Source organism: Pyrus communis, chromosome 9 (assembly GCF_963583255.1).
Source record: "Pyrus communis chromosome 9, drPyrComm1.1, whole genome shotgun sequence".
Lineage (NCBI taxonomy): Eukaryota > Viridiplantae > Streptophyta > Magnoliopsida > Rosales > Rosaceae > Pyrus > Pyrus communis.
In genome coordinates this window covers 581426-649626 of record NC_084811.1, presented here as the reverse complement: position 1 = coordinate 649626, position 68201 = coordinate 581426, and the positions used below count along the sequence as shown (strand labels likewise).

At 38.2% G+C, this 68201-nt stretch overlaps 9 protein-coding genes and 1 pseudogene across 14 annotated transcripts; 5 read left to right on the top strand and 5 right to left on the bottom strand.

Annotated features, from left to right (window-relative positions):
• The first annotated feature begins 898 nt into the window (after positions 1-898).
• On the top strand, positions 899-3389 carry LOC137745368 (probable serine/threonine-protein kinase PBL22; annotated as a pseudogene).
• A 16017-nt stretch (positions 3390-19406) lies between these two features.
• LOC137745991 (receptor-like protein kinase FERONIA) lies at positions 19407-24008 on the top strand. Its single transcript, XM_068486034.1, has 2 exons — positions 19407-19671; positions 22352-24008. The coding sequence occupies exon 2, from the start codon at positions 22490-22492 to the stop codon at positions 23660-23662; it is 1173 nt and encodes a 390-aa protein (XP_068342135.1). The 5' UTR covers positions 19407-19671; positions 22352-22489; the 3' UTR covers positions 23663-24008.
• Positions 24009-24820: 812 nt separating this feature from the next.
• On the top strand, positions 24821-26523 carry LOC137745029 (receptor-like protein kinase FERONIA). The gene has a single exon (XM_068484882.1). It carries the CDS (start codon positions 25363-25365, stop codon positions 26497-26499), a length of 1137 nt encoding a protein of 378 aa, XP_068340983.1. The 5' UTR covers positions 24821-25362; the 3' UTR covers positions 26500-26523.
• A 487-nt stretch (positions 26524-27010) lies between these two features.
• Positions 27011-30922, bottom strand: LOC137745028 (putative disease resistance protein At1g50180). 2 transcript variants are annotated; one of them, XM_068484881.1, is made up of 3 exons: positions 29586-30922; positions 27340-29124; positions 27011-27069 (listed from the first exon to the last, which is right to left on the bottom strand). In XM_068484881.1, exons 1-2 carry the CDS (start codon positions 30616-30618, stop codon positions 27350-27352), a joined length of 2808 nt encoding a protein of 935 aa, XP_068340982.1. In that variant the 5' UTR covers positions 30619-30922; the 3' UTR covers positions 27011-27069; positions 27340-27349. The 2 variants fall into 2 exon arrangements, with proteins under 2 accessions (XP_068340982.1, XP_068340981.1); XM_068484880.1 differs by lacking the exon at positions 27011-27069 and having other exon boundaries at positions 27093-29124; positions 29586-30921.
• Positions 30923-31471: 549 nt separating this feature from the next.
• On the top strand, positions 31472-33092 carry LOC137746323 (receptor-like protein kinase FERONIA). The gene has a single exon (XM_068486409.1). It carries the CDS (start codon positions 31716-31718, stop codon positions 32943-32945), a length of 1230 nt encoding a protein of 409 aa, XP_068342510.1. The 5' UTR covers positions 31472-31715; the 3' UTR covers positions 32946-33092.
• A 31-nt stretch (positions 33093-33123) lies between these two features.
• LOC137746320 (uncharacterized) lies at positions 33124-38638 on the bottom strand. 4 transcript variants are annotated; one of them, XM_068486402.1, is made up of 6 exons: positions 38501-38638; positions 36107-37027; positions 35723-36027; positions 33910-35641; positions 33622-33714; positions 33124-33396 (listed from the first exon to the last, which is right to left on the bottom strand). In XM_068486402.1, the coding sequence occupies exons 2-4, from the start codon at positions 36939-36941 to the stop codon at positions 34385-34387; spliced, it is 2397 nt and encodes a 798-aa protein (XP_068342503.1). In that variant the 5' UTR covers positions 36942-37027; positions 38501-38638; the 3' UTR covers positions 33124-33396; positions 33622-33714; positions 33910-34384. The 4 variants fall into 4 exon arrangements, with proteins under 4 accessions (XP_068342503.1, XP_068342505.1, XP_068342507.1 ...); XM_068486404.1 differs by having other exon boundaries at positions 33124-33393; XM_068486406.1 differs by having other exon boundaries at positions 33960-35641.
• A 961-nt stretch (positions 38639-39599) lies between these two features.
• Positions 39600-43555, bottom strand: LOC137746322 (ferrochelatase-2, chloroplastic-like). Its single transcript, XM_068486408.1, has 9 exons — positions 43094-43555; positions 42720-42863; positions 42486-42587; positions 42038-42141; positions 41824-41950; positions 41177-41329; positions 40846-40946; positions 40459-40660; positions 39600-40246 (listed from the first exon to the last, which is right to left on the bottom strand). The coding sequence occupies exons 1-9, from the start codon at positions 43451-43453 to the stop codon at positions 40022-40024; spliced, it is 1518 nt and encodes a 505-aa protein (XP_068342509.1). The 5' UTR covers positions 43454-43555; the 3' UTR covers positions 39600-40021.
• Positions 43556-44663: 1108 nt separating this feature from the next.
• LOC137746321 (sterol 3-beta-glucosyltransferase UGT80A2-like) lies at positions 44664-50063 on the top strand. The gene is made up of 14 exons (XM_068486407.1): positions 44664-44864; positions 44959-45143; positions 45253-45504; positions 45940-46051; positions 46394-46564; positions 46959-47022; positions 47251-47308; positions 47419-47596; positions 48231-48361; positions 48764-48866; positions 49012-49088; positions 49309-49356; positions 49446-49595; positions 49757-50063. The coding sequence occupies exons 1-14, from the start codon at positions 44744-44746 to the stop codon at positions 49940-49942; spliced, it is 1836 nt and encodes a 611-aa protein (XP_068342508.1). The 5' UTR covers positions 44664-44743; the 3' UTR covers positions 49943-50063.
• A 100-nt stretch (positions 50064-50163) lies between these two features.
• On the bottom strand, positions 50164-52038 carry LOC137744199 (uncharacterized). The gene has a single exon (XM_068484061.1). The coding sequence runs from the start codon at positions 52036-52038 to the stop codon at positions 50164-50166; it is 1875 nt and encodes a 624-aa protein (XP_068340162.1).
• Positions 52039-57285: 5247 nt separating this feature from the next.
• LOC137746186 (protein LUTEIN DEFICIENT 5, chloroplastic-like) lies at positions 57286-62159 on the bottom strand. Of its 2 annotated transcripts, XM_068486261.1 has the most exons (17): positions 61945-62159; positions 61673-61835; positions 61124-61340; positions 60934-61005; positions 60743-60853; positions 60162-60353; positions 59877-60038; positions 59659-59754; positions 59483-59584; positions 59226-59258; positions 59027-59107; positions 58840-58922; positions 58599-58730; positions 58333-58393; positions 58124-58189; positions 57809-57971; positions 57286-57680 (listed from the first exon to the last, which is right to left on the bottom strand). In XM_068486261.1, exons 1-17 carry the CDS (start codon positions 62042-62044, stop codon positions 57673-57675), a joined length of 1842 nt encoding a protein of 613 aa, XP_068342362.1. In that variant the 5' UTR covers positions 62045-62159; the 3' UTR covers positions 57286-57672. The 2 variants fall into 2 exon arrangements, with proteins under 2 accessions (XP_068342362.1, XP_068342361.1); XM_068486260.1 differs by having other exon boundaries at positions 57286-57971.
• Between the last annotated feature and the right edge of the window lie 6042 nt (positions 62160-68201).

Here is a 68201-nt window from a genome sequence, read left to right as displayed (position 1 = left end):
CTCGATCGGCAGAGGCATACTCATGCAGAAAAATGAGTCTAACAACATTCTGGCCTATACCGATGCTGACTGGGCTGGTAATTCCCTTGATCGAAAATCCACCACAGGTTTTTGTACCTTTGTAGGTGGAAACCTTGTCACCTGGAAAAGTAAAAAACAAACAGTGGTTGCACGGTCCAGTGCGGAAGCTGAATATCGGGCCATGGCAGCAACAGCTTCTGAACTCATCTGGTTGAAGAGTCTCCTTCTTGATCTTGGCTTCACCAGCAAGGAACCCATGTCCTTATTCTGTGACAACCAGGCTGCAATGCATATTGCATCCAATCCTGTCTTCCATGAACGGACTAAACACATTGAAGTTGACTGCCACTTCATCCGCACTCAAGTTCAATCCAAAGTCATCGAAACTGTGTACACTAGAAGTCATGATCAACTTGCGGACCTTTTCACGAAAGCTCTCGATTTTACACAGTTTCAACGGTTATTGTTCAAGCTTGGATCAATCAACCCCCTTGATCCAGCTTGAGGGGGAGTATTGACAGTATGGACAATATGGAATAATGGACAGTATGGTATACTGTCAGTATGGCAGGGAATATTGCAGTCAGTATGGAAGGGCACGTGAAAAAGGAATGTTGTATTATTCCTTGACAGCTAGTCAGTATGGTTGCTGCATTAGTTTTCTCTAGTTGCTGCATTATGGACAGCAAGCACAACACACTGCATTGCATTTGTTTATTGCATGCGTATGTGTGCATGCGTGTATGTAAAATATGTATAAAACACTGCTGCCGTTGCAGCAGTTTAATCAGAAAAGAACAACAAGTTGAAACCAAAATCGTAAGATCTTCTCTCTTCGGAAGAAGAAACAAAAAGATTGGGCGTTTCCAGAAGAACTATGCCGTCGTTTTACATATGCCCTACGATGTATGGACACGGGGAAAAGCCAGCGTATCCCGTATCTGACACGCAAGGATACGGATACGCACAGGATACGCATGGATACGGGCCTGATACGTATCCGAACGAATGGATACGTTGTTTATTGATGAGATACGCGTATCATACTTTTCGGATTCAAACTAAATCAGAGGATAATCAGAGAAAAAAGAATCCAATAAATCCGCACCGAATCATGATTGATTCAAATTAGCTAAACTGAAACGATTGTTTGACTAAAAACCAAAATGATTTCAAACCTCAGAAATCAGACTTGTCGTCTGCAACTGCTCCGTCCGTCCGTCGTCTCTATCGTCTCCGTCTGCAACTGCTCCGTCATCTCCATCGTCTCCATCTGCAACTGCTGGTGAGAGCTTTCGACTTCGTTTTCACGTTGTTAATTTTGAAGCTCAATCTGATTTCCAGAACCCATCTCTGAAACTGAAAGGAAGCCTGCTTTTCTGTTTTCAACTTCGAAGCTAAAAGATTCTTTTGCTTTGACTGATTCAATGACTTTTAGCTCATCTGTTGTGTTATGTAAATTGGAAAAACTTAAAGCCCCTTTTGCTTTTTGGATATAATATTATTATTATATTTTGTATGCTTATTTTCGCTTATCTTTCTGTTTAGAGTTTATTGAAATAAATTTAAGTTTGGGTAATAAATTTGAATGCTTATTTTATAATATTTTAGATACATTTATTTATTTATATATATTTTTAATTGCCGTATCTTTGACGTATCGTGTCTTTGTTTTTAGAAATTTGACGTGTCCCCGTGTCGTATCGTATCGTATCTCCGTATCCGTGTCCGTGTATTTATTTATCAATGTTTCGACGAGAGCTTATACGTTGGCGGCATTGGCTTTGGCCCAGTATGTAGGGGCGTATTAAGGTCGATGGGGATGAGGACAGGAAAGAGGTTGCAATCAAGCGCATTTCCAGAGGTTCAGAAGAAGGAATGTGTGAGTTCAGGGCGGACGTACAGCTACTGTGCCAGCTGCGCCACCCCAACCTCATCTCTCTCATCGGATTCTGCCAAGAAAATGGAGAGTGTATGATTGTCTACGACTACATGCCCAACGGTGAACTCTCTGATTACCTCTTTGATCCTTCCAATATTAAAAATAAGCATCCCTTTCCCTTGACTTGGAAGCAAAGGCTGAAAATTTGTATTGGGGTGGCGAGCGTAATACACTACCTCCACGCAGGGGTTAAGCATGCGGTCATCCATCGAGACGTGAAATGCTCCCTCGTTCTATTGGACCAAAACTTGGTGCCCAAGCTTTCTGACTTCGGGTTGTCCAAGATGGGTCCTCCTGCCTTATCAAATGCATTAATCAAATTAAACTCGCGGGTGTCTGGTACATTCGGGTATCTTGATCCAGAGTATGCATTGTCCGGGCAACTTACCGAAAAATCTGATGTCTTTTCATTTGGAATGGTGTTATTTGAAGTTTTGTATGCCAAATCTGGTTCAAGAGAGATACCTGAATGTGTGGAAAGGGGTGAGACTTTCCCTGCTATGATTGATCCATTTCTGGTGGGAAAAGTAGCTCCAGATTGTTTGAGAAAATTTATGAACATCGCCGAGAGATGTGTGCGCCCTACAGGAGCTGAACGGCCCACGATGGGTGAAATGCAGGTGGAACTTGAGGGCGCACTGGAGTTGCAGGAGAGGGCTGACGCCGTCAAGCAGCTCAATGAGTTGGGGACAACTGCAAGCAGTTCTCTTGCTCCTCCTCCTGCCCATGACATGGAGGACTATTCCTACCAAGATATATCATTTTCTGAGATCAACGAAAATTTACCCCATATGTATTTGCGGGAGTGGCCGTGGGATTTATTTACTGATCCGTCATGTTATGCTGATGGTATTGCTAGAGTTGATCCTAACAGGGAAGTAATAACTTAGAAGAAATATTGTGATATGCAATAATATTACTCTTGAAAGAATTAACTTCGGTTATATCTATCCGAGGAACACTACCGATTCTTTGGTTTAATTCCCCTCTATGCAAATTAAAGGTCAGAGATTCTAGCTTTGATGGCCTCAATCTCAGACTCAATTTCATTTAGGTTTGAAGCTCGGTTGAAAAAACAAGCGTTCCTTTTTAGCGGATTGGAAATTGGTGTTGCACTCGTGGTGGTAAAAGACCCAATGACATCCTCGGCATCATAAGCAACTTCTCAAATCTCGGAAACCCAATTTCCAAGGCTATCATCTTCGTCTTGCCTCTTATCGGCATCTTTCAAGAAGCATTGCATCCGCCTTAGTTCGACGGGGATCTGCTCAACGTTTTGCTTGACCCCATGTAACAAGGTGGCTTTCTCAATCAGCAGGTCCCCAAGTCTTTCAACAACAAATGATACCACAAACTTCTCCATGCTTTGTGCTTGCTAGCTACTTCCTGATCCTCGAAATTACAGCATTACAAAGGTTAATTTACGCAAAAAAAGAAGAAGAAAAAAGTCTCATTCAGTAGGTAATTATTGGCAAGTTTCTCTCCTCTTGTTGGGAAGGTGGTGATGGTCCAATATGGCGTGCGTGACTGGAAATATTTTGATGTGAATGTGGAGCTTGTAAGATTAAATTTATCAAAAATTACAAGTTAAAGAGATTAAGCTCATGAACCACAAATTTATACAAGTATTAAAATCACAACTCGATAAACATAATGACAAACTAACCTGTAAAAGTAGTAGAAGAAGAAGCCAAATCAGACTTCAAATAGTGCACCTTCTCCTCTCTTGCAAAACCAAAAGTACTCAAACTAACAATAGGTCTTAGTTCAATATTGAGCGTATGCTTTGTGAGAGCAGTGACTTATATTTTTATACTAACCATAGATTGCCCTATTACAATCCTACAAGGAATACAAGACAAAATCCTTGTACGAGTTCTATTCCTAAGCTTATCAACATAGAGTTTCAATCCAAACCAAAGTCGGATTAACTCTCATAAACATATTAAGACTTCTCTATAGCAATCTGAGACAAGAAGGATTATTACCAAACCGTATGAATCACACTCATTCTCTAACATTCTCCCACTTGAGTATGATTCATAATAGTGAATAATCATCTCAAATTCAGTATAAAGGTGATCACATAAGTCATTCATCAACACACTAGTACATAGACACAACCAACTTACATAAACCAAAACAATGAATTTATAATTGCCTCTACAACACAAAATACAGATTTAATTTACAAATCACAATGTCCAGTTCATGTTCATAGCAATGTATCTAAGCTCAAAAGTAAAGCAAGACGTCTACTCCCACTCATATAGCCACCAAATCTTTTGGATAACAAAAGCTTAACCTCACATACAACTTACCTATGTATTTTGAAGTATTGAACTTAAGAATCTTTTCTGCTACATCACAGAATTAACTCAAAAGTCACAACATACTTAATTTGCATTTTGTAATTATGTGAACCAATATAGCAAAACCAAACCAATTTGCTCCCACTTATCTAGGCTATACTTAACACAACCAAGTTAAGTAAAAGATGTGGTATAGCAACTATATTAACTAAAAAAAAAAAATCATTCCAATACAATGAATGACTAATCAGAATCCATATGGAAACCAAATTCGTTTCCTTTTGAATGTTAACTGACATTATAGGATCCTTCTCATTACTTAAACAAATTAAGTAACACAAATAATTCAACCAAATGAATTATAATGGCCGGCCTAACTCTTTGCCTTATGCTTACCTTCGAACATATGATTCTCCCACTTAAGCATAAGCAGAATGTACTGCACAGCCGATAAAGAAACCGGAGATATGAACCAATCGGTTCCCGATTCTTACCAATTGCATAATCTTAGTTTAGTCATATACACCTAAACTATTATGCAAACAGTCTATATATCAAAAGATAGTCACAATCCATTCGGAAAAACTTATCTCACATAAACCCAAAATCCCTACTTTCAACAACAATCAAAATCAGAATAGCAAGCACAATATTTTTGTTTTCAAATTGATCCTAACTAGTTCAATATCTATTGAGCAAGATCAACTAAAAATTGATAATGTTTGGACATAGAAGCACAAGTTATCTCAATTAAAACGAGATAATCAAGATCTCAACTTTTCAACAATATGATTTACATATAATAATTCTTTAACAAGATCGACATGTATCATAATTCAATCTAGTCCAAAAATCAATTGCAAAAACACTAATTGACGCTTCAAAATCTCAAACAATTCCAATCAATGGAAAAACCCATAATTTGTCAAAATTTCAAAATTAATATCTTATGAACTTTGAGATCGCATCAGATATGAATTAAAGGATACATACCAATTTAATTAGCAAATTTCATTAAGAGTAGCAGAAGCAAACGAGAAACTAAAATTCCAGACCAAATCTTGCCAATCGATGAGTTCCACTATCACAACGAAATAGAATGCATTCTTGCCAACAAGGCTTCACCAAAACAATTTATATCATTCCATACAAGGTATAAATACAAGAGCCTTCACATGTTTTCGGTTATACACTGCAAAGATTGACATTTATCGAATCCAAAGATTCCAAACTCCACCATTCATATATACGGCAACGCCCCCAATACATATTATGTGTAGTCAAACCAAAACTGGGGATATGAATTACACTACTAATTTTAAAGTCATCATTATGGATACTTGTATAATCCTATTTTATCTTTTTTATTTTATTTTATTTTATTTTAATGATTCAAAACAGACCAATGCATTTAATTATATGTATCATAAATACAAACAATGGCATCCAAATTCCATTAGTTTAATATTAGAACCGCTTGGTCATTAAGCATACTTGCCTAGACAATATTAATTCATGAGTACTCGTGCAAACAGATTGATTCCATTCCAAATTGATATTCATCATATATATCCCAAAACAAACAGACAAAAGAGAATGATAGGTGCAAAAGTATCGGTACTGGATTTTCTTGTCCTGTGGGCAAGGTTTAATTTAGGAGCATTTAGATTTTAGGATTTCAATAAGATAATTTTTAGATCATAACTTGAATGGGTTTTAAAATCTTATTTAAGCCCCTAATTTAATATTCAACGCCACGTCATATTATAAAATACCTCTATTGACACACCCCGACCCAGAAGGTCCACTTGGACCCTGAATCGAGCTGTGCTGGCCGACACCTGGACGGTGACGAAACCATAAAATGTGATAGAGTGTAGAAAAAGTGAATAAATTTGAATCTAAAAGTGTCTAAGTACCAGAGTGCGGTATGAGTGGGAGCGAACCCATTTCACACGCGATGTCAGAGCATAAGTAAGGTACAGTAGTGTGGGTAAGAATCATTCCCTTAGAAATATCCATCAATACTAAGATTCGCCACAGATTCTTGTCGATACAAACTCAGCAGCTAAAACCTGGAGGGCACCAAACAGAAGGTGTGAGTAAGCAATAAAACCAAGCTTCCCAAAGTTATTACCTCTCTAAAAGTAATGCCCCTAAATGTAAAACCCGTATCGTTTTCCATAAGACAGTACAACATATATACATATATCCAAACCATACTCAGAAATGACTAAAACCACGATTTGCCATCAACTCCACCATACATTAATAAGTAGGCCAAATGAACTAAATCAATACAAAGTGATATATCAGTCAGAGTCATCTAGAATGACATGTACAACTTATCCATATCTCATGAATCATGGCTAGCATATAAGTCGGAATCACCTACAGTGACCTATACGACTTATCCATATCTCATCAATCCTGGCTAGCATATAAGTCGGAGTCACCTATAGTGACCTGTGCGACTTATCCATCTCATCAATCCTGGCTAGCATATAAGTCGGAGTCACATATAGTGACATGTACAACTTATCCATATCTCATCAATCCTGGCTAGCATATAAGTCGGAGTCACCTATAGTGACCTGTACGACTTATCCATCTCATCAATCCTGGCTAGCATATAAGTCGGAGTCACCTATAGTGACCTGTACGACTTATCCATATCTCATCAATCCTGGCTAGCATATAAGTCGAAGTCACCTATAGTGACTTGTACGATTTATCCATCTCATCAATCCTGGCTAGCATATAAGTCGGAGTCACCTATAGTGATCTGTACGACTTATCCATCTCATCAATCCTGGCTAGCATATAAGTCGGAGTCACCTATAGTGACATGTACGACTTATCCATATCTCATCAATCCTGGCTAGCCAATAGCTCAATAAGTATACCTGCACACGAGTCGGAACCACCTAAAGTGGTCTGTACGACAGGACTGGGTGTAAATAAATATGCTCAAGTGCTACGATCACGTGAAGACTGGGCGAATAATCGCGGGTCACCTACGAGTCGGAACCACCTAAAGTGGTATGTACGACAGGACTGTGCACCTACCTTGAATCCAAGGTGAGCGTAAGGTGCGGGAGGTGAACATCACGTGAAGGACTGTGCCATGGCCACGGGCGGGAGCACTAACACCGGGGTCCAGGTTTATGAGCTATACTATATCTCAACACAATCGTACTCACTACCATCACTAACATCAACATGTACTCACCTGAAGCTTACCTGGGTGTCCTGCGTCCACCTTTGCACTTGAAAGCATTCCCAATAATTATATGCAAGTATAATACATATGAATATACCATGATGCAATCTAACACTCAACCATGTTGTAGCATTTTCAATTATAAACTATACAGTGTGAAATGTACAATCAATAACGCTCTATTCCCGAACTACTTATTTTCAGGGATAATTATCCATAATAACCCAATTAACACTAATTAACTAACTAATTCACAAAACTAAAACTTGTCTTTATCAATTTCCTTCGCATTACTCAATTTCCCAAATAAGGCTTTTGTCTCAAATATTTTATGGCTGCATCTAACGTCTCGTTAGACTGCCTACGTACCCTAGACAGGGATCAAGTCATTCGTAGTTCATATAGGTACTTCAAGCATTCACAATAATTATACGAAGGTAATATACCTAATCAATTTAAAAGTGTCGATAGAACTCTCAACAGTATGTACGATAAAAAGGAAAAGATCCACTCACCTGGAGTCCACGCTATGATTCTCTAGCGCATGCATTGAGGTGTCCTGAATGATTGGTCCCTGTGACCAATTATCAAATCACATCTCAGAACTCTTATCCGTAGAATATGTAATTCACATAAAACACAACCTCAACGACATTCTAAAATAGTTTGAGACCCATTGACCACAAGTCAACCGTCGATCAAAGATCGATGGTAGGGTTTACAACCCTGTATAACTTGACCCGGAAGATCCGCATATCAGATTTCCAATCCGCAACTTCCAACAATCCACAATATGTTTCTAAAATAACATATTAAAATTTCATTACGATCCAATGGTCAGATCTCCGCCAATTGCCTAAAACAAGTGGCCGTAAACATTTATTTTACTAACTTACAAATCCAATTCGGGAAGATCCGTAAGTCGGATTCCCGATCCATAAATTCCTATGATCTTTAAATATTACGTATTATAATGTATCCAAGTTTGGTGACGATCCAACGGTCAGATCATCGATTCACATTTTTATCAAGTAACGTATCGTAACGAATTTAGGTTCCAACTATCAACCTACGTCATTCAAATGACAAAACTGAATTCAAGACATTTGACATAGCCTAAAAATAGCATTGACGGCCCACTGGCCACGAGCCGCCGCGGGTGGTGGTCGGCCACCCCAACTCGCCGGAAAATTCAACTATTTCCAAAAATTCTCAAACTTCACAGAAATGAAGATCTCAGTGAGTGGAGCAACTTTCATACCTGCCACGAAGTCCAAAAGTGAACAGAAGATGGTCAATTTTTCCCACAAAGCCGGCGGGTGCCTAAAACTTTCCGACGTCGATTCGTCGTCTACGGTGGTCCAACGGGGTCAAGGTTGGTTGGGTTTTGCTCCTGGGATGATGGGCTACAAAGCCCAAGTGGTGGCATCGGCCATCGCTTTGCCGATTTGCCGGAAAATCGAAAAGGGTGGCCGGAGCACCATTGATTTTCGTCAACTTTCGTGGCCTCAAACCGCTCCATACCATGGTTAATCAAGGTGTTTCTTGGGTGAGTTTTGTAGAGGGGAATGAGAGCTTCAAGATGGTGATGGTGGCATCCAAAAAATCCACCGGAGTTGCCCGGAATCGGCCTTGGAAGATGGACCCGCGGTGGGTGCGGGTGGACGGAAACCACCTCCTTTTCTTCTTTTTTTTTTTTTTTTTTCTCTTTCTTTCCACCCTCCATTTCTGATTTTGGGCTTCCCCCCACAAAGTGGGGATTTAATTTAAATAAACACTAAACCTTGAATAACCAATTTCGAACGTCCGTAACTATACTGTTATAATCCGGACTCGCAAACAGTTTTCGCCTATACGTTCGTACCAATGAGTACTACGAGGATATGCTAAAAGAATAAGTCACACATCCCTCAAGTCGATGGTCAACGGAAGTCAAAGTCCTTGCCTCTAGGGCAATTTCGTAAATTCATGCTTTTAAAATAAAATAAAAACGTAAAATCTGGAACTGGTTGTCACATCTATTACCTACCATATTTACAAACTTTGCCATTTAAATTGTCAACCTATTCTATAATTAAGGCTTAAATATATTCCGTTAATAAACTATTCAAACTAAGGTAAATTATACTAATTTATACTTGCTGACAAACAAATTAAGTCTATAGTAATTTAAGTCAATCACCTTAAGAAGTCAATGATAGAAAAATCAATATGTTAAAAAAATTAAATAATAACCCGTAATATATATATATATATATATATATCACAAAAGAAATGGTATATCAACTCCTTTTTATCTATGGAAATATCGGTATGGAAATGCCAGTACATACATTCACATAGGTACAAAAGTATCGGTACGAAAGTATTGTGTAACGAACAGTCTCCAATTATTACGGTTTTTATAATTTTAATGTGTGAATTTACGAAAATGCCCTTCGAGACAAAAATGTTGACTTTTGTTAACCGCCTTGTCATGTCACATAAGATCTGTTTTCTTAGCATGTCCTTGTAGTACTCGTCGGTACAGACGCATGGGCGTAAGCGGGATGTAATTCGAAACTATAACAAAGATTTTACGGGACTGGAAACAAAAAGGGTATTTTGATAATTTTACAATTGGAGATATTTCTCCATCATCTTCTCCCACGTAACCTGGAGTCATACAGCTTCACCTTCGGGTGATGGACCATGGTTTTCTCACTAGCGTAACCCAGTGTCGTACAGCTTTACCTTCGGGTGATGGATAGGTACTGCCTTCATGTGACTATGATACCCCTAGATAGTACAGTATTGATGAGATTTACGGATTTTCCTTCGGTGGTGATATTCATTTCTGAGCACGGTTTTATACGTACTGATTTTATGAACATTTGCATGACATGTAGAGTTTTCGGAAAAACCTATATGTAGTTTATATGAGTTTTCAAAACAGGGGTGAGTATGTTCAGAAGTAAAATGATTTTCCTATTATTAGTATTATTATAAACTTTGGTCCACTCATATTTTCTGTTTTGCGCATCCTAAGGAGTTAGAGTCGAGGCACACAATCCGGCGTCGGGGCACTTCCGCTTAGGCATCTTCAAGCCTCCTCTATGTAGGTCCCATTCCATGGTTCGTACCTTTTTTGTAATAATTCTCTCACATTATTCTGGATTAGTGGTATGCTCTGAACACAGTTATGGATTGTTATATTTCTGTCTAATTACATATTTTCTTTATAGGCATGTTTAAAATGGCTTTGTCACCCTCGAGTGTCGACCAGCACGTGCTCATCCTGGTATTTGGGAATATCAGGATCGGGGCGTGTCATATTGATACGTTAGCATCGGTACGAAAGTATCGGGCGGAAATGTCAGTACATACGTACATATAGGTACAGAAGTATTGATACATTAGCATCAAAAAGAAAATATCGGTAGATTAGATATATGAGAAGGTAAAAATAAATCATCTACACTAGAAAAAAATGGTAAAATTAAATTATGCAATATTACATGTATAAGAAGAAGAAATATAAAATGATAAGTTATAAATAAATTAAATACGAGTCATTACAATTCACTCAAGGATAATATAGAAAGAAAAAAATTGCATAAAAGAAATTAAATCTGACATTAAATATAAATGCTGACTTGGACATAAGTCAAATGACTATAATTAAATTTTTATCTTAGTTAAGGTTTTAGTCTAAAGATAATATTTTCCAAGGATTGATATCTAGTTTCCGCTTTAATTTATTTAAGTAGGTTTCCTTTTCGTCAAGGAATTAGGTTTACTTATTTGATTTGGTTTACTTATTCAATTGGGTTTGTATTTTGTACTCTACTTAGATTGCAAGATTATGGTACTCTACTTAGACCATTAGACAAGGGTGCTCTACCGAGACCATCAGACCATAGTGCTCTACTTAGACCATCAAACAACAGTGTTTGACCGAGACCATCAAGATCCTCCAGAGTGCTAGGCATGCAGAGCGCTCTGCCTAGCACCATGTGGTATATCACTTGCCAAAAGGCCTCCTCCATCTAATGGTGATCTAGTCCTCAGTCAAACAGTCGTCTCGCAATGATGATATAGTAAAAATGGGACCCGGTCATTACAGAACCCGCGTTAACAACATTACGAATACAACCGCAAGTATGTTAGTAACAATTAACTAATTCATCTTTTAAATTTATCAAAAACCCTTCATATTCAACTAAACGTAAGTCAATCCATTAATGATGGGGTTTAGTACTACTTGCACTGTCCATCTCGTGTTTCTTCTTCTATGCATGGAAGAAACTAGCATCATGGGATAAAATTACTTGTGGTGAGCTTCCACGAAACTTCGTTTTGGATCTCTCGATCATGATTTGGTGACATGTTTCATTAGCGTTGAGCAAAATTTGTACAAAGATCATAAATAAATAATTCACTCGACACAATTTCATCATTGTTCATTTTTCGAAGCAGATTTTTATTAATTTGAGTTCAATCCATTATAGACTATGTGTTTATTAATTACAAGCCTTCACTTAAAGAACAGAATACCCTTTGATTCTAACATGAAAAATATGAATTTCGGGGGTTGGTGTTTTTATTTGATTTTGTGGCTGCATTTAATCGAAAGGCCTAAATTGCCTACGTACCCTCGTTGAGGGATCAAGCCGCTCGTAGTTCTTTAAATAATATTTGAAAATTATTTTAGGGAATGAATAATCCACTAAAAATATATGGAAAAGAATTTGGTCCTTGGTTTAATCGAACGATTCGGACAAAGTTTAGAATGAATTTAGTTTATAAACCAAAGATTTGTTTCAATTTCACGGTTGTATCTAAAATTTGATATCAGACTGCCTACGTATCCTAAACGGAATCAAACCGGCGTAGTTCGTAGTATATTTGTTGGGATTTGGTGCCTTGTGCAGTTTCAGCTCATGCGGGCGAGGTTTTGAGTCATTGAAGCTGAACCATTTGAGACCTGTCGCGGCTTCGTGCCATTTGATATTCGATATGGTTTCGTGGCATTTGAAGCAACTTTGTGCCATATAAAATTTGACGCGTCTTCATGCCATTGGTTTTTGATATGGCTTCAAGCCTCGAAATAGTTTGCATCCATAGCATCGGAAGTGATTTACGTCCTCCATGAAATTGATGTCTTTGCCATAGGCCCAATTTTTATTCACGGAGTTCAAAATTTATAAAGTTCACGTGAATAAAAAATTGTTGTTTTTTTCTTTCTTCAATCTCACATGGAGCAACATTCCCTATAAAATTAGGAACTTTGTTGCGTGAGCAGCATCCATTGGAAATCTAGGAACTTTGTTTGGAGAATTCTTTCTTACTCTTGTAGAATTTGTAATCACTTGGTCAAAATAGCAGGAACAAAAGTTCCTAAGGTTGCCATGTGAGTGAGTTTCCCAATGAAGTTGTCAGCAAGTTTTGTTCTCTCTTTTGTTTGTGAATTAAGCTTTCCAAGTTCAAATAGGACTTTGCTTCCCCTGCTTCTTTATCGTTAGCAACCTATCTTCTTCTTAACTCCAAGACGACGGCTACAACCGGGTTGGTTTTTATTTTTTCCTTTGCTAGAAGCATCCTTCTTTTTGGTGCGACTTCTTTCTCCGACTCTGTTCATACAAATCCATCGCTCGCTGTGACCTTGTCCGGGATCATTGCTTCTTGTAACTTGCTCTCTCATTAGGCGGGAGTTGTTGTTTCATGCATTGAACCACTCCGAGAGATTGCCGGAAGAACCGAGTTATTTGTTGGTGTAATTATTTAGAGGACCTTTGGAGAGCGTCTGAACAGCAGAAACGGGTTGGTTGTTGTCTTCCTTCACTGCAACTTTATTCCTCCATATTTGATGCTTGTCGCAACGAACATTGAACAACTACCGTGAATGAGGCAAGGTTTTTACGTCTCGCCATTGTGACTTCCTTTTTTAGCTCAGTGGCTCTGATTATGCGATGCATGACTTCTGGAATGGAGAGGGACTGCTTGCATCCTAAACCATTCCTGTAAAGATCACCTTTTGACATCTCCGTGTCTGCATAGAGACATGCAGTGCCGAGAAAATACTTGACGAGTAGATCCGACTATCCTGTACATATCACTTTCCAGCACCTCCGTGTCTATGTAGAGACATGTTGTGCTGAGAAAATTCATGGCGAGTACATTTTGACCGTCCCCGTAAAAATCACCTTCTGGCACCTCCGTGTCTACATAGAGACATGTTGTGCCAAGAAAGTGCTTGACGAGTAGGTCCTGGGATTTCTTGAAGCATTATTCTTTGTCTTCTAACTCATAACTTTCTGCTGGGATTTCTTGACCACCCTTCTATACCAATTGGTTGCATTTCTCATAAAAAAGGCAGATTGTTGCGGGATTTGGAGATGAATCATGAGACCTTGGTGTAACAACCCGTTCCGAGATTTACGGAATAAAAAGGGTATTTTCGTATTTTTACTTTGGTTGGGTTTCTTTTGTTTAAAATAATGGTTTTTGAGTCTTAATTGATGAGCCCAAGGGGCCCACCCCCTATTTTGTCTCTTGGTTCCCTTTCCCTTTTCTTTTATTTTTCTGAAAAGTCTCTCTCTCTCTATTCTCTCTTATCCCTCACTCTCCCTTATCTCTTCCTCTTGAGCTCACCTCTCTCTCGAGCTCTTTCCCAATCGACACCCATACATACAAACGCACACACATACGCACCCATACACACTTACATGGATGCACCAAGTCACCATCTCAGTGGAGGAAGGAACGAATACCAACCTTCGAAACTGTAAGCTCGAAAAACAACTTGTAATAAACCGTTCCGGGATTTACTGAAGAAAATAGATATTTTTGTATTTTCTCTAAATTTAAGGGATACTTTCCATTTTAAAATTGTTTTTGAGCCTTAATTGGTGAGCCGAAGGGCCCGTTCTTGTTCCCCGGTTTTTTCCCTTTTCTTTTTTTTCTGAAAAGTCTTCTCTTCTCTCTTCTCTCTTTCTTCCTCCGTGCTCTCTCTTTCCCCTCTCCTCTCGGTGCTCCTTCCTCCGACAAGAACACACACACACACACAACCATGCCCACACCTATAACTCTTTTCTAACCCCGTGGTTGTGTTTTGGACGTCAAACCACGAAGAAATCACCTCGGAGACATTTCCCAGTTTTCCGGCGAGCACCGCCCCTTTCGAGGCGATTTCCGGCCAAACCACGGCGATTTGGCCCGCGTGCGAGGTATCAATCTCTTCGTCTCGCTGAGTACTACAACTTTCCTTTTTGTTTCACCTAATTTCATTGATTATTGAAGAAGTTATACTCATTTGAATCTTACCCAGTTTCCGGCGGATACCCGTGGCTTCCAGGCTGTTTTAAGGCCAACTCCGACCACGATGACGGGAACCAAGGGTATATTTCGATTCCTTACCTTCGGGGCTTCAATTTGGTATATCGAATGACATGTTTTGGTTGAGTTTTGAGCTCCAACGGAGCTTGGGAAATCTCCGGCCGAAATCCGGCCTTCTCCCTCCTTGGAATCCGGCGAACTCCAAACCCAAGGCCTTTGGGCCTTTCCTGCCAAGCCCAAAACCTGGGCAGCCCAACCCAAGCCTTTTATTATTTTTATTTTGTTGTTTTGTTAATTTTAAGGCCTTTGGGCCGTTTCATTTAGGGCTTTTGGCCCGTTAACCCTAAACCCATTAGACCCAAACCCTTAGGCCTAAACCCGGATCCAACCCAAGCCCAAACCCATTACCCTTTTAATTAGGCCTTTGGGCCGTGAGGTTCAAGCCCAAACCCATTTTCTGTTTGTACCCAAACCCAACCCATTTAAAACCCTAGCCCAAAACCCTAACCCAAAACCCAAAGCCCAAAACCCTAACCCAAAACCCATTGACCCGTGACCCGTAACCCGTGACCCTGACCCGTTGACTTTACCGGTCAACGTTGACTTTGACCGTTGACTTTTTGGGTTTTCGTGCGGGACCCCTCCTAGGCTAATTTCGACGTTCTGAACCCGTTTCCAATGTCCGTTTTTCCAAATTCAATCGTTTGAGTAGAGTTTGACTAAGTGTACCCTTTATGTGCTTAGGGGCGTTTAATTGTGGCGTTTTCGTCTTCGCTAGTGGCGTGGCGTTTCCGTCTTCGCTAGTGGCGTGGCTTTCCGACGGCGAAGTACTGTGAGTGGACCCTTTCTAAAAATGCATGTTTTTATAGTATAAATGCATACATGAAAAGCATGATTTGATAATTATGTTTTATGAACGTTTTACGAGATAACATGCTTACTGAGGCTAGTTTGAATTATTACTATTTTTCCTATAACCCATGTTCTTATAGAATATTTGATGGATGACGATATGATATTTAGAACATGTTTAGAACACTTCTTTATAGTATAGATGATGGATGACTTTATACTATGAAGTTGATTTTCAATATATGTATGTTCACTGGTTTTGTACTTACCTAGTGGTCCTTTCCGCTACGGGACGTAGGGATAGATCCGGTCCGTCCCGGGCGACGGTTTGGTGTTGGCATAGGGCCTGGAGTGTGTTTTCCTCTGACTGTTTGCTCAGAGGCGGGGAGCCGACAAGGGGCCTGAAGTGCATTTTCCTCTAACTGTGTGCTCAGAGACGGGGAGCCGGCATGGGGCCTGAAGTGTTATATTGGACATTCACTAGTGATTATTATTGTTTATGAGAATGATGATTTGAGACATTGCACGACATGCTAGGTTTCGGAAAACCTATGTTTATCATTATATTTGTGTTTTCATAAAACCTGGGGGTTAGTATGTTGATAACTGTTTTATTATATATATATCAACTTGGTCCACTCATGTTTGTTTTGCGCCCCCTTCAGGACTTAGAATCGAGGCATACAATCCCGACGTCCAGGCACTTCCGCATCGGCATCTTCTAGTCCTCTCGGTGTAGGACCCACTCCTTTGTTTCATTCAATTTTATATTATTTTCTTTTAGTATTCTAGATTAGAGGTGTGCTCTGAATACGGTCCGTATTTGTATATTAATTATTCTTTTATATTTATAAACCTTATTTATCCCTTGTTTTCAGCATTTGCACTCAATAAATGGCTTTCGTCACCCTCGGGTGTCGGCCAGCACGTGCCTATCCTGATATTCGGGGAATATCGGGGTCGGGGCGTGTCACAACTCCTTTCTCCGGCGAACCCTCAACCTTGGTAAGCTTTGGGACTCTCTCGAATCTTCCTTAGATCGATCAAACTCTGGTTAGGACTCATTTCAGGTGCTTTGGTGAAGGTTTGTAGTGAGGAACAACTCGGAGGATGTTTTCCCAGTTTTACCGGTAAGTTCGACGGCTTTCGAGCCAATTTCCAGCCAAATCACGGCGAGTTAGTCTGTATGCAAGGTATCAATCTCTTCCTCTCGTCGAGTACTACAACTTTCCTTTTTGTTTCACCCAATTTCGTTGAGTATTGAAGAAGTTATATTCATTTGAATCTTACTCAATTTCCAGTGACCTCCGAGGATTTCGAGGCATTTTCCGGCCAAAACACAACTAGTTAGATGTCGTGCAAGGTACCATTTTCTTCGTCTCTTCGAGAACTATGATTTTCGCTTTTGAATCACTCGATTGTTGAGTATTGAGAAAGTTACGAGGGTTTAAAGTTTGTTCAGTTTTCCGATCGAATTCCGACCTTCTTTGGGTCCGGCGACCAATCAAACATAGGCCTTTTGGGCCTTTCCTGCTGAGCCCAACCCAAACCCATTTCTCCCTTTTTGTTTTGTTTTAATTTTAATTGTTTTGGATTAAAGGCCTTTGGGCTATTTCCCTTTAGGGCCTTAGGCCGTGCATTTTAAAACCCAAACCCATCAGAACCCAAACCCAAGTCCAAACCCTTTGACCAACCCGGTCTAACCCAATACCCTTGATCTGGATCCGTTAACTTTGACCCAGTCAACGTTCAGCGTTGACTTTGATAGTTGACTTTTTGGGTTTTCATGCGGGACCCCTCCTAAACTAATTTCAACGTCCTGAACCCGTTTCCGATATCCGTTTTCCCAAATTCAATCGTTTGAGTAGAGTTTGATTAAATGTACCCTTTATGTGCGTAGGGGTAATTAATTGTGGCGTTTCCGTCTTCGCTAATTGCATGGCTCTTTGGCAGCTAAGTACTGTGAGTGGACCCCTTCTAAAAATGCATGTTTTAATAGTAGAAATGCATACATGAAAAACATGATTTAACAATTATGTTCTATGAAACGTTTTATGAGATAACATGCTTACTGAGACTATTTTGAATTATTACTATTTTTTCTATAACCCGTATTCTTGTAGAAATCCGATGGATGACGATATGATATTTAGAACATGTTTAGAACACCTCTTTTATAGTATAGATGATGGATGACTTTATATTATGAAGTTGTTTTTCAATATATGTATGTTCACTGGTTTTGTACTTACCTAGTGGTCCTTTCTGCTACGGGATGTAGGGATAGATTCTGGTTCGTCAAGGGTGACGGTTTGGTGTTGACAAATGGCCTGAAGTGTGTTTCCTCTGGCTATTTAACATAGGGACAGGGAACCGACATGGGGCCTGAAGTGTATTTTCCTCCGACTGTCTGCTCATAGACGGTGAGCCGGCATGGGGCCTGGGGGTTATCGAACATTCATTAGTGATTATTATATATACAAGTTATGATTTGAGATATTGCATGGCATGCTAGGTTTCAAAAAACCTATGTTTATCATGATATATATGTGTTTTCATAAAACCTGAGGGTTAGTAAGTTGATAATTATTGTATTATATATATATATATATATATATATATATCAACTTGGTCCACTCATGTTTGTTTTGCGCCCTCTTCAGGACTTAGAATCAAGGCAATCAATCCCGGCATCATGGCACTTCCGGATCGGCATCTTGAAGTCCTCTCGTCGTATGACCCACTCTTTTATTCATTCAATTTTATATTATTTCTTTTAATGTTCTAATTAGTTGTATGCTCTGAACACATTCCTTAAATGCTTACTCTTTATTCTTTTATATTTATAAGTCTTATCGATCCCTTGTTTTCAGCAATTGCATTCAATAAATGGCTTTAGTCACCCTTGGGTGTCGACCAGCACGTACCTATCCTGATATTCGGGAAATATCGGGGTCGGGCCGTGTCACTTGGAGAGTTCCATGAGTTTTGGTGGAGAATCCGAGAAACATGAGAGATTGGAAAAGAATTTGGGCTTGCTTCTTTAGAGTCACCACCTCCATTTTTGCTTCGGGGGAATGGGAGAGGTTGAAGAAGCAAATTGCTTCTTTTTTTTCCTGCAAAGCCGAGAGAAACCAAACAAAGAAAGTTTTGGAAGGATGGATTTATACCTTTAAATGCTTTGTTGCTTTCCTTTGCCGTGTATCCTCTTCTCTGTTTGCATTTGTCTCCTTGAATTTCCGCAGCACTTCACTTCTTTGATTTCTCTCCAACTCTCTCAAGATTTCTGCCGTCTGTTCTTCTCCGTTGTCTCTCAATTTCTGTAGCGTTTTTCTATCTGTCTTTTTTTCCCCCTTTCTTACTGCAACTTATGCCTATTTATAGACATCTTAGGAGGGCTCTAGAGTTTTTACATGGGGAAATGGAGGCCATGTATTCCACCACTTTCTCTTAACGTCTCTCACCAACTGTCCAGTCCTCCACGTCCTTTGTTGTCGAAAAAAAGGAGCCCCTGTTTTGCACGTTACCCCCTTCTGTAGCAAGAAATACATTTTTTTTTTTTTTTTTTTATTTATGGATTGATGTGCATGTGAAGCCCATGTTCACCTTTTGGGTTGGATTACATTTTTATTTTGTCTTGTAGTTTGATTCAATTTTTATGATCTATATATATATATATATATATATATATATATATACGTTTTTTTTTTTTTTTTTTTTTTTTTTTTTTTTTTTTTTTTTTGTAACATTTTATATTTCAGCTGTTGTTCTTCATTTCCTTCCCCTTTTGCTCTCTTAACTTCAAATCTTATACCTTTTCATTCGGCTATCATTTTCGACAAATTTTATATCAGAATCTAAGCCATCGTCGAATCCGACACGTTTGCCACCTCGAATTCCCCCAAAAACGGCCACACAAGGCATAACAAAGGCGAGAAAGGAAGCAAATCCGGCCGGAATGACCTCAATCCAAGAGAGAAGTTTAATCCTGGCTTTCTTTCTATGTAAGTGGTTCCCTTTCTTTTGAACTATTATGTGGTATATAATTTTATCTTTGGTTGTTCTTCTTGATGAACTTTGAACTGGTGAAACATGGAACAAATTTTTTTCTGAAAGTCAATTAGTCTATTCTTATACATGGAGTCGTTGGTTGTGTGCGCTTTTCTCATGAACATTTTTATTATCATCTTAAGGAATGAATCCGGATCTTCACCGGATCCTCTTTGTGAGGATTCAGAGATCTCTCATTCTTGTCCGTTCATCGTATATCTTGCGGTCAAAAATTATTTTAAATATTTTTATTTAAAATTAAACACAAGCAGTACTTGATAAAAAAATTGATCGTAAGATGTACACGATTCACGAATCCCTAAAATCCTTACTAAAAGGATCCGGAGATGATCATGTTGGTTAAAGAATAAAAGCAGTTGACATTGCCTATATATATAGGAGGCCTTTAAGGGAAGAAATTCTTAATTTTTTTTTCAAATGTGGATTAGTTGTGCGGTCCACACCACATTGAACCTTAACAATCTAAACTTTTAGATTTTTTAAGTTGCATCTCATCAATCATTCTTACAATAACCAAATCGAAAATACTTGAGATATTTATTTATTTATTTATTTATTATTATTATTATTTTTTTTAGAAAATATCGACGGTACAAAGGAATTTTATTGATACGAAAAAAGAAGTTACACCTAGTCAGGGGTAACATAAATCTTACCCCTCATAAACCAAGAAAACCAAAATACAAGAAAAGAGAGGGGATATAAACCTTATCCTTCTTGAAAAAGAAAATACAAGAAAAAGGGAACATAAACCTTACCCCTCTTGGAAAAGAAAATACAAGTAATAGAGGGGGACATAGAGTCAATCTCATCTAAAATAAAACTTAAAATGTTACTTGCAAAATAAGCGGCAAAACAAAAAGGATAACCCAAAAGGATTAGGTAAAAAATAAAATCATACATCAAGAAGTTGCATGCCAAACAAAAGAAGAAGAGAGAAGCTCTAAATTGGTTAACAACGACATTCCCTTCTCGAAATGTATGAGAGCAACGGAAACCCTTGTGCTGCAACTGGGAATTGACAAACACTTTGTTCTATAAGAAACAATGAAATTTCGTTGTGATAATTAAATTAGCAAATTGTTTCAGATTGAATTGAATTTTTGCAAGAATGATTTACGAATCAAGACTTATGAAATAGACGGTTTGAATGATTGTATTTTTTGATAAAAAATGGAGATCTCCTCTTAAAGGGTGTGTGTACATATATATATTATATATATATTATGGTGAGAGTTCTATGAAAGTGATAAATCTGTTGGTGTGGCCGGTGTTCGGGGGCATTTGTAACTGGTAATAGTTTTCTTCATTTTGTAATAATCCCAGATTAGTAAATGTTCTGCTAGTCTATCGTGGCTTATGAAACAAGTTTATTATAGAACTTCACAGTTTTGCTAAAACAATTGTTAGTAATTCAGAATGTTCAAATCATGGTTAGTAAATTCCTTCAATATCGGATGTTTTGATTCTATATTGTGAGTAAATTCTCATTGCATATCTATGCCTGGTTGTGTCTTCTTCTGCAGCTCTGACATACTCCCGAAAATGTAAATTTTCATTGCATATCTATGTCCAAATTAGAAGCCTATTAATGCAGCTCGTATTGGTGTATAAATGTATTTGCTGTGATGGTTTTATTATATGCAGGTTGTAGGATGTAATGTGAGCCGTTGGATCATATTCCATACGGCATCTAGATTAGATTGTGTTGAGTTATAGGTCATGATAAGTGTCAGCATCTTACATGATGACTTAAGAATGGATGGCTGTGATTAATTTGTAATGACGTGAGAGAGTGAGTTTGTTACTCCTCTAACGGTAATATATGCTCTCCGAGCTTCTTGCTTGGCGTGAGTGGAATTCAATGGACCTTGAAGCTTCCATAGCTCTCTAATTCCTTCTCTCTGTACATTTCTGCTTTTTACCATTCCATTGAAGAAACTCAATCCAGAAATCAAACACTATCAGCTCTGACATACTCCTGAAAATGTAAGGAGACATATTCTTGTTGTAGGACATTCATAGTAAATTCATATGCGCATGGATAGAACATCTGGACTTTCTTTTGAATACTTTGGCTTCCGCATGCACATTAGTACTTATGCTATGAACTATGAACATTCTGGTAGTGGAGTGTATGAGACCCATTAGGTGTGGCCCTTCGGGGAGTTCTGTGGTTAAATAAAGTTGTACTACTTTGGTTGCAGGTTGGTTTTTAATGAAATTTTAAGGGAAGTTTTGTCGAATTTTTGGTAGATTATAAGAAGGTACTTTATTAAATTGTATTTGCATGCACGTTATGGCTACGTTTTCGAGTGACGGTCAACATTCTTCAATTTTGGTGTCCACTTGGATATCGGGATTCAAGTGTGTCAAAAATATTGTCAACTGACCTAGGTCATATCTACACCTGACATCTACTTATTATGGTATAAAAAAATTTGGTCGCCCAAAATGGGTCCCTGAATGCATTTAGATAGTTGTGGGGTGTGACAACAAGCTCCACTTAAATTTAGATTAGATAATTTTTAATGATCTATCAAAGCTAAAAGTCTTCGTCTTTTGGAAGGGCTTTGAGTCTTGAGTCTTGACACTGCCATTTCTGATATGCAGCTGGTTAATAATTTGGGATCCTCTCTCTAAACTCTACTTAGCGGAGTGCGACCATAATATTTTGTTACGGCCACCGCTGCGTGTGGCGTCTCCCAGTCCACCAAGGCTTGCAGTGTAAATGCAGATTGTTGATGCGTGATGAGGCGTATTCCAGGGTCTGTCTCGCGTTTCTTCTTTCCTCGGAAGAAGTCATCACATGAAAATTATAAGAACACCGAGAAAGATTGGGCCTTTCCAGAAGAATTATGCCGTCGCTTTTCACTTGCCGAGATCACAACAGCGACTCAATGTTTTGATGCGAGCTTATTTATTGGTAGTGGTGTCTTTGGCTCAGTATACAAAGGGCGTATTAAGGTCAATGGGGATGAGGACAGGACAGACGTGGTTGCAATCAAGCGCATTTTCACAGATTCAGAACACCAAGTGCGTCAGTTCAGGGCAGAGGTGGAGTTACTGTGCCAGCTCCGCCACACCAACCTCATCTCCCTCATCGGATTCTGCCAAGAAAATGGAGAGTGCTTCATTGTTTACAATTACATGCCCAATGGTTCCCTTCGTGATTATCTTTATGAAACTTGCAATATTAAAAATAAAGATGCCTTTCCCTTGACTTGGAAGCAAAGGCTGAAAATTTGTATTGGGGTGGCGCGCGCAATACACTACCTTCACGCAGGGGTTAAGCATACGATCATCCACCGAAACGTGAAATGCTGGAACATTCTATTGGACCAAAACTTGGTCCCCAAGCTTTCAGGCTTCGTGTTGTCTAAGAGGGGTCCTCCTGTCTTGTCAAATGCATTAATCAGACTGAACTCGGAGCTGGCCGGTACAAAGGGCTATATTGATCCAGAGTATGTATGGTCTGGCCAACTCACCGAAAAATCTGATGTCTTCTCATTTGGAATGGTGTTATTCGAAGTTTTGTGTGCCAAATCTTGCACAAGAGATATACCTGAATGCGTGGAAAAGGGTGATACTTTCCCTGCTATGATTGATCCATTTCTGGTGGGAAAAGTAGCTCCAGGTTGTTTGAGAAAATTTATGAACATCGCCGAGAGATGTGTGCGTCTATCAGGAGCTGAACGGCCCACGATGGGTGAAGTGGAGGTAGAACTTGAGTGCGCACTGGAGTTGCAGGAGAGCACGGACGCCATTAAGCAGCTCAAGGAGTTGGGGACAACTGCAAGTAGTTCTCTTGCTCCTCCTCCTCCTGCTGCTGCACATGACATGGAAGACTATACCTACCAAGATATTTCATTTTCTGAGATCAATGAAAATTTACCACATATATATTTGCGGGAGTGGCCGTGAGATTCATATAGTACTGAGCTGGCAGCTTATGTCGATGATATTGCTAGCTTTGATCGTAACAGGGAAGCAATAACTTAGAACAAATATTGTGATATGCAATTATACTACTCTTGAAAGAAATAAACTTTGGTTATATCTATCCGAGGAACGCTACAGATTTTTTGATTTCATATGTTCCTCTATATGTAAATAAAAGGTTCTTTTCGCATGTCATACACGAGAAAACCAAATGTGCGTAGGGCTAATTGCTTGTATTGGAGTGAATTTGTTCTACTTTGAGGCCAGTTAGAGAAAAAATCATGTCGGAAGAATACCGGCTTCGTTGAAAGTTAAGAGTGAGAACAATGTAAAAAATACTTGTACTTAAACTCATAAATCTCATTATTCTTGGTTTCCAGTCTCAGCCAGGAAAATGTTTTAAGTGAAATTTGATCAAGGCTCTGTTGCCTTAATCATGAGATTCCGGTCCGTCTCGAGCGACGGTTTGGTGTTGGCATAGGGCCTGAAGTGTGTTTCCTTTGGCTATTTAGCACAGGGACAGGGAGTCGGCATGGGGCCTGGAGTGTATTTTCCTCTGACTGTCTGCTCAGAGACGGGGAGCCGGCATGGGGCCTGGGGGTTATCAGACATTCACTAGTGATTATTATATATACAAGTTATGATTTGAGACATTGCACGACATGCTAGGTTTCGAAAAACCTATTTTATCATGTTATATGTGTTTTCATAAAACCTGGGGGTTAGTACGTTGATAACTGTTTTCTTATATATTTATATCAACTTGGTCCACTCATGTTTGTTTTGCGCCCCCTTCAAGACCTTATAACGAGGATTACGATCTGAGCTACGAGGCATTCCCTTACCAATGATATTGTGCTCTCTCTGCTTCGGCATCTATTGTAATAGCACTTCTCTATCTTAAATTTTCGCTTTTACTCTGTAATAGACGTATGCTCTGAACATGTCATGTATTTTTCCTAATTTTAATGGTTAGTAGTTGAACTTTACTTTTGTGTTTTTAGTCCCTATTGCACGTTTTAACTTATTTATCAGCATTTGCTTAAATTAAATGACTTTCGTCACTCTTTGGGTGTTGGCCAGCACGTGACCATTCCAATGTCCCGATGACATCGGGATAGGGGCGTGTCACCTACGGTTTTGAATTTGGGCGAAATTTGATAGCATTGATCAATGAGGGAAGACATAAAAAATAAATTGTTGAATTGTTGAAATACATTACAAAGTAGTTTCTACAAAATAAATAATCAGGCATTAAAGTGATAAAATTAAAACACAAGACAATGCGTGATTAACTTATGACACTTAAGTCACCAACACCGGGTCTAAGTAGGTATACCTTATGTCGTATATAAGTTTGTGTGAATGTGGGCCGGGTTTCCAAACAGCGGCATTCAGTTATTTCAATTCAATTACGTAAGTGAATGTGGTCTTATCCGCGGAAAGTGGGGTCTGAGCACAGCTCACACTTGTTTGGATTTATCGAAAAAAATCGTATCGTAAAAAAATTCAGTTGGTCTTTGGAGGACTTTTGAGTCTTGACGGTGCCATTAATTTCAAAGAAAAAACCAGCCGCCAGCAGGTGGATCTGGTTAATAATTTTGGACCCTCTCTCTGGAATCTACGTAATGTAAGAGGATGAGGAGGATCACTTTGTGAGTCCATGTCTTTGATGCGTAGTGATGGGGCGTACTGCGCAGTCTGTCTCTCGTTTCTTCTCTCGTCGGAAGAAGAAACAAAATGATTGGGCGTTTCCAGAAGAATTATGCCGTCGTTTTACACTTGCTGAGATCAGTGCAGCAACTCAATGTTTCGACCAAACCTTATTTATTGGTAAGGGTGCCTTTGGCACAGTATACAAAGGGCGTATTAAGGTCGATGGGGATGAGGACAGGATAGACGTCGTTGCAATCAAGCGCTTTTCCGAAGATTCAATACAGGGAATGCCTGCGTTCAGGGCGGAGGTTCAGCTACTCTGCCAGCTGCGCCACCCCAACCTCATCCCTCTCATCGGATTCTGCGAAGCGAATGGAGAGCGTATCATTGTCTACGACTACATGCCCAACGGTAAACTCTCTGATTACCTCTTTAATCCTTCCAATATTAAAAATAAAGATCCCTTTCCCTTGACTTGGAAGCAAAGGCTGAAAATTTGTATTGGGGTGGCGCGCGCAATACACTACCTCCACGCAGGGGTTAAGCATGCGATCATAAACCGAAACGTGAGTTGCCACAGCATTCTATTGGACCATAACTTGGTGCCCAAGCTTTCCAGCTTCGGGTTGTCCAAGATGGGTCCTCCTGCCTTGTCAAATGCATTAATCAAAATGAACTCGAACCTCACCGGTACATTTGGCTATGTTGATCCAGAGTATTTAGATTCCGGCAACGTTACCGAAAAATCTGATGTCTACTCATTTGGAGTGGTGTTATTAGAAGTGTTGTGTGCCAAATCTATTCTAATATTGTCAAATGAACGCCCCGACAGCAGTGAGATCTTCCCGGATCTGATTGATCCATTTCTGAAGGGAAAAGTAGCTCCGGAATGTTTGAAAAAATTTATGAACATCACCGTGAGATGCCTGCGTCGGACAGGAGCTGAACGGCCCACGATGGGTGAAGTGCTGGTGGAACTTGAGTGCGCACTGGAGTTGCAGGAAAGCGCAGACGCCGTCAAGCAGCTCAAGGAGTTGGGGACAAGTGCAAGCACTTCTCTTGCTCCTCCTCTTCCTGCCCATGACATGGAGGCCTATACCTACGAAAATATATCATTTTCTGAGATCAATGAAACTTTCTGTATATTAGTGAGATTCATTTAGTACTGATGAGGCAGCTTCTGTTGATAGTATTGCTAGCATTGATCCTAACAGGGAAGCAATAACATAGAAGAAATATTGTGAAGGTAAAGAAAAAAATCATGTTGGAAGAATAAACTACCAGCTTCGTTGAAAGTTAGAGCGAGAACAATGTCAAAAATACTTGTGCTTAAACTCATAAATCTCACTATTCTTGGTTTCCAGTCTCAGCCATGAAAATGTTTTGAATGGATTTTGACAATGGTTACCATCAAGGCTCCGTTGCCATAATCAATTATACCAAGTATTTCAAAAATACATTAACAACCAAAGTCAACGGTCGAGACTCGAACTAAACAAATGCCCCTTCAGTACATCATTAGAGAATCACAATCATTGAGGCCCTCGTCGGAAGGTGAAGGTGGAGAACAAATCATGTCGGAAGATCAACTACCGCTTCGTTGAAAGTTAGAGTGAGAACAATGTAAAAAATACTTGCACTTGAAATCATAAATATCATTATTCTTGGTTACCATCAAGGCTCTGTTTCCTTAATCATAGCAGAAGCCGAAAACTGAAAAGGCTGCCTGCGAGCTGCAAAACATGTGAGTTTCATATTGAATATCCATTTGGATTGCCCCAAACTGTTTTATTTGGCTTGACGCTGACCGCTCGAAAGACCACGGAAACCTGAGTCGGTTTCCGTTATAAATTTATTGAAACTTCAACCGTACTATTACTCTTTGACAAAACTACACATTTTTAGTGCATAAGATAAGAGTAGCTATTAGTTCTCACTACAAGAACATTACAAAAGGTACGATGAAATAGCCAGTGAAGAAATAAACTTTCAACAATTCTTACCTAATCAACTTCAGTTACGGATTACAATGGACGGTACATGTTGCACTTTGTAAAAATCCTCTCCTTCACTTCCCATGTTGACCTTGAATAGGCATCCATATATCTCCAATTCCTGAAGTGTTTTCACAAACCTCAGAGAATCCGGAATCGTCTTCAGTTTGATGCAACTCGATATTTCCAAACGACAAAGACCAGGCATGGCTCCTTCTTCCATCGTCCAATCCTCTAAATTCGAAAACCCTCGGAGGAGTAGAGACTTGAGTTTTGGGAAACCTTGGTTAGAGCAGACCATTTTCTTCCCAGCGAACATTTGCCATCCGCTTAAAATTCTCAAGTTAGGCAGTCTTTCCAGTGTTGGCATTGGATCTTCCTCAAGTTTAGAGCCCCACAATGTTAACTTGGCAAGGTTTGGAGGGAACTGATGGTATTCTGGCAGCTTCTCTATCCGCCCTTCCACGTGCAATTTTTGTAGGCGGCGACAACTTAACATTAGTTGTCTAACATCAACAACCTCATCAGGGAACGAAAGTGTCTCACTTGTCAAGGACAGAGACTCGAAGCAGCTTAACGTTCTGCTTTGGGGACCGAAAATCTTCACCAAACTTTTGAAATGTTTTGGATCATTCAACACCAATTTTCTGAGATTTGTCAACTTGCGAAGATCTTCAACGTCGCATTTGTTTGCAGGAAAGTTTACTAGTGTCTGCAAGTTGATGAGATTTCCCAGTTGCAGCTTATCAACTGCATTGCCACACCACTTGGGAAGATATAAATGCCTTAGCCCTTCCATCTTCCAGATCACATTCGGAATTTGCACTGTCGGGTCCCAACTCAATTTACTTATGGTTTGCAAATTTAAAGTTTTCAAGTGGATCAAATTACCGATGGATGATGGCAATGCTTGTATATGTGTTTTCTTCAAGCTTAGAAACTGCAACTGAACCAAGTCCCCGATATCTGTAGGTAACTTTTCATACGGTCCCTTGACACCTTCAAGATCGAGAACTTTGAGCATTTTGAACTCAAAAATTGTTTTTGTAAGCTGCCAATTTACCAATCTACACTTGCTTGCATGGAAATATATAAGGGACCTGAGACTGAGGTTGGAATCATCTTTGTATTTAGACGGGATAAGATTATCGACTTGTGAAGGTAAGAAGACAGCAAGTCTGCGAGTTTTACCAATTGATGTTGTTTCAGAAAGTATGCGAGAAGAAGAAGAAGAATTCACCACCATATTTTCATCCGGATAGTGAATAATCTGGAGAAAGTTTTCCTGCTTTGCTTTCGACAAACACAAGTCACGCATAAGATCATGGAGGCGGCAAGTTTTAATTTTTCCGGTTGATCCGAGAGTTCCAACTTGAACCATGCACCTATTAATCAAGTAACCCAAGTAGCGTTCTGCAACATCCTCTATTGTTTCATCTCCCTCTGCGTCATGATGTGGCGATACAATGCCTTCTGCAATCCATAATTGAACCAGTTTTCTCCGCGGAATTTCAAAATCTTCCGGAAAATGACTCAAATAAAGGAAACAGGGTTTTAATTGAAATGGCAAATCATGATAGCTCAAAGCCAAAACCTCAGGTACCGTAGAGTGTTGCTCGTCCCCTTTGGCTCGCTTGAGATACGAAAGAATATCTCTGTGGACAATATCCCACTCGTGCACCGTTTCTTTAGTGGCCAAAAGTCCTCCAAGCACAACAATGGCCAAAGGCAAGCCAGCACACTTTTTGACCATTTCCCTCCCTAACTGCTCCTTATCCTTGCTCCTGATAAAATCTGCAATGTTAAAGAAGAAAACCATTTAGCGAAACTCTGAGTTGGGGATACCAATCCTATAAGAAAATGTGATGAAACTGAGTATGCACATAAAGGGATCAACAACTAACAGTCTAACAGACTAACAATATACTTAAGCTCCCATAATTCGAGTGAGACACCGTTGTTTTAAAATCCTTCACATCTAGAAGTGAAAGAATTTGAATTATAATCGGTGAAACTGAAGAAATGATTGCAAATTTGAAATGGTGATGACTTTTTATTCATTTATGGATCCTTGGTTGGGTAGATTTTAACGACAAACTTCAAATATATCTTGCAAGAATAGAGTTATTAATTTATTGGTTAGCGACGTATTAAGTTTCTAACTAGTTAGCGCTTGAGTACTATTTATATATTAAGGAAATGCATAATGATACAAAATCCGGATGCATGCTTAAGAAATTGGAATGGTAAACTACCTGGATCACCATTTCTTGGAAATGCCTTCTTCTGAAGCAACTCCCAACTCTCTTCTTCAGTTAAATTCCTCGGTTCATGAAGACCGCTTCGGTCTACAAAGGAAGCTAAATCTTTATTACGAGTTGTAAGCAATATTCTGCTGCACCCTTTTCCCGACGGTGGGAAGGCAGGACTTAGAATTTTCCAGGCCTCAATCGACCAAATGTCATCAAGAACCACCAAATATTTCTTCTCCATTTGAACTTGATAAAGCTTCTTTGCAAGCTCTTCGTCTCTCAATTTCAAAATATGATCCCTCTCCTCTTTCGACGGAGAGGTTAGTTTAATCAGAATGCCTTCCCAAACATCTCTTGGTTTGCATTGTTGAGATATATAAGCCCACGCAGAACCCTCAAAATAACGCCTAACACGATCATTGCGGTAAACTTCCTTGGCGAGAGTGGTCTTTCCCAGACCGCCCATCCCACAAATGGACACAACTCGACCGTGTTTTTCTTCATTCATGAGCTCCGCCACTAGTTCGTTTATGTTTCCTTGTAAACCAACGATATGGTCGTCAATAACATGGGAATAAGACCACCTCAATTGTCTTTGCATCTCAAACGCAATACTCGACGAGCCCTGATGATCTCTGACAACACTCAAGCCGTAAGTTTGCGTACTTCTAGTAAGGTCAGAGATTCTATCGTTGATGGCCTCAATCTCAGACCCAACTTGATTAAGGTTTGAAGCTTGGTCGAAAAAACAAGCGTACCTTTTTAGTGGATTGGAAATTGGTGTTGCAATTTTGATGGTAAAAGTCGCAATGACATCCTCGGCATCGTAAGCAACTTCTCTAATCTCGGAAACCCAATTTCGAATGCTATCATCTTCGTCTTGCCTCTTATCGGCATCTTTCAAGAAGCATTGCATCCGCCTTAGTTCGACGCGGATCTGCTCAACGTTTTGCTTGACCCCATGTAAGAAGGTGGCTTTCTCGATCAGCAGGTCCCCAAGTCTCTCAACAACAAATGATACCACAAACTCTGCCATGCTTTGTGCTTGCAAGCTACTTCCTGATCCTCAAAATTACAGCAGAAGAAAGGTTAATTTTACATACAAAAAAAGAAGAAGAAACTTTTTCTTTTTTTCTTTCTTTCTTATCTACTAAAAGAACATAACCAATCTAGCTATGTATTGTGATCTGTATAACCAACTCACAATTATTTTGATATTTACCACCGTCCAAATCTCATTCAGTATATATCCCGAGTTTATGTTTGTTTGTGTATGTCCCTCTCGTCACAAGAGGATAGCTTGAAAGTTGCTCTCCTCTTGTCGGGAAGGTGGTGAGTAGGTCAATCTGGCGTGTGCGTTACTGGAAATATCTTGATGTGAATGTGGGGCTATCATATCATTCATATAATATCCACACAACCCTTCAATTATTTTATAGGATGCCCTGTAATATTTTTTTTTTAAGATCCGAACTTATTATATTTCAATTCATCATTCAGTGATCATCCTTGCAAAAAAAAATTAAAAAAAAATCATTTGTAGTTAAGAAAATGGACGAAAAAGGTTATGTAAGTGAAAAAAATACTAAAATAACTATCATTTAATTTTACCATCATATACGCCTATAAAAAATCCGACGGTCATACAATTTTGAATTTGGATGAAATTTGGTAGTATTCATCTATGAAGGAAGACATAAAAGATAAATAGTTACATCGTTAAAATATATTACGAAGTGGTTTCTATAAAATAAATAATTAGGCATTGTAGTGATAAAAATAAAACACAAGATAATACGTGATTAACTTATGACACCGAGTCACATACAGCGGATCTAAGTAGGTATACCATATGTCGTATATACGTTTGTGTGAATGTGGGCCACAGTGGCTTTCAATTATTTCAATTCAATTACGTAAGTGAATGCGGTCTTATCCGCGGAAAGTGGGGTATGATTACAGCTCACAATTGTTGAATTTATCGGAAGAATCATATGGTAAACGGATTTTGGAGGACTTTTGAGTCCTGACGCAGCTGGACCCGGTTAATAATTTTGGACCCTCTCTCGAATCTACATGATTTAAGAGGATGAGGATGATCGCTTTGTGAGTCCATGTCTTAGATACATAGTGATGGAACGTACTGTGCAGTCTGTCTCTCGTTTCTTCTCTCTTCGGAAGAAGAAACGAAAAGAGAAGAAGAAACAAAATGATTGGGCGTTTCCAGAAGAATTATGCCGTCGTTTTACACTTGCGGAGATCAGCGCAGCAACTCAATGTTTCGACCAAACCTTATGTATTGGTAAGGGTGGCTTTGGCACAGTATTCAAAGGGCGTATTAAGGTCGACGGGGATGAGGGCAGGATAGACGTCGTTGCAATCAAGTGCCTTTCCAAATATTCAAGACAAGGAGTGAGTCAGTTCAGGACGGAGGTACAGCTACTATGCCAGCTCCGCCATCCCAACCTCATCTCTCTCATCGGATTCTGCCAAGAAAATGGAGAGTGTATCATTGTCTACGACTACGTGCCCAACGGTACCCTCTCTGATTACCTCTTTCATCCTGCCAATATTAAAAATAAAGATCCCTTTCCCTTGACTTGGAAGCAAAGGCTGAAAATTTGTATAGGGGTGGCGCGCGCAATACACTACCTCCACGCAGGGGTTAAGCATGCTGTCATCCATCGAGACGTGAAATGCTCCCTCGTTCTGTTGGACCAAAACTTGGTGCCCAAGCTTTCCGGCTTCGGGTTGTCCAAGATGGGTCCTCCTGTCTTGTCAAATGTATTAATCAAATTAAACTCGCGGGTGTGTGGGACAATAGGCTATCTTGCTCCAGAGTATGCAATATTCGGGGAACTTACCGAAAAATCTGATGTCTTCTCATTTGGAATGGTGTTACTTGAAGTGTTGTGTGCCAAATCTGTTTCAAGAGAGATATTTGAATGTGGGGTAAGGGGTGAGACTTTCCCTGCTATGATTGATCCATTTCTGATGGGAAAAGTAGCTCCAGATTGTTTGAAAAAATTTATGAACATCACCGTGAGATGCCAGCGTCGGACAGGAGCTGAACGGCCCACGATGGGTGAAGTGCAGGTGGAACTTGAGTGCGCACTGGAGTTGCAGGAAAGCGCAGACGCCGTCAAGCAGCTCAAGGAGTTGGGGACAAGTGCAAGCACTTCTCTTGCTCCTCTTCCTGCCCATGACATGGAGGACTATACCTACGAAAATATATCGTTTTCTGAGATCAATGAAACTTTCTATAATATGTATGAGCATCCGCGAGATCCTTTTAGTAATGATGAGGCAGCTTCTGTTGATAGCATTGCTAGCCTTGATTCTAACAGGGAAGCAATAACATAGAAGAAATATTGTGATATGCAATAACTCTACTCTTGAAAGAAATAAACTTTGGTTTATCTATCCGAGGAACGCTACAGATTTTTTCGTTTCATTCCTCTATATTTCAAAAAAACTTGTAGTTAAACTCATAAATCTAACCATTCTTGGTTTCCAGTCTCAGCCTTGAAAATGTTTTAAATGGATTTTGACAATGGTTAACATCAAGGCTCTGTTGCCATAATCAATTATACCAAGTATTTCAAAAATACATAAACAATGAAAGTCAACGGTCGAGACTCGAACTAAGCAAATGACCCTTCAGTACATCATTAGAAAATCACAACCATCAGCAGAGAAAATATATGCGACTATGCAAATCGAAAGAGTTATTTTCAGCTTCTTCTAGTCACCGAAGAAATATAGCTTCTCTGGTTTCCTAACTCCGTTTTCTGTACCATTAGTTGCAATCCTGCTGCAAATTTTCGGTATTAAATTAATGCATGCAATTCAACATTGGTATATCTACTTGTATACATAGAGCATAATTTTTTGCACTGCTGGGACAATAACCCTCTATTAAATTAGAATCAGGACGATTCAACATTGATGTATTACGAAGCAGTGAACGAATTTAGGAGCCAAATCTTCAAAACAAAAGACAATGCAAACCAGGAAATACATGAACTTGTTAAACTACCTTCTCTTCTTCTCCATAGTCTTTCTCATGGTCTCGGGGAGCGGCTTCCTTGTAATGTTCCTCATCATCATCCGTATTTGATTCGACCATGAACTATTGCAATCAGAAATACACAATTCAAAAGAGATTTTATAGATTAGAATTCCAAACAAGAAACAAATTGCAAACTTAAAGTAGTTCCTACTGATGGTATATTTGACCCAAGAAACACCAAAATAAAAATAAAAACAAAAACAAAAACAAAAGAAAACACAGACAAGCACACACACGCACAAGGTAGAACCTCACCGGGATAAGTTTTATCTGCAATTCAAAGAATTCTTTTCTTGAAACCTTACCATCAAATATATCCTTAGCTAGTTGATATCCTGTGCCATCGGAAACTACCACCCTCTTCCAGCTTGGAAAAGTTGACCTTATAGAACATCAGACATGTCACAATACACAGTACTAGGTTCCGTCATCATCATCTACAGGTTGAGAATGTTTTATTTATACAGTAGGTCCTGGTGCCACGTTACGGGAATGACAGCTTATTTCAGTGCATAATCAGCTGACTTCCTCACAAAATTCGCAGCTGACTTATGAGAACAATTCGCTTATAAGCATAAACCACCAATCCATTCATCAGTCTCTTTTAGACTTCCAAGTTCCCTTTTATTCCTTGCATTTACAAATTGCCTGAATAACAAACTGTGTACACCACCTTTGTACAGCTTCCCGTATATACAAACAGAATTCCACCTGCCAAGCTACCTTGAAGCTACAGCCTTGCACTACAATCATCGGATATAGTCTCTTCAGAAGAACCATCGCTGTCTATAATAATTACGTCGTCTTGTTTACCCACGTGAAAAGAATAATCCCTTCTTTTCCCCATCCCTAGTCCTACCGATGAGTAGTTGAAAAGAGGAGCAGTACTTAATGGCTGTGAGTCATTTACTATTAAACCACCACAAGTAGACTGCATTTCATTTCTTGGCGCAAAATGTGATCCCCGAGGATCGAATCCGAGAAGGGTGAGATTCAACCTATCTGAATGAGCAATTGATGAAACAGTTGAAGGCACAGTTGGCGGTGGAGAAGCAACAGCTTCTCTGAGCCAGTGGGGTAAATTTCCCTTTGCTCCAACACAAGTTGTGGGGCCGTCAGTCGATAATAACTTGCCCCTTCGAATACTGCTACTTCTATTTGGAACACTAAATTCATCATCTTCATAATTGTCCCTTCCAATTTCAAAACGAGATGTCCTTTTTGTGTAACCAAGAGGCCTCCGGGGATTTCCATTGCCATTGTTGCAAATATAAGCCGACTTGAATAGTGGCCTCCTCGAGGCATTACCTCCTCTATGAGCATCAACATCGCCAAGTGAAACTTGGGTTATGTCTGTTGTATTTTCTTTCCATATTCTTCTTTTTGGACCCGAGAAGTAGTTGCATCCCAATTGGGGAACACATAAACCACTAAAAAGTTTTGACTGTTCCTCTTCCCACCGCTCAGCTAAGTCCCTTGCCACCCTCCATGGTGAGAAGTGCAACCTTGGATCCCTTAACATAGCATTCCAATTGTCCCGTCCATATCTCCTCACGCCCATCCATAGAAAATCCAACTCTTCTTCAGACCACATGGTATTATATGGCATATAATTGTCATGAAAACTACCCCTTTCATTCAAAGCTCTTGCTTGGCTTACAACACTGTCATGCATAATCTTGTGTTTCAAAACTGATGATAAACGGCTTGAGGAAGATTGGAGCGCTGCATCTCGGATGAATTCTCTTGTTCCAATGATGGAGTTCAAGAAGGGAGATGTATTGAAGCAGGTATTGGCAGCACATCCTGCAAGTACAGGTTTTTCGGTTAAGGATAGACCCAAAAACATAGGAGATCCTTGTTTTGGTTGATTATTCTGGCCTCCCAACTGAAGAACTTTTCTCCGTTCTGAAGCTATAGAAGCAGGTACCTCAGGCTGTGTTATCACCGGGCAAAAAATGTCACTGGTTTTTTCTTCTGGAAACAGCTGGAGATGAAAATATAAATAAAATTATTTGGCAGCCAAATTATCCCCAAATATCCAAAAAGCAAGACTTACAAAACCTACCGGCAGACATTTGTTTTTGGAAGTAAATTCCTCGGAAAGCAGAGGACCAACTTTATCATCATTATCTTTGCAGCTGGCACCAACTTGTAAAAATTCAAATGCATCTCTGTGTAATTGTGAAGCTCGAGTTTCTACTCTTTCATTTCTCACAGCCAGCATTTGTGGAGGAGACAGTTCATGTAATACAGCAGCATGATTTCGGCTAGTAGAATCCAAGGAGCCCCCCATAGTTTTTGGCGCAGCAATATTAGGTTGCTGTTGAGGACTCAAGTTTAACTCAAAATTGCAGTCGGTGCCACATGAATCTGCTAGTAAGAATGTATTGTCAGTTAAAATAATGTAACTGGTTCAATAATGCATGCCTAGAAATTAATGAAGTCTTACTGGTTGGGATAACGGACAGGTGCAAAAAAGGAAGTGATTGGCCTACACAAGGGAGTTCTGTCGCTTTAAGATCATTGCTTGACAAAACTTGAGCTTTGTCTCTGGAGTGCTTCAAATCTGTCTCATGATCTATGGAGCACTTTTCAGGGGAAGTTTCTTCGCACGAAGCGGCACTAGCACAAACACAATTACACAATTTGGTTACCAATGAGCAATCATTTTCTGCAGGCACAGATTTGCTTTGTATATCAGACTTATCTATATCCTTTCTTCTTTTTTTCCTTCGGCAGAAAGTAATTAATGGGGCAGTCGACTTGGTCTGCACAGCTGAATCGCAGCATAAGTTATCCGCCTTAATTTTAGAGAATGGATCAGTCACTTCCAAGTTTGATGCATTCAATCTTAGCAAAATACCATCACATTTAGAGGTGCCTTTTTTTTCAAATGATGATGATCTCGGCCTGACAAAATCAGCGGTCATTTCAGTGGCATTCCCCATTAACCCGGAAACTAACTTCCCTCCAGCATTATCATCATCAACCAATGCTTCACTATTAGTATTTGAGGACGAGCCAACTTTCTTGTGAAGGGAGAGACCCTCATCGAGACTCTCCAGTCTGCTTGATTTTCGTATTGGCTGAGGTATTGAAGAATCATTTCTGTCATAGTCTTCTGGTGCACTATTATCAATTAAACGAAGTTGCAAGTCTTCTCTACTTAGAGAAGTGTCATTCAGAGCCACAAAAAGTGCATTATGGCAATCATGTCCCTTTTCAAGAGCTTTTCTTGATCGCCGCTTTCGCTTGTATGTTAAAAGCGCTTTGGTCCCTGACATTTAACGTTTCACAATGAAATCTTGCTGCAATTCCACACTCACTATTTCTTCCACTATGTTGACTCACATTTTCAACACACAAAAACCTGCAGAAAGGAATAAAATCCAGTTAACCAAACAAAAAGAGATGACTCAAATAAACACTTATGAGTAGCAATACAATGATTAATGAGGGGAAAACGACAGATTCCAAGTCTACAGTGAAATGGTAATCACTCTTACGAGAACTGTCGCACGCAAAAAATGTACTAACATTGTCAAACATGGGGTATTCATTTGCTAAACACGTTAAACAGTTGAAAAAAAATCAGTTTGGAATAGTTAAAACCGAGACTTCTTTTCCGCTTTTTTCTACTTTTTATATATTCAATCTTTCTTTGTTCTTCACAAGCACATTTTCTTTTGTTTTTTCTTTCCCTTCTTTCTTCTATTTTGAAACTTTTGTTTGGTTAAGACAACAAGAGGAAGGGCTCGTTTGGTGCCCATGATTGGATTGGATTGGAAACTCATTGTATTCAGAGTATGTTGAAGGAAACTTATCCCTTCCAATCCCTACAAAATGGCGATAATATACGGCAGAACTTTCCTTCATTCCTCATAATCTCCTCAAAACGTAAATTGATTCACCTATATGTTCAATTATATGTGTTATCCATTCCGATCCAATCCCAGGCATCAAACGAGCCAAAAATGATAAAACTCATGTATACCAGGAACTGACATGTACAATGAGACTTACTGCCTTAAATCCTCGGTTTTACATGTGCAGTAAGAGTTGAACAAGGGGTAAGGATCTCAGAAAATTCAAAATTTATCCCAGTCCAAAAGCGAAACATGCACGATTAAACTACCTAACACACGAAAACTATTCCTGTTTCCAAACAACACACATGCTATACCAAATTAAAAACCATAAAACATTCCTAGAACGCAACTTTTACTTTACTGTTACACATTGAATTCATGAACTTCAAGTTTAGAGCTCGAAATTCACCCAAGAACACAGCTTTTACTTCAAGGAAGAGCTGGGAATTCAAAATTTAACCAAATAAAAAACCGTAACACGCACATATAAGCTACCAAACACACGAAACCATACCTGTTTCCAAACAACACACATCTACACCAAATCAAAACCAACAAAACATCCCAAGAACACAAATTTTACCATGATCTTCCACTCTCAATTCATGGACTTCTCACTAAGCTAAACAACTGCAGAGAACTCCATGTCCTCCGCGGTTCGAGGGCGATTTACATTCATATTCTCACATGGGTTTACTAATTAAGTACCCAAGATGGTTCATTGAGCTGCAAAGCATCGTTCTTGTTTAAAGTTTCTAAATTTGTTTTTCTTTTTTCTTGTTTCCAAGCACTAACCTCGTTTTCCACGAAGCAATCAAAGACAAGTTACCTCATTTTTCACGAAGCAATCAAAGGATAATTGTGCAATTTCCACAAGCAAGCATAATGAATAATAATTGATGTCTGAGAAAAGCATACAAACAAATACTTGAAACAGAAAGCATCGGGTATATAAGAAAGGAGATGGATCAAACCGGAGTCCGGCCAGCAAAACGACGTCCGAGCAGTGCACACACCGCCGGTGAGACCTCTGTGTTTTTGTAGAAAAGGTTTGAGCGGTTTACTTGCTGTTCCTCAGTTGAAAGACAGAAGAGAGAGAGAGAGAGAGAGAGAGGGAGAGGGAGCATTTATCAGTGACTGTGAAGTGACTGAGTGACTCATCGAGACGTTTCTTCTTTTTGCGTCCCGTCTTGGCCAAGCACGTGAAGTCCACGCGGGAAGAGGATACAAGAACCAGAAGGGGACAAAAGAAGCATCTCTGATAGCTTTTGATTCACGCGCGCCAAAAGACACGCCATCTCGAAATGACGTCACTGTTCAGTGGCCCCCCACAAGAGTTTGTGTTTACGGGTATGGTCCACCGGATTCTTTCGTCTGTGGGCTCCAGCACAGTTCAAAACACTCGACATGCAATGAACTCTCCCGCTCAGTTACTACTTTGTGGCTGTTTCTGATAATTCTGAATTTGTTACTTTTATATGGTCATTTCAAAATATATTTATTTTATTATACAACTGAAATTTGAATCTTCTTCTTCTTCATACTTAGTTTGAATCTCCTTCTTTGTACTTAAATTAATTTAGAAAACCGTTAGTATAAAATTTGGATTCTTCATTAATGGGTTACACGAGTCTAATGTTAGTTTTAAGGTTAAATCTATTATGATTCTTATGTTATGAAAATCTGCAAATAAAATCCGAGAATTTGCACTCAATAGATGTCATTTTTCTCGATTCTTTACTTAGAATTTTTAGTCCTTGTGTTTCAATTTTGACCAGTTTGATGTCAATATATTATGCGGAGAAGAATTCTCTCCCCTTGTTTTTTTCCCTCCCCTTCCCTCCCCTTCTATTTGAACGGTCACGGTTAAATCACGTCAACATCTTATATTAATTTTTTATAGAGGAGCAGATAAAAGAGGGATAAAAAGAGGAATGGAGAGAATCAGAGTCCAATCTTTGCACATGCAATGTGGGCACATTAACTCGTAGAATGTTCGCGCATTGGCGTCTAAACTAGATGGAAATAACTAAAATGGTTAAGATATTGAAACGCATGACCGAATTGGCCAAATTGAACTCGACCGGTAATCATCTGCATAAGTACACAAATTGCTTTGAATATTTGAATTACAATAGCTTCTTGCCGTTGAACAAAGAAAGTTCAACACCAAGAAAATCAACATTCAAAGTAGAGCTTAAAACTTTACATGTAAATTCATGGACCATCGTGCGAGGCTGTGAGCATACGAATTACATACGCTTTATATATCATACAAGTTTTCCACTTTTCCCCCACAAGGTGCTGCACCTGGACAGCTCAAATCCGAACGTGTAAGTGGGGACTCAAATGCATCAGTATGTAACTTCCAACGTGCATGGGAAGAAAGAAAAAAGGAGGCTCAATCTTATGAATAGGTACATTTAAGTAAAAGAGGAAGAGAAAGAAGAAAGAGGGCAAGGGAGGAGGAAGCGAGAGAGATAAAGAGGTTAGATTTAGCGATGTAAGGGTAATATGCCCCATTGGTGCAAAAACCCCTCCCCGGTGGTGACTTCTAGGACCAGTAGAACCACCACTGCCAACATAGCCGCTCTTCCATTCCAAGTCTCGGCACTTTTTGTCCAACCCCATTCCCAAACAGTCACAGGTGCCGGTAGCTCCCTACGCTGTGAATCATATGTCGCTAACAACTCTTCCACACTCCCAAGTGGAACTAAAGACTGCAATAAAAGACCCGAAACACCATCCAAAGACAAGCACAGAGTAGAAAACTATAGTAAGAACCTACCCAAGATGGGTTTTCAATACGGAAAACAGCAGGGACAAACAAATGAAAAATGGTACTATAAGCTAGCTTCTCTATGCCACCCACCCATGGACTCAAGCATACGGAGGGCACACACAAGACACAACATTGTTCAGGAGAGTTTACCTGTCGAGCTTCAAGATGTGAGACTGCCATAGCTCCAACATATGGCAAGCTCTCAATCACTGCATCTGCCAAATCTGAAATGAAGGTGGCTTCACATCCTAGTGCGGGAACACGCCCCCAAACCTCTATACCAGATTTCAGAGCCAATTCTTTGTACTCAACATCGATTTCTTCTAGAGTTTCAATATGCTCGCTGACAAAGCTGTGGATCATTCATCAACAGTTAATCACAGAACTAAGTTCCATAATTCATATATATGATAGTATGCACACATGTTTGTGTGCCTGAGATTGAGCAAGAGAGTGAGAGAGTGAGAGAGTGAGCGAGAGAGGATGCAGCTAAAACTCAGCTAACAGTGGGGAAAAGAAAAGACGACAAACAATTACCTTATAGGGACTGCCAGCAGTCTTTTGACTCCCTTTTGTCCAAGCTCAATTATTGTCTCATCTGTGTAGGGTTTTAACCACTCCACAGGTCCAACTCTGCTCTGTTAGAACATTCACTAACTATAATCAACCAAGTCACGAAGAATATCATGGATGTATAAGATAGATATCGAACACAATAAAAGAAATCTAAACAACGAAGACGAGTATGTCACTATTTTTACATGATCTTTGAAAAAACCATCCCTATTCGTGAGAGGCTAGAGGCTTGAACTCAATTTTCCTTTATAAACATATCTAAAATCAGATCAAATTAAAAGCAGAAATGCACCTGATAGGCAAGGGTGTACGCATTAGTTATTTTTCTCTTTTCTAACTCTTCCATTATCAAATCTATGCATTCCTCCATCTCCGCCTTGTATGGATCACCAGCCTCTTCCACATATGCAAGTGGCACCCCATGTGCGCTAAAGAATATCATTACCTGTAATGCACATTCCCAATTAAGCTGGCTGACATCTACACGAGGATGATAACCAAGTAATTTCATTTTGGAACTTAGGTGTCACTGTCAGTAAGAGAAAAGCTAGAGCAGAACAGAAAAGAATTGCATATTATACCATACATTTATATACCAAAACTGAAAAGGCCGTTACTATAGTCTCTCGCAGCACTAAAAATTTAAACACTCAACTGCTAAGAAAACATATCCAAATGTGTCAATAGAAGAAAGGAAAGTTATAGCGAGATAGCTTTGCTTTTCGTGGCAGCCTTTTTCAACAACTTAGTAGTATGCATAATATGATAAAACAATCCTTATATTCCCCACTAAATAGAGATTAAAGAAACCTCTCTGAGGCCATGAGAATTGTAGAACCCTAAGAGGTACTTCTTCTTTCATTTCGTTTAAATGATGCAGGATAAGTAACTCACTTAGAGGCATGAAAATCAATGTGAAAAAGAAAGATTTAACAATACCTTTTCAGGGCTGTCAAAACATTGAAGCTCTTTTTCGATCAAATTTGCCATTGCCGTTATATACCCTTCACGCTGGTACCAAGATGGTATTACTGTGTGCTGCATGTTGACAAGATATTCGTCCTCCCTTATGAACCAATGAATTATCCAGTCAGCTTTAAGATTATAATTTGAGGCAATGATATGGCAACAGATAGTTAGAGTTAGACATCACCGGAATATACTCTCCAGGAGCCGAAGGCTTGAACCACTAGTTGATATTGAAAATTGTGGATAAAGAGGAAGGACGACAAGCTTTGTAATTCCATCTCTTTTTATCTACAAAATCTTTTTAAAATCAACAACTAGATCCATGAAGTTTTGACCACAATCGAAAACCTAAATCTCTTAACAAATTTGCATGTTACCAACTCAATTGGACTTAACCTAAGACTTGACAAAAGTGCGGAACAACCATCATAAATAAGTGGCATGCCACAGTTAGAGGAAGAAGAGCACATCTCAAGTACATTGTGAAGCAAAAATTGAAGCGGAAATGATTCAACAAAAACTATATTTGTTTATAGTACAAGACAACATAAACTCTAAGACATACATAACTCACTAGCCGAGATATCATTGACAGGTACATCGAAAATCAAAATGAAATCATACCAAGATACCTGTTCTATAGCTTCTTCAGTAAACGGATGCCAATAACGCATACCAACATACACTTTTGCTGGGACATCCTTCGCATAAAGGGCCTTCCTCAATTCTTCCGCCTGAATGGAGAAAAGGGTACCAATGAAATTCCAATTAGACAGCATTTCCATCAACCTTAAAGCTTTACATGATACGCAAGCAATTCAAGAGCACTTGAGGTCAATGTTAAGAGAAAGTTAGAGTGGTCATGCCTGTGCATCAGTTATCCGTCGAAGAGGAGAGCCGCCACCAATGGAGGCGTAGCCTTCTTTGCTCTTTGGCGCCCTCAGAACGGATATAAATTGCGCCAATGGCTTCTGAAGAAACCGAAACAGCCTCGGCAGTCTAATGATATCCTGCCCATTTTTCACACACATCAAAAAATACTACCCCAATGCAATAGAGTTCAATCTAAATCCACACACATTAAAGTTACTAAATTCAAATTCACACACTTTAAATTTACTAAATTCAAAATTCACAAACCTTAAAAGTTTACTAAATTAAAATTCATGGCATTTTTGTTGAAATTTCAGAAATTAAAAAGCTTGAAAAACTCAAAAATTAAAAAGCTTGAGGAAGTTACCGGGTCAGCGAAGAGGTTAAACAAGAAGGGCTGGACGTCGTCGAGAGTCTCGGGCCCACCGAGGTTAAGCAGCAAGACTCCGACTTTATCCTCCCCACTAAACGGCGTCGACGGAGCGTCCAGAGTTTCCGACGCCACCAACGCCTTTAGCGGCGGCAGGCTTTTCCGGAGCGAGTTCTTGGAGAACAGCAGAGCAGATTGCGTCGAGGAGTATCTGGCGACGACGCAATTTCTAGCTGGAGCTGCGGAGGTGTGGCTGTGAGAACCGCAGAGTAATCCTCCGCGCGGCGGCAGGCGGTGGTCGGAGGGGACGGCGGAGGATATTGTCCACGGTAGCATTGCTATGGATTCAGCCGCCATTGCCCGAGGCCTCGACTGAGAAGGCAAGTTGCACTGTTGCAGAGTGTACAGCGTAGAGAGAGAAAAGAACAAGAGATAGGCGTTTGGCTATGGGTGCTGAGTTCGCAGTTAGGACACGCGGCCTGCTTCAAGCCACTCTCACTCTCTCTCTTCGAAGGATTTGAATTCTAATTCAATCGGGTTTGAACCGGACCCATGGCCTACTCATGGGTCGGGCAGATTGGTAAGAATAATTTTTGGTTTTTTTTTTTTCCTTTCCCAGTGGGGGATTACCGAATTCTAACTCTTAAATGATCACTTACGAGGCGTATGATTAACTTGTTTAACATAAAGTAACTCTTCTAATAATTTCAAGGATCAAGATTTAAAATTACTAAGTCATGAAGTCAATACATACATTCTCATATGAATTGTGAAAACTTTAATTCTTGTATAAAGATGTGGTTATGTTTTGGTCACCTGTTGAATTATCTCTGATGGTTACTTGTAGGCCTATCTATCACGAACTCTTATCATACCAACCACATTTTTTGCAACAACGAGCTTATAACTCAAGTACGTAAATTATTCACATGGCACTTAAAATTCTAAGTTTGATAGTCTCATTTTCACTACTGCTTGAATTAAATATAAAAATCACATTTTTTTTAGTGTTTCAAAAATTTAGGAATTAGTTCATAAAAAATTCTTTTTTTAGTGTAGAGTATATTGTTCGTTTGAAAAAAAAGAGGTAGTGTTAAGATTCGTGGGTAAAAGTGTGAAGACAAAATTACTTTTCAAATGTTTTAGAGTCTTACAAGCAATTGATTTTGACAAAAATTACAAGCAATTGATTTTGACAAAAATTAAATGAAATTGCTTAAAGAAGACACTTGTAAGAAAGGAGAACAAAATGATAAATTTGTTAACCAAAAATTACAATTCAGTTGGTTAAGAGCATTCACACATCTCCTTATTGTCGGTAATAAAAAAAACCTACGCGAACTATTCGCGGTTAAACAAAGAAATAAAAAGGCATATTTGCCCTTTTGGTGGGTAGTTAGGTCGGGTTTAGTTATTACGTTGTATTTGGCGCCCTCGCGTTGGGAACGTGTCACAACTCGGCAGTTCCAACTGTTTTCTCCCCCCCCCCCCCCTCTCTCTCTCTCTCTCTCTCTCTCTCTCTCTCACCTCTCCTCTTTTCTCGCTTTGTGCTTTCCAACGGCTCCAACAACTCGAACTAGAAAAAGCATTCCGATACCTTTCCCTTCTCCATTGACAAACCTCGAAAGAATCTCTCCCCGCGAATCCATGACGGAGTCCTCCCCCGACCACAGCCGGAGCCATTCCGGCAGCTCCAGCGACGGGTCCGTCTATTTCGAAGCCGAAGTCCCTCCCAATCCTAATGACGAAAATGCCACCACTTCCTCAGGTTCCCTCACCGCCTCCTCCTCCTTCTTCGTCGTCATCATTTTCTATTTTCGTAATTTTGGTTTCGAGTTTGTGAAATAATGTGGATTTGGTAGGGCATTTGGAGGGAGACGTGCAAACAGAGAAAAATTCTGGAAAGTCATCATCCACCGTCCGTACGTCGTCCGGTTCGAGCTCCGGTTCGAGTCAACTCACAGCGAGCGCGCGATTGACTCAGAACCAGGCGTTGGCTGTGATTCTCGCCAAGCTCTTTGATCAAAGAACTCCTTTTAGAAAAAAGGTACTCAATTTAATTTTTTGAATTTTTCGAAGTTTTCGAATTTAATGTTTTTAGAATTTAGTCCTTGAAATTTCTAGGATTTAAGTGGAACTACATTGAAATTCTGCAGCGTAAATATATAAAACGGCTGGCAAAAGTGAAAGATGACGGGACCGTGCAATTTGACGTTCCGGGTGATATTAAACCGCAGTATCTGGATTTCGGAACTGGAGCTGCTCACAGTGAAGCAGCTTCTGGTGGAGAAGATGGAAGCAAGACGGAAACTGAAGTTCGAGATATACCTCCTCTGCAAATTGTAATGCTTATTGTCGGCACACGAGGAGATGTGCAGCCGTTTGTTGCCATTGGAAAGCGATTGCAGGTCTTGCATTTATGTGCTTTTAGCTATATAGAACTTAACAGTGAAATGCTTCATAATTTTGTGTGCAACTGATTAGGAATGTGGACAACAATTGTGAAAGAATTTTTATCTTTTGCTGGATATATGCTCGTGCTCGGTTTTGCTTAGTGTTTTCTGCTGGTGATTAATTTTTTGATGAAAATTGATGTTGTTAGAAATTTTAGTTGCTTTGTCGATTTATTGCTTTGTTTGTGCCTGTTACTCGCATCCATTTTACTTTCTAATACGCTTTGTGTGCGTGTATTTATTCATAAAGATATAATTTAGTCCAAGTACTTTGCGAATTTTACTTTTTGTGATGGAAATTTTCGAGGCGATGAGTGAAAGGAAAATATAGTTCTTCTTGGGAAGCTTATCCTCGACATTATGTGAATTGATGGATGTGTTTACTTGCAGGAATATGGCCATAGGGTTAGGCTAGCAACTCATGCAAATTTCAAAGATTTTGTCCTTTCTGCTGGGTTGGAGTTCTATCCTTTAGGTGGAGATCCAAAGGTTCTTGCTGGTTGTAAGTGCAGAATTTGTTTCTTTTCCGTGCCCTGCATACAATAATGATGAGTCTTTGGTCTGTTTATTCCATCATTTGTTAATTTCTGAAATTATTACTTTGTATAAAGTTTAGTTAATTTAACCGCTACCTTGTTCCACATGTCAAACCTATTTTAGCATTGAGGTTTTAATTTTCATGTACCTTGTTCTGCTTGCTTGAATCGTTAGGAGGTAATCTTGGAAATTTAACATTGAAGATTCAGGCCCATTTGTCTGTGTGTTCCTTAAAAAACACACATATGTGAACATGCCTGTCTTTTTTATTGGTTTTGTATTGATGTAGTGCTTTTGTTTTTTACAGATATGGTCAAGAATAAAGGTTTCTTGCCATCAGGACCTTCGGAAATATCAATTCAGCGACATCAGTTGCAGGAAATAATTTTTTCTTTACTTCCTGCATGCAACGAACCTGATCCTGATTCCAAAATTCCATTTAAAGCAGAAGCAATAATTGCCAATCCACCAGCCTATGGTTAGATTTCATCATCTTATTATATTGTTTTGGGTTTTCAAGTATCAATGGCATTCTTCAAACAATTGAATTGGCCACACACAATATTTGGCTTTAAGAACAAGGTGTTTGTGTGTTTGTGGCTCCTATTACCGTTGAAATAATTGAACACCCTATATTGATGTGTTTAAGGCAATCTACCACTGACAATGTTGATGGATGCATGGGGTCATAGCCTCAACCACTTGAAATGCTCAGAAAGTCTCCATGCTTCTGTTCTTTGGAGAGAACAATTACGAGAAGATCTTTCTAAATTAAATATCTGAACCATTTAACTTGATATAAAGGGAAGAATGAATATTTATGTTGTTTGAAATCATTTAGTAGACTCCTAACTTTGCAAACACTTGTCCAGGGCACTCTCATGTCGCCGAGGCACTAAAAGTACCACTTCATATATTTTTCACAATGCCATGGACGTAAGTGTTGTCTCCTGGGTTAGATCAAATGCTGATATCTTTTGCTCAATGATTCTCTCAGTTTCATCGTCCATTGTTCATTTTGGTTGACCTATTATTTCTCAACCACACACGGTTCATTGCATATGCATGTACTTTAAACGTACTGTTAAAAGAGAGAAAAACAGCAAATCATGAAATATTCTTTGTTGTTTGATCAATCGCTTGATAACTATTTACCTTTCTCAGGCCTACGAGTGAATTCCCCCATCCCCTATCTCGTGTCAAGCAGCCAATTGGATATAGAGTGAGTCTCATACAATATCCTTTTCTACCTAAGTGATAGTGATCTATATTGATGCGTTTGTTTGCCAGGCTTATATTATGTAATTAAACAGATTTTTCTTTTCTTACCAGCTATCATATCAATTAGTCGATGCATTTATTTGGCTAGGAATTCGAGACATGATTAATGAGTTTAGGAAGAAAATGCTGAAGCTCAGACCTATCACATATTTAAGTGGATACTATAGTTCTCCTCCTGACGTGCCCTATGGGTATATATGGAGTCCTCATCTTGTTCCCAAACCTCAAGGTCATATATTTAAATCTTTTTCCTTCAGATGAAAACTTTGCATGTCAATACTTGATATGAAGTCACAGATTTCTTCCATACTAAATGAACTGATATCGAATGTCATAATTGAGATTAATTTTGGCTTTTCTGTCCATATATATGGGTTAGAGGTTGTCTTTAGTTCTACAGGTGATGTATTTCAATGGATTGCCCACTATGTGCTTGGTGTGAGCTTGTTAATATTTTGTTGCTCGTTGTTCCACGAATTGAAAAACGGACTCGATGTTGTATGGTTTGTTTGTTGTTGATTTTTGGTCCACCTGGATTGAAATTCTTTTGAGGATTTTCTCATAGCCTTTCACCTTGTTTCTTGCCTAGTTGGGGTTCATTGTATGTTTGATAACCTCATCGTTCAAAAACAAGTAATTGTTTACAATTTATTGCTGAAAATGTGATAGAGATACATGGTCAATTCAAAATACTCATCGTGGTCACTAGATACGCTTTGTCATGCAACAATGGGATTCTTATGCTGATATTATTGCAGAAGCCTCCAGAATATGATTTGATAGGGGAGAAATATACTAGCTTGACCAAATGAGAAAAAAGTATGCTAATTATTTGCTAATATGCTTTGGTTTTTGTCTGGCAGATTGGGGACCAAAGGTTGACGTTGTTGGGTTTTGTTTTCTTGACCTTGCTTCAAATTATGAACCCCCTGAGCCACTTGCTAAGTGGCTTGAAGCTGGTGACGCGCCTGTATATATTGGATTTGGTAGCCTTGTGAGTTTTTTTTTTTTTTTTTTTTTTGGAGCATTTTCTATTCATGTTTAATGTTCTTTGCCCAGTTCTATCTCAGAGTAGCTCTGTTTCCACTGTACACTCAAAAAACACTTGTTACTCTCCGACCAAACAATCACCATGAGAGCCAAAACCACACATCACCAATGAGTGACCGCCTTCATGCTGGTCCCCAACCAACAGGTTGTGAGGGGTCTATTCATGAAAGTGAAAAATTGTTCCCTTTGCTCAGTTCAATATCTGATTTGACTGATAACATTACAAATGCATGCAGAGTGTACCTGTCAATTGTATAGTTAAGGTTACTTGATTGAACATTTTATTAAAGTGGTAAATTGTCTTGTAACATGCTAATGTTTTTCCTTCTTTACGGTTTTTTATTAGCCTCTTGAAGAACCAGAGAAAATGACTGGTATTATTCTTCAAGCTCTGGAAATAACTGGACAGAGAGGCATTATCAACAGAGGCTGGGGTGGCCTTGGTAATTGTAAGTCTCGATTCGTTAATTAAACATATACATACATATATATATATATGTGTGTGTGTATAAAATATTATATCTTTAGTTTTTACAAGCATATTGTCTTCTTACTTCTTTACATGTGAAAAGCTTTATATATTTCTCTTCTCAGCGGTAGAACCAAGTGATTCTGTGTACTTAGTGGACAACTGCCCCCATGATTGGTTATTCAAACGATGCTCTGGTGTGGTAAATTCTTATTGCTTTTAACTCATTTTGATTGGTTGAGATTTCATTGCACTGGTGTTCACAACGTCATTCTATCACGGTTGTGCTGAAATGTTATCTCCGTTGCAGTCTGTCGTCATGCATAAATTTGACGCACTTCTTTTGTGTCTAGCCTTTGCTTGTACTTTGTTTTCTTTCCGAATGAACTTGGTTTCACATTGGATACGGAAATTCATTTTAGGTACATCATGGGGGTGCTGGAACAACTGCTGCTGGTCTGAAAGCTGAGGTAACTGATAAAATTATTATTGGGAAATCTTATATTAGGGAATGATATAGTTAGTGGCTTATTTATGGGTGATATTGTGTTCTTTTTAGTGTCCGACTACAATTATACCATTCTTCGGGGACCAGCCATTTTGGGGCGAGAGGGTGCATGCCAGAGGTGTAGGTCCTGCACCCATCCCAGTCGAGGAATTCTCGCTTGAAAAATTGGTTGATGCCATACGCTTCATGCTAGATCCAATGGTATTTACCGTTTTCTTTTCTAACTTCAAGTGATTCACATATGCTGGTGCTATAAATTGTCATTTTTTTTTCGTGTAAAATTCTAACACCTGCACTCGCATTGAACAAAACTTGACATTGTTTATTAGAATACAATTTTAACATAACTACTCCATTGAAAGGTTAAAGAGCGTGCTGTAGAAATTGCGAAGGCCATGGATAGCGAAGATGGGGTCAAGGGAGCAGTGAAGGCCTTTCACAGGCATTTTCCTTGCAATAAATCTGATGACGACGAACCTGATCAGTCATTGCCAACTAGAAGAAGGTTATTATCTTTCAGGAGATGTTTTGGCTACTCCCCCGCATGACTCTCGACAGCAACGTCTTGGCTGCTCATGATTCTATATACGTTTAGGCTGATCACGAATCCATTACTAGTCAGACAATATCAGAAGATATCCTGTATCGTTATTTTAATTTTTTTTAGCTTGTCGAAACTTGAATTTATAAAGTTATAATTTGAAACAAATATGAAAAAAATCGTAAATCTTAATTACTATAAAACTCTTTGAAAATACATAAAATACAATCAGTTTGGAGGAGGTCCTTCTAGTCGGATGTAGTCGTACATAAGTCCTGCGAAAGGTCCCCAGTTTCTTGATTGAGTAAGATAGATGGTGTTGTCTCCTTGTTGAAGTCGATAGCTCGGCACATCGACACTGAAGAGCCAGTACAAACCATGAATTCCATGCCTTGCTATGGCATTGTCCTTCCCTATTAGCCCCGTCGAAAAATGAGGTGCGTCATTCTGGTTGTTGAATCGGACCTGCAGTTCTGCGTAGTTGGCCGAGGCCAACGCCAATTGGAGCGTATAATTTCCGGTGTTCCAAACGTTCTCAAGTTGAAATACAATTTGCCATGTCGTTGCCTCGTATGTACCATTTCTGTTCCTTGTCACATGAGCGTAAAACCAATCATCACCGTAATTGTCAGTGCCGACGGTGTAGATGAGATCACGGTCAGGGTAATAATCTCCGTATCGTTCCCACAAGCCATATTGCCTAAACCTGTTTGCGTAATTATCAGTGAACAAACGGTTCACAAGGGTTGGATATGGATCCGGTATGTTGAACTCCGCGGCTGATCGATCAGGGGTGCCGATTTCCCACAAGGTCGGGCCGTTTCTCGGAGGTTCAAAGGTAAGATTAGCTAAACTGACTTCACTTGCTGCTTCAATTGTAATATCGTACTCGTATTTGTAGTCCCCAATGAAGCCTGGAACAGTTGCATACAAGCTATAGTTCCCCGGTCGAACATCTTTCACGTAGAAATAACCTTGGTTGTCAGCTTGAGTCCAGAACTGATAACCCTTGCATTCCGTTTGCCATGATCCCGCGTATCCGCGCGCAGCCAGTCCCACGTAAGCATAACTTGCTGAGACTAGGCTCTCGTTGATGTACGAATCCCGTATTAGTAACTGACCAGCGACTGATCCGCGTTCATCGGAGTTAGGAAAGCCTTCGGACTGAGTGAAATTGTATGGCCAACTCTGTACTTCTTCATACATCTGTTCTTTTGCATTTTCCCAGAGAGAAAAGGACGCATTCGAGCTTGGAACGTCTGAGTTAAGATACACAAAGACGGGCCCAAAAACCTTCTTCCATGCCTCACCGTCTGCAAAGGTCAACCCAACATCTCTCCCGACGTAGTGACTACTAAGAAACACAGTGAGGGCAGTTGGTCCGACATGAGAGGTAAGTTCCTGCTTGAATGGCCCCGCTGAACGAAACTCGGTACTAGGTGTGATCATCCAAAGCCCTATAGCATCGTCAGTGCTAATCCAACCGTGAACCTTAATGTCTTTGACGTCACTGGAGTATTGGTACTTGTCATCCACCTCTCCTTTAAACTCGGGATTGCTTGGATTAGTTAAAAGAACAGCTTCACGATAGGCAAGGGTCTGAGCGTGGTCTTCTTCGCGATCTTCGGCTGTTGGCATGAATCTTTGTCTGTCGTCTGATATAGCCATGAACTGAAATTTATCTTCTCGAAGTTTCAAAGCAAGTCTTGTTTGATCTATGCGCAATTCCGGCCACCCTTCTAGACGCTCGTATATGGCATACGCGTAGAACCCAGCGCGACCACGCTGCATTATGTACCTTTTGTCAACATTTAAGGGTAGCGTCCAATCTCCGATAGAAACATCGTAAGTTTTATTAAAAGAAATCTCTATTTGATCCGCCGTCGATGTAACAATCTTAAATGTTGTTCCTTGTAGTCTGTCCTCGCCATTTTTCCATACAAGATCCCAGTAACCTCTATTGCTTGGGGGGTTTTTGATGTCAAGCAAGTTGTCAATTCCCTTGTATTGAATTCCAATGACGTCTCCTCCCGGATTTGAAAAAGTGACTCGGACAATGCCATTGTTCAGCTCCACCGTGTTCTGAGTTTGCTCTGTTAGCATCTGGTTGAAGTTGAGCTCATTGCCGGTAATGCTCCTCAGTGCTCGCCTTCCAGAAATCCTCATCGTCTCAGAAGCACCATTGTTAATAGGGAAGAAGAAGAGCAAACCAAGTAGTGCTAGTGCTAATACTCCAAGGATCACCCATCTCCTCATATGCCTCACCTTCTCCATCGAAAGCATGTTAGTCTCTCTTCGTTTGCAATAATCGAATACTTGTTCGTAGTAACAAATCAACGTACTCGTTCTGTTTTGAGATTAACTGATGACAAATCAAATCTTACATTCGATATATATAGTCGGACACATTCATCCTCATGTAGTTAGGACTCCTCGTGTTGTTGGAACTCCTGCATATAGAGTTTGGTTTGATTTTCCAATTAGGATACGACAATACCTTCCCTTTTATGTTTGTTTGTTACGTAAAAGTTTTCCTGGACGACTTAGGATTTGGTTTGAGTTTTCCTGGTCGAGTTAGGATTTCCCTTTTGCTGCTTTGGCTGCTACTTGCTCTCTCTGCATTTGGTTCTTCCGGTTAGGGGTTTGATTTTTGGCGGAGTTCCGATCGCTTTCTGGCATAAAATTTGTGTTTGAAATCTTCGGGTTGGTTCGGTTGCTGCTAAGCAAGTTCCAGCCTAACTCGAAATGGAAAAAATTCGAGCAGGTAACAAAGGGGAAATTTTTTGAAATGTTGTATTAACTTATATGAATTAAAATTTTAAGCGATTGTTGTACAAGCTTTTCAAAATCATTAATTTATCATCTCGCCTTAACACCAGTAAATTTCTCATTCAAAATAGGTCAAGTGCAATACACATAACTTGTGTTCGGGATTATTTCGGACATTTTAACATAAAGAATATCATCAGACTTTACCATAGAGGGTCCCAATGACTATGTTTGAGTCATATTCACTTCGAAACACATAAAAGCGAGTGCACATCGTTCCTCGTTTCCGAACGCCAAGCCCTTAGATTCTCATATATCATATCAACCCCTTTTTTATTTTTTGAGAGCCTAGAATATTTCTTGTCCAATGCAACTTATTAGGAGGAGAGTGAGATGTTGAAATCTTCGAAATAACTCTGATCACAAGTCTTGTGCAAAGTAGTGATTTATTTTAAATGACATACTTAAAAGTTAGGGTGAGATGATGAATTCATAATTTCAGAAAGTTAGTACGACAATCGCTTAAAATTTGTATTCATATAAAAAATTTGAAAAAATGTTCAAGTACATATGACATCTCCAAAAAGTATCCCAAAACAAAATACATTACGAGATTTCTTTCATGCGCCGGCCTTGCTACTGCTGACCCATAAGCAGCTCCACCAGAACAACTCCGAAACTATAAACGTTACTCTTTTCTTAAAAAGAGTTGGGTTTTAGAGTTTTTAATGAGGTGTGGATAAAATGATTGTATGTTGTTTGATTCTTTTTTCGTGCTTTGGGTCTGCCTTTCTGATCTGCTTTCATATTTGGCTTCAGCAAAAGAAGTTGTTTGAATTTTGGCCTTTCTGTCTGCAACCTGGCAAGCTGTTTGCGATCAAGGTATTTAACTTTTTTTTTTTTTTTGGTGCTGGTTCTTTCTCCGGTGATGGTTTGTTTGATTGGTCAAAAAATGAAATAAATAAATTATGAGATTTACTGAATTATGCTTCATTTAATTAAATCTTTGGTTTTGTTGGGTTGTCATTGTTTGGCCTGTTCTAAACTTATATGTCTTGGGTTGTCAATTTTTTTCCGTTGTCATTTTTTCCTTTTATTTTCTGCTGGAAGCACTATTATATTCATGCTAATTTTGATGAAAAGGAAATGTGTTTAATTGAAGGGTTAAATATGTATGAAGCAGGACATAGTATGCTATAATACATTTTTCCTTTTATTCTCTGTTTCTTCGTTATCGATTTCATAGGATTTGGGTTTGGGCAGATCAATCCTGCAAACCGCTTCAATAACATGTCTTGGAACTCAATTGGCCACTATCAGCGCAGCCTCCATATTCTTGGTAATACACCAAAAGCAATCATCTCATGGCTTGAAAAGGATGGAAAGAGGAATCCAGGGCAATCACATAGCATTAACTCATCAGACATAATCAACGTTTGGAAATGCTTTGTCTTATTTATTTATTTATTTGATTAACAATTCAAACTTATCTTTGTATTTATTAGTATCTTGATTTCCTTGACAATTCAAGCATATCTTTTTTGTGTTTCTTTTTTTTTTCTGAGTGTTTAATTTTATTTGAATTTCTTAATTTGTTCAAAGGATGCTTTGGTTAGTAGCCATCTTATTTAATGATTTTTTTTTCTTTTGGTTTTTGAGCACTAATGGTATTGGTGAATGGTGAAGAGGTTTGTATGGGTTCATGTATCTTAAACATGTAGTGAGAAGTGAGGGTTTTGTTTTAGTATTTTAGATAATTTGAGGAACATGTAGATACTAAGATTTGTGGTTGCTTTCTTAAACCATGATAAAGCAATCCATGTAATTTTAACATAGATATAATTTTTTATCTAATGCATGAGTATATGAAATGTTAATATGATAATATATTGGGCAACACTATGTGATTTAAAATGCGAAGAGAGACAATGAACCATGTTTGATATTTTATTTGTGTTGGTTGTTTTAAATTTGAGCATTTTTGAGTTGGATTCATGTGTTTTGTTTAAGATATCATTTTTGGTTTATGAATGGTTTGCCAGTGTGAAAGTTTGCATATTTTTTGTGGTTGGATTCATGGGTTTTCTTAAGCTTTGAAGTTCTTAGTTTTTATCAAGAAATTTAATCTGGGTTTCATTTATTTGTGAAACTAGCACTTTTTTGTGAAGATTTTCAGTAAATGATTCCTTATTTGGCTTTAAATTTCCAGGTTGTTCTAGACTTTGTCAACAATGCAGAGTTGTCTTCGGCAGAGCTCGATAGCAACTCTTGGTCAGTCTGAATTGCCAGTAGATGTGATTTTTCTTTAATTTATTCATCTTCTTTCAAATTTATGTGCATATATTTTTGAAGCCCAAGTGATTCAAAGTTCAAATTTATTTGTAAAGTATAAGTGTGGGTGTGGACACCCAATATAACTTTTACATGGTGTTGCTATCTGGTATTTGATAGAATAATATTGGGGACTGTCTAAATTTTGGTTTTAGCTGCAGATGAAGCGAAATAAAAAGGTTATAAATTAGAGGTATAATTTAATTATTATATTTGATGTGTCATTTGATTAAATGAATACAGTAGGAACATTGATTTGATGTATGTGCTTTCGTATGGAAAACTGAATTTTGTGTGTTTATAAGTGCATATATACTCAATATTTATTTTAATTACAATGGAATTGACTGAAAATTATGGAGAATTAGTGTAAGTTTACACACTTGAACAAATAGAATGAAAATGTAAGTAAAGAAAAATTAGAATGTAATACATAATATCTTTGTGTGTGTGTGTGTGTGTGTGTGTGTGTTGATGACTAAATGTGCTACGTTAAGAGATTGCTTATTTCGTTAGTTAAGGGCAGCAGTTGATAGAAACATAACCAAACCCAGGTAAGAGTCACATTTTGGTTGCCTTCCTATCCTTATTTTTTGTATTTTTCACTTAGCTCTATGTTGTTAACTGCAAATTTTGGTATTTTGTTCCCTTTAGTTTTATCTACTAATTATTGTTCTACGAATTGTATTCTTCAGTTAAATAATGATTAACTAGAATGTTCCAAAAAAAAAATAAATAAATAAATAAAATCAAGCATTGCAGTGTTCGGGATGATAATTTATATCCAATATGATCATTAGCCAGTCGAGAACCTAATTTGGGAATTGGGTTTTAAAGTTTTAATAGTTTTGTTGTGTGTAAATTTCTTGCTTTGCCTACCAAGAATCTAATAACAGAAGGCTTAGTTATTTTCCCCAAATGGTTTTCAATTTGTTGTAGGTAAACAAGAGCTACTGGACTATTATGCACAGGGAAATGGAAGGAAAGTAAAAATTCAAGCTTTTAATACAAATTGGAAATTGAGCGACACTAAACAAACGATAGGTAAAACTAACCACTACTTTCTTTCCATTTAAATATAAATCAATTGATTAAGTCTGTGTTTTAAAATGAAGTTTCAATTGTTTTCAAATTCTAACAATGATCTCCTACACGTTAAGATAATCTATTTAGAGTTTTGATCCACTTTTGATTACGCAGAATTTCAATTTTTTTCCATATAAAGTTTCCATTTTTCTTTAGAGTAAGAGAAGAAGCTTTAATTTGGGTTTACAATTTTTCCCTTTGTAGATTTTCAAAGTAGGACCAAGCTTTCAAAAGGCACTTCAGGTTCTGGAATTTTTTTTTTTTTTAGTTATGCTTTTGTTATATCAGGTTCTAAATTGCACAACACAATTTTTCCCTTTGTCTAATCTACTCCAAAGACAGGCTGAGCAAAAGGAGGAAAGGTTTAAGCAGGTATGTGTACTGTGTTTTCATCAATACTTTCTCAGAATGTGCCTTCATTGTTGGTTTCTGTACTATTTTTCTCTGTCTAAAAATTTGAAATAAATATGATCTTTTCACTATCGCTTCTCCTTCCAAGTTTTTTCCACATAAAATAAAACAACAAATAAATATTTTGTTTCCATTTTTCTACTTTATTCTTTTGCAGCAAAACAAGCATGATTTTGTTGGTACTGCTTATTTAGTGAAGCAACGGTTTCATATTGTGAACTGTTTTGCGTGGTTATCACTTTATTCTTTATGGTTTCAGTTTCCTAAATGAAGTTTGACATGTATGGAATTTGACAATTTACAACCATAGACTTCATTTCGCCCATGGACACCTATTTTGTTCCTTATTGTTGATAGAGTTGTAAATAAATTTGCACATGTATGTAAATAGTATTGTCTACTGTATATACGTATATAATTTTTTTAGAACTTCTATGTGTTGTACAATTTTCATTCCCGCAGCAACGCGCGGGCACCCTTGCTAGTTCACTTCGAAACACATAAAAGCGAGTGCTCGTCGTTCCGAACGCCAAGCCCTTAGATTCTCATATATCATATCAACCCCTTTTTTATTTTTTGAGAGCCTAGAAATTTTCTTGTCCAAGGCAACTTATTAGGAGGAGAGTGAGATGTTGAAATCTTCGAAATAACTCTGATCACAAGTCTTGTGCAAAGTAGTGATTCATTTTAAATGACATACTTAAAAGTTTGGGTGAGATGATAAATTCATAATTTTGGAAAGTTAGTACGACAATTGCTTAAAATTTGTATTCATATAAAAAATTTGAAAAAATGTTCAAGTACATATGACATCTCCAAAAAGATTCCCAAAACAAATACATTACCAGATTTCTTTCATGCTCCGGCCTTGCTACAAATGACCTGCTGACCCATAAGCAGCTCCACCAGAACAACTCCGAAACTAAAAACGTTACTCTTTTCTTAAAAAGAGTTGGGTTTTAAAGTTTTTAATGAGGTGTGGATAAAAATGTGATGAACTGAACTTGGATCGGAAATGGTGTTTAAACAGAAACTCTTCCACAATTTGGTAGAGATAAATTACCTAATTAAGCACAACCGCCCTATGCTTAATTCCATCTTACGATATATAGTCTCCCTCTTAATTTACAGCATTATCCACTACAAACCTGACGTCGTCGAACAGAAGATTTAACCGAAGCACATCAAACACATCAGAACATAAATCTCAGCCATTTAGAATCATGTAGCTCGACTGCGATAATCAAGGATCAAGGATGAGCAGAAGAAACCTCACCTTTCTGACTAACTAAAGAATCCCCTTTTGGGACACCGACGGGCGTATCCACTTCAAATACAGGCATCTCCAATGTGGGAACAATCGGAGGTTTTATCCTCCTACTGACTGTCATCTTCAACCCTTCCGTCGTGTGAATGGTGGCTCCCGTTGTCATCTTGACCTGCTCCGAGAACCATTCATTAGACAGAATCATAAAACTTATTGTCGTTCTTCCCAATTGCACCAGCAAATACCGAGTTTAAGCACCACACTTCAAAAAGCTACTCTTAGGCTAGATATAATACACGCAGGAAACAACAAAGGGATACTTACCTCAGGAGCGCCGAGTGCCATTTGAAAGTTAAATCTTCGAACAAGCATTGAAAGTGCTACTACAGTCTGTCAATCAGCAAAGTGAAAGTTTCAAAACACTTTCCTATTTTGGGTAAAGGAGAAGCTCTGAATACTTGTAAAGGGTCGTCGTGAGAAGAAGCACACAAAAATTTCAGTGATTTATTCAACAGTTCAAATGTTTATATTACCTCGAATGTTGCAAACATGTCACCTAAGCATTTCCGTGGTCCTCCGCCAAAGGGCAAGTAACTGAAACCATAACTACCAGTCATTTATTTGTAAAAAGGCATGGATCCTTAACACAAAACCTCCAGGACAAATCCAACCCTGAATCCAATCTCAACGAAGATAGCGTAACAAACCAGTTGTAACTCCAGAATACAATAATTACTAACAAAGAACAATATGTTGTGACAAAAATCCGATTCATTAAATAGGCAGAGAGATGAAATACCGAAAATTTTGGTTTGTTTCATTTGGATTGGGTCCATCTAATGGCCATCTTTCAGGGTTAAACTTATCTGCGTCGTCCCATTGTTTTGGACTGCGATGCAGATTCCAAATGCAAATAAATATATCCTCATTCCTGTATATGAAAATATAATAAAGGAATTAGTTTGTTGCATAGTAATATTCAAAGAATGAGGAAGATAATGTTAACCACATATATCGATACAGATGAACGACAAATTAACCTTTTAATAGGGTAGTCTCCAAGCTTGTCATCCTCCAGTGAACGACGAATTAACACAGGTGGTTGTGGGTAAAGCCTCAAGGACTACAAAGGAAGAAGGAAGGTTAAACCAAAAACAAACAATCGTATTGACGATTAATATAGAAGATTAACCTTCTAATCATTCTGATAAAAGCTGATCTGCTTACTTCGTTAATCACTCGAGTTGCATACTTGAGTTTCTTCATATCATCAATGGTTGGAAATCTATCTCCCAGAACGGAATCAGCCTAAGAACACAAAGTGTTATAATTAAAAAGAACGTATGATATAGACTAAAGTATTCACGACACCTATTGATTCTTCTGGTAAAAATATGGATGCATTAAAATTAAAACTTCAACATACCTCCTCTTGGAGCTTGGCCATGACCCCAGGCTCCTACAGTCAGCCAAAAACCACCAAATCATGAGAAATAGATTTTCGATTCAAGCATGATTATTTGTAGTCATTATTCACCACACACATAAACTTAGCAAGCACCCAAGGTTTACAAGTCGTTATATTTATCCAGTTCATGTAAAAATCTGTATTACTATGTACTAAAGAAAATAAAAGTGAGAAATTAGTTCCATGATTCCATTACTAAGCCTCAAACTTGTTACCGTGGAAAGAAGATAAAAGGTCCACGTTAAGACTGCAGCCGATGTTTCATGCCCAGCTATTAGCATTGTCATCAAGTCATCACGGAGTTGCTTGCTAGAGACCTACAAACAGTGGAGCAATAAGTTCAACCATTTGAGCTAGTGACAAGCATGTCAGATAGTTTGTAGTTACATACATCATCACCAGATGCCAAAAGGAAATGGAGAATACTAGGATCTTGTTCATTCATGTACTCCTCATGAAACTGTAGCTCTTCTTCGTCTACCATTCTCTGCAGATGACAAATGAAAAATAAAAATTAAAGCAATGCCCAGCCATGTATGAATTTGAAAGAAAATACATATGCGTGAGTGTGATCAGAAACATGTCGTGCCAAACAAATGATGCCTTTACCTTGCAAATTGCTATCAAATCATCCAGTGTAGTATTAATTAATTTGAGGGCTGCTGCGACTTTTCTTTGTCGTGGTGAAATGTCTTTCCATAATGGGATCTCCCATAATGGTATTGGTGCAACACTACGATCTTCTGCTTCTCTCAAGACAGTGTACACAGCCTGCTCTAGCCAAAATAGAATGACACCGATATGTGATCAAAAGAACAGTGAAGATAAGTGGAAGCTAAACAGGAATGAACCTCATATAACTGGAACTAAGCGAGAAGGAATCGAAAGGAATACCTCGACGATCCCGGTGTCATTTGTTAACGAATCAAAATCATAATTAAAAAGTGCCTTGCCAATGATGTCCAGTGTCAAACGGGAGAAAAGCGACTCCATCTCTACATCTTCCCCATCAGATGCAGCAGCATCTAGCTTCCGGCAAAGCCTGTCTGTAGCTTCTCCGAAGAGATTAATCATAGCTGTTACATACTACAGGTTCAAAATAAAAAAATAGAAATCAACAACAAAAATTGACCAACGAAAATAAAGGTAAAAATAGTTCCTACGGCCAGTTCAAGTTTACATTTACAGTGAGGTAGTCCAAATTGCATGAGAAAATGAACAGGCTTTTAATAAGGCAAACAGCTCATAAAATTCTATCCACAGTTTTCTAAATAATCAAGTGTTTTTTGTTATAAAGAAAGAACATTTTCTTAATATATGAACAAAATCAATACGCTCTTCAAACTTTTGAACCTAGGGATGCCTTGCCCAATGCTTTTGCCATTGGAAACATTGAATGTATGGAAACAGAGACATTTTTCCACAAGATTAAAAAAGGAATCGCAACTGAAACGAGAAGGAAAAGTACGAAATACCTTCTGATGCAATGCGGGAACTATAGCACGTCGTCGAACGCGCCATATTTCACCGTCTGCGGGAATGAGTCCAGTCCCCATAACAAATTCTAGAATTTCAGCCAAGATTCCCTGTGCACAAAGTATTTATCACTTAAGAAAGGAAGAGGCAGAGAGAGAGGCCAGGAAAAGACATTATCAATTTGGTTTACCTTTGAATAAGCCTTTGAATTTTCTCTTAATATATGTTTGGCAATCGCGGGATCAGAAACTATCAAAAAGGACTGCAGCAAGAACCAACAAATAATTCATTCAGAACGACGCCCTTTCCGTCAAAACAATCCCCTAAGCTTGAGAGAGAGTACTATTAATCAATGAGATGGATATTAGAGATGAAAAAACCTTTGGTCCAAATGTCAGCCTGTAAATTCCACCATATGTGAGGTAAAGCTCAAACAGCGGGACGAAAAAGGCCTCACTTTGAATGGCACTGATCGCTCCCTTTGCCTCTGGAATTTTTGGATAGTTTTCAGGTGCATCAGCCCAGCTGAACAAGAAATCTAGTACCCCAGTAGGAACACCAACCTTCGACAAACCACTCTTCAATTGAGATGGAAAACTAATTACCACATTCAAGAGACTCAGAGTTAGAAATGCATAAACGCAAATGTGGATGTATAATAACACAAAAATAAAGCTTCCCCAGATAAGAATTTACCTCCACAAGTCCATAAAAAAAAAGTAATAGACTTTCTTCAGACAATTAAGAACAGCAAAAAACAAAAAAAAAAGGTTTTCGACTTTTAGTCACCAAATACTTAACATCAAAGTAAAATTGACTTATACACCTAGCTTTGCTATAATTAAGTATAATTAGAATTCATTAAACAAATTATTAAGTGAATTTGATCAAATGCAGCAGAAACTCCCAAAACAGAATAATCACATTACCCAGATTTCTCCACAGTGAACTCTCCTGAAGAAATCCGAGCAGAGAGCTCGGCGCGCCGCTTCTCTTCCAGCAACCGCTCCACGCCCTTGACGCCGCCGTCGGCAGAATCAGGCTCTCTTCCATTAGAAGACGCGCATGTAATCATAGACAAACCAAAACTTCCTGCAAAACAAAACCCACCAAAACTATCAACAAAAAAGTAGGAATTAAGCAAAAACGAGCTCGAAGAAGTTCAAAGAAGCTCAAAGATCGAAACTTTGGAGAAATGGACCTCTCTGTTTGGTGGGTCGGAGCCTGTTGGAGTGGTGCTTGGCCTGGAAGGTTTTGGCGGGGACGAACTGCAGAAGAGGAATAGTGGCGGCGGCCGCCATTGGCGGTGGCCCTCAGCCGTCGGGGATTGGCGGTTGAGGAAGAGAGGGAGGGAGGAGGAAGAAGAAGAAGATGATGATAATGCAGGGGACAAATGTGGCCGTTTTCTAGCGCAGCAAGTTCGTGGGGGAGTACCTTTTGGCTGTCGGGGATTCGGCATCTTCTCACCCACCCGACCCGACCCAAAACGCATGCATGAGCATGACGGACAAGGACCATTGCAATTTGGTTTGTATGTAATAATCTCAAAAGTATTCTTGTCATAAAGATCAACATCAATTGTACATATGTGAAGTATGTAATTAAAATTTTAAAATATAAATTATAAAGAGAGAAAATATAAATTTATCGCTAAAACGTTTCGAATGATTTTTTGTTGCGAATGTTCATATTTTTTTGTAACGATTTCTAGATATTATTTTGTAACTAAAACGTTTATTTGAGAAAAAAAACGTTGAAGAGAAAATTGAGGCAATTTATAAGGTATCTGGCTGTGAGACTTTGAAAACAAATAAAATTATTTTGTATATAATTTACTATATTTCCCACAACTTTTATTTTGGTTATTTTTTGTTTATTTTGTTAACATGATTAATGTGTAGTTTAAATAATCAATTGTCTTATTTATGAAACAAACACAAACTAAATGGTTTGTTGCAAACGAGACGGTAGCTAAAGTGTGTAGAGCGGATGTGTTCCGTACTATGCATTCTAGTTTAAATTCTTCTACTTGTAAAGTAAAATAAATTGTAGCTATGGTCTCTTAACTTTAATTCAATTGGAGCAATAGTCCCTCAATTAAAAATTCATTATCATTGGTCCCTCAACTCTTCAAAACGTATAGTTATGGTCCTTCAACTAAAAATCCATTACCATTGGTCCCTCAACTTTAATTCAACTGGAGAAATAGTCTTTTAACTTTAACCCAATTGTAGCAATGGTCCTTCCAACATAACTCGTTTTAACAAAAATTTTGACGTAGTTGATGAAAATGACCATAATTACACACTTTGATGAGTTAAAAGACCCTAATTGTATAAATGGTCATTCCAACATAACTTATTTTGACAAAATTGATGAAAATGACCATAGCTACACATTTTGATAAGTTGAGAGACCAATGGTAATGGATTTTTAGTTGAGAGACCATTGCTACAATTTACTCTTTTACAATATCATATTTTAAACAAAAACAGGTTTTTTAATTGAGTAAAATTTAGAATTGATTCCTAAAATTATCCTACTTTACAATTGGTCTTTGAATTAAAAGTTCATAAATTGAGATAGCTGAATTTAACAAATGTGCACAAATAGTCCTAGTCGTCAACTTCTGTAAAAATGTTGTTCATTTGATGATATGACACACATATGGATCTTACACTCAATTCTAAAAAATTTAACGTAACTGCTCGATGATTTTGTATGCCTACATCTTTTTTATTTCATACATAAAGAGTAAATATATTGATTTTGTAGTGCTAGGAAATTAGGGCTCGTTTGAAAATGCTTTTAAAATGACTAAACTGTTTTTGGTGAAAATGTTTTTGAAACCAATCTTTAGTTAAAATCCAATTAGATCGTGGAAAAGCACTTTAAGTGCTTCCTGCTACAAGAAGGACATATATAATGCTTCTTCAAAAAACACTTAAAGTGATTTTATAACTCAAATTTAATTTCACCAAAAACGTTTTTAGTCATTTAAAAGCACTTTTAAACAAAACTTTAGTCACTTAAAAACACTTCCAAACGAGACTTTAGTAAACATGCATCCAAAAATGTTCTAGCAATAAGCAATAGTTATTCAAAATTCAACTTAATTTGTCCATAAAGAAATTAACCAAACAATTAATTATCCGAAAATTTCAAACAAATCATGCAAACCCTATCAGTATAGTTTCTGGGGTTTATGATTATTATTACTGCTTAATTAAAAATCAGACGGCAACTTGTCTGCAACAACCGGACGATCGATATAGCTCCGATAGAACTGCTCTCAAGGCAAGTCACTGCGTCCTGCAACCATCAAATTCCAAATGAATTTATAATTATTATTAGCTACATTCGAACTCAGTTAATTACTATTTAGTATGATACCCCTAATAATTATAAAAATTGAGGACAATTACCGATCATTTTCACGCCTCTGCTGGGCGAGAAAGAGGCGTAGGTGGGGATCTATCGGTAGTCCCATGGCTTCGTACTTAGGATCATACAGTGCGTTTTTAATGGCCCTGCCAGGATTTTTACACAATTAATTTGATATTTTCGGAGATTAATTGTCCGTTTTCATTACAATATATTCATAATTAATCACCAAGTAATTAAAATAAATCACAAGTAAATTAATCATTGATGATTAATAATTTTACCTAGAACTGGAAGCAGAAGCATTGTTGCTATAGTTCTGTAGTCCCTGCGAGGACTGACCCTGAGGAAGCCAATTATTATTGGCTAAGAGATTCTGTGCTGGAATATTCACATTCTCTTGCCAGTTGCTCATCGAAATCTACACATATACAAACAAAATATCAACCAGAGTCTGCAGATAAATATCATATCACTGATGAAAAATGAAATAATTAAAACAAAATAGATTAGTACGTACTCTAGGTCTAGGGGCAGCCCTCGGCAACTCTCCAGCCACCGGCTGGTATGCATTGTTTCGGTTCAGAAAGTTGGCAGGCGTCCCCTGCTGAAAAATGAATTTGTAACCAAATGTCGATTCAAGACGTTGATGCGAAGGGATGAATAACATGAAAAAACTAGGCAGCTTTGAGAAAATCCAAATTTCTTCTACCATAAAATCATCTATTGATGGTGATATATATTAAATAATTTATCCAAGAGTCGGTTTTAATTATATTCATCTGTGTTATGATCTGCTTATTAGTTTTACGGTAAAAACTTGAGCTTCATTTAAATCAATATTGTGATAGAAACAAATTAAATTAAATCAATAAGAACAAGCACATACACCTCATGATTGTGATTGATTATAAAATTTGGGAAGAATAACGCATACTTGAGGAACTACGGGGATGTTGTCAAACGGGTTCATCTGACTGAAATTGGTTCCAGGAGAATAAAAGCTGTCAGTGACAGCAGGAGTCGCTTGACTATGGGTCAAGCCCTGAGATTGTATTTGTTGTGCCCTGTATAGATGACGCAAGTCAATATATTATGTTAGTGAATACTAATTTCTTTGACAGAAGAAAAAATAAACAAAAATTGATAATTTCCATTTAACCGATGTCTGGAAAGCTAATATTTTGACCGGAAAGTTAAAAAAAAAAAAGGGGGAATTTTGGCAATACCATATTTGATTGAAATGACTGGATACAATGGTAATGTTCTTCAGTTTAAAATATAAAAAAATAGGTACAGTGTATCATTTCACATATTTTCTCTCTTTTTATTTTTTTTCCATGTAAATAAAAGATGATGTTATGCACACACTTATTTTTATCTTTCACACATTAACAGTCTAACGGTTGATTTATGTCAATTGATCATCTTTAATCATTCAATCCGACGATCTAAAATTAAGAGAAATATGTAAAAAGTAAAAATAGATGTGTAGATAGTACCACCTTAAATATATTAGTATCCATGTATTATTAAGTGTGTGGATATCAATGCTGTGAATATATTAATATTCATTTAATGTTAAACATAATTCCATTCACAACCCTCCATTTAAATGCAAATAATAATTAGCTATAGAATTCTAGCAAAATAATAATAATTAGATAAATAGTGAAAATATGAAATCTTGGGTTGTCAGCTGTCACGTACCAAATAGCCAAGTTAATCGGGAAGTTTAATTATACAACAATAACAAAAATAATAAAAAACCAAAATCCCACATACCAAAAGGCTAGGCTACTTGGAAGATTTTAATAACTAAATTTTAAAAAAAAAATAATTGTATACCCAAATTGTCCTTCCCTCATTAAAGTCTCTATTAATCTCTATTAATTAATGAAATCTTTTTTGTTAACCAAAAGAGGGTGAAAAACTACTTAGTTTTTTATTACACAAAAAAAATGATGGGCAATAATGTAATTTCACAGGTTCAAAATTTACTGTTTTTTATTGAAGTCTCATCTACAGGTGATGTTAAAATTATATAACAAAAAAAAACAAGTAAGATGGTTAGTAAATCCATTATTTTTTAAAATATGTTTTAATAAAAAAATAATATATCTAAAATAAATTTTTTTTTTAAACAAACAATATTATCTAAAATAACTAAAATTAAAACAAATAAAAAATCGCGTGCAGCAGGAGTCAAGTATACATGAATCAGAATCACCATGATAAGGCAAAGCATAATTTTAGCATATGAATAAGAGCATACCCCAAAAGATTTGTATGGGGGTTCAAATTAGTTTGTGGCCTCAGAAAGTGGGATCCATCATTTCCATCCTCCAACTGTGGCTGCATATATAGACAAGAAACAACATAAATTAAACAAATGTAAAAATAAAGACCATTCTTATCATCGAATTTCGTAAAAAAAGGAAGTAATCTTTCAAAGTAGCTAGAGAAATCAAAAATTTTGGGTAGTATTAATTGACTCCTCACCAGCACTGGGAGCTTGGACGAGTCCAATCGAAGATCCTGAGGCAAGTTTCCATAAGCACGGTTACTGTTGTTGTTTTCTGACGAGGCCATGTTTTGTCTAAAGCTAAACAAAGAATTAAGAAGCAGCTAGGGTTAATGAAATTCATTGGGAACCATTTACCACAATTATATATTATGTTGAATTACTAGTATTTTTGGTATAATGGTTGGTGAAGAACTGATAGCTAATATGACACTGTAAATTGTTGTCAATATTAATTATATATAACTATATATACTCAGCTAGTTAGCTAAAATATATGGGTGCATTTTGGCTTACCACCCTCAAGTTGCAGTAATGTTCACCACTTTACTTATCACCGTTAAATAAGTTTAAATTTTGAGATGTGTCTATCCACTACACAAATCTCGAAATTTAGACTCATCTAACAGTAATAAATAAGCTGATGAGCATCACCATCACTTGAAGGTGGTAAGCAAAATATTCCCAATATATATACACACATACATAGGCATTTGCTGAAAATGTTGGCGATTGGCTTGCTGGATGCCCTTTGGCCGACGAACACTTGAGTGCTGATTATTCCCAAGGATAAGGTTCATGGGAAGGCTTATGGGAATTGGCTCAGAGTTGAGTAAGTATTGGATGAAATCATTTTCTTGAGGTGCATAATCCACCTAAACAATAACAATAACCGTATGGTAATTGCTCAGTAAAAACTTTAATGTGAAAGGAATAACTTACATATGCATTCTAAAATATGAGAGTTGTTATTGACAATTTACAAACGTCATCATGCATTTTAAATTTGAGAACTGCTAAGAGGACTTTCTCATAAGTGAGACTCTTCCTAATCTCTTTGTCACCTTATATTTTTGACACAATATTTTACCATGAAAATTAACTTTAAATAGTGAAGTAACAAATAGTCCATTGAAGGACCAGTCTCACTTTAAGAGACCTCCTAGCATTTCTCTTTAAATTAATACAAGTATTAGAAAAAACTTTTGTTGCTCTACGCAAGATGTCATAATTTAAAGTCCTAATAACAGTATTCTTAAATATTTTTCAATTAATATATAATATATACACATATGTATTATATACTGCTGTATATTAGTAGTGATGAGCATAAATATATAAAGTAGTACTCAAGAGACAAACTAAGATAATACCATAGTTGCAGAAAAGAGTGACGATGGCCCTGATAATGCAGAATAAGTGGAGAGCGACGACCTAGAGTACCCTTGAGTAACTGGAGTACTGCCAGCACCGCTGCCTACCTCAGATTTCACATGGGGTTGGCACTCCTCCACCGCCGGCCTATTTGTGTACATAAGATACCATATTAAATTCCTGATTAGTCCCAAAACAATAGAACGAGTTAATTAATCAACAACATGACGATATGTATATATATTACTGTTGATCATGAGGCAGCATTGTTGCAAGATCCTGCTCTTCATCATCATTAGATTCATCAGTTTTAGTCAAATTCTCCTGTTTCTCATAAAAACCAATTGGTTGTTCTTGTGTTGCTTGATCATCGTTGTCCATCATGTTTACTTTCT

Coding starts and splice junctions, on each gene's coding strand:
- LOC137745991 (XM_068486034.1), top strand. CDS start 22,490: ATGAGGCGTATTCCAGGGTCTGTCTCGCGTTTCTTCTTTCCTCGGAAG.
- LOC137745029 (XM_068484882.1), top strand. CDS start 25,363: ATGGGGCGTACTGCGCAGTCTGTCTCTCGTTTCTTCTCTCGTCGGAAG.
- LOC137745028 (XM_068484881.1), bottom strand. CDS start 30,618: ATGGCAGAGTTTGTGGTATCATTTGTTGTTGAGAGACTTGGGGACCTG. Junction 29,125..29,585: donor TCCAAGAAATGGTGATCCAG/GTAGTTTACCAT, acceptor TTAACATTGCAG/ATTTTATCAGGAGCAAGGAT.
- LOC137746323 (XM_068486409.1), top strand. CDS start 31,716: ATGGAACGTACTGTGCAGTCTGTCTCTCGTTTCTTCTCTCTTCGGAAG.
- LOC137746320 (XM_068486402.1), bottom strand. CDS start 36,941: ATGTCAGGGACCAAAGCGCTTTTAACATACAAGCGAAAGCGGCGATCA. Junction 36,028..36,106: donor CCTGTCCGTTATCCCAACCA/GTAAGACTTCAT, acceptor TCTTACTAGCAG/ATTCATGTGGCACCGACTGC. Junction 35,642..35,722: donor CCAAAAACAAATGTCTGCCG/GTAGGTTTTGTA, acceptor TTTCATCTCCAG/CTGTTTCCAGAAGAAAAAAC.
- LOC137746322 (XM_068486408.1), bottom strand. CDS start 43,453: ATGGCGGCTGAATCCATAGCAATGCTACCGTGGACAATATCCTCCGCC. Junction 42,864..43,093: donor TTAACCTCTTCGCTGACCCG/GTAACTTCCTCA, acceptor AAAAATGGGCAG/GATATCATTAGACTGCCGAG. Junction 40,661..40,845: donor CTGCTGGCAGTCCCTATAAG/GTAATTGTTTGT, acceptor AATGATCCACAG/CTTTGTCAGCGAGCATATTG.
- LOC137746321 (XM_068486407.1), top strand. CDS start 44,744: ATGACGGAGTCCTCCCCCGACCACAGCCGGAGCCATTCCGGCAGCTCC. Junction 47,023..47,250: donor TTTTTCACAATGCCATGGAC/GTAAGTGTTGTC, acceptor TACCTTTCTCAG/GCCTACGAGTGAATTCCCCC. Junction 47,309..47,418: donor AGCAGCCAATTGGATATAGA/GTGAGTCTCATA, acceptor TTTTCTTACCAG/CTATCATATCAATTAGTCGA.
- LOC137744199 (XM_068484061.1), bottom strand. CDS start 52,038: ATGCTAACAGAGCAAACTCAGAACACGGTGGAGCTGAACAATGGCATT.
- LOC137746186 (XM_068486260.1), bottom strand. CDS start 62,044: ATGGCGGCCGCCGCCACTATTCCTCTTCTGCAGTTCGTCCCCGCCAAA. Junction 61,006..61,123: donor GGCTGACATTTGGACCAAAG/GTTTTTTCATCT, acceptor TTCTTGCTGCAG/TCCTTTTTGATAGTTTCTGA. Junction 59,755..59,876: donor ATTTGATAGCAATTTGCAAG/GTAAAGGCATCA, acceptor TGTCATCTGCAG/AGAATGGTAGACGAAGAAGA.